Below are 72089 nucleotides of genomic sequence, written 5' to 3'. Positions count from 1 at the left end.
ATTTAAAATATTATTTTCCTATTTTATATCCATGTCTATTTCTAAGGCCAGTAATGATAATTCCACAAGGAAAATTTCTTTCCTGCCTTAGAAAATTCTGAGTAAATTCATGGAAGCTCAGAAGGACATATATTTTCCGTACATAAGATTTTCAGCCCTATTTTATATTAATATTATTTGAGTAAAACCCTGAAAACCATTTCTGTCTATTTTAGATTTTTGAGATGTTTCCAAAGGAAAGTATCTCAGTAAATTCCCATAAAATTACAGGAGCCCTCCCAAACCATATTAGGTGCTCACCTAAAATCTCACCTTGATCCAAGGTGGGTAAGTGCACTTAGAGAGCCCAAAACCCTCTCTGTCCAGAGTAGAGTTGGAACAACTCTACATTGCAAAGTTTCTCCAATGGAGCTGAAACTTTGCAGAGGTGTTTAAAACCCCAAATGAGGACTCCACACCAAAACTGGGATTTGTGAGACTCTGTTTGACCACACTTCCTTTGTAAGGGACAGTACTGGTCACTTTGAGACATTTTCAAGTTTGCAAAGCCAAACTTGTTCAATGGAGCTCATATTTGGTGGAACCCCATGTTTTTACCCCAAGACCAAACCTGTTAAGTTTCATCTACAGTGGTGGAGTGGAAGCACCCCAAGTCACTGTCGAACACCTACTGACAGGAAGGTAAAAACCTTCCTAGCCACTGTTTTACCCAATGTCAAGGCCCCAAACTTGGTGGGTTAGAGCACCAGAACACCCTGAGCACCCAGTCAACCAGCCCCTCCCCAATTCCAAGCACAAGTGACAAGAACTCCAATCTAAGATGTAGGACAGTACTGCCTACACTAGTGTTCCTTGCTCCCTTGACCAGCTCGAGCTCCCACTAAACCACAGCAGCTAGGCACACTCCCAGCAACACTCAGGACATGGAGGACACATCCCAAGTGCCCCAAAGTGAGCCAGCATGTTGTGGCATGCCAAAACTGCACTCTGGGCGCGCTGCAGAGAGCCACCCGCAGTGGGCCGACGCTCCCGCCGGTCCCAGCCTCCCTAGTGGTGTCCAAGCACTCCCCCGACAGCCCCTCAGTGCAAAGCTACCCCAGGGACCCTCTCCCCCTCGCGCAAGAGCTCAGGCGACGCGTGCTCGTGCGCGCCCGACGCGGCCGAGCATGCACGGTCGCTGTAGCTCATCCCCTCTCACTTTCCCTTTGTGGCCGTTGCATGAGGAGGCCCTAAACCACGTCCCGAACCCGTGGTTTCACGGCGAACACCTCACTGTGCTTGCACGCGTGCCACGGTGAGTCACCGGCGTACCCGAGTCGGGTAACCGTCGTTGGCCTATAAATAGAACCCCCGGCACTCCAGCACCCTCCAAGCAGCTTCAACACAACCAGTAGACACTCCCTAGCCACCCAATCGAGCTCCTAGAGCCCCGATGCTCAACATCGACCGAGGCGCCTTCGCCTCGGAGCTCCGGTCGATCTCCGGTTACACGTCGGCTCCTGCGCTTCCCGACCTCTCATTACACTCCCCTCGACACCAGGAACGTTTCGCTAACTCTCCCGAGAAAATCCATACCTCTAGCCCCTAGTTCAACACGAACCCGAAACCCTTCCGCCATGAGCACCTCCTCGCCGGCGACCCAGACCACCTCCAGTGACGTCTCGACCACGAGCAGGTAGGCGGAGGCACGAGGAACCCGTTCCCGTTCCTAGCTAGGCCCGAGGACAACGGCAGCCTCGCCGGTGTCCATCTCCACCTCTCTGGCCATAGGTAGGAGAAGGACCCGACAGGTGGAGCCCACCTGTCGGTGTCCTGGGGCAGCCAGCGCGCGCAGCCGCTGACGCTGACCCCACGAGCCCGCAGGTCAGGTTTGAACCTGTCCCGCGCGCGCCTGGTGGCCAGGCTTGCTGGCTGGGCCGGCTGGATCTGTTTCCCTGGCTTTTTTCTTTTATTTTAATCTAGCAAACTAAATGATTTTTATAAAAAGATTTAGCCAGTAGAAAAATATAATTCTTCCACCAGTATTTTTCTAAAACTGAGTAGTATTTGATTCTGTAATAGTTGACATTTATCAATAAGAGAAACTATTTTGGTATAATAAAATGATATTAAAAAGCACTTGTTTGCTTCTGTTTGCTTTTAAATAAATATGCTTAGCTAATAAAATAGTAGGGAACATGTTTCAAAATAATAACCTGAATTTATTCAAGCCTTGCAACATTTTTAAAGCAGTTTGTGAACTGTTTTAGTAAAAGCTAGTATTTATTTATTCCTTTCTCGACGGTAGAGTTTCCGAGTGACGGAGGATCCAGAGCAGAAGACCTCGAAGACCCCGGATACCTAGCTGACCAAGGCAAGCATGCCCTTTTGCCATGACTTAAGTAAATAAAATGATGCAAGCATGCCCTTTTGCCATGACTTAAGTAAATAAAATGATGCAAGCATGCCCTTTTGCCATGACTTAAGTAAATAAAATGATGCAAGCATGCCCTTTTGCCATGACTTAAGTAAATAAAATGATGCAAGCATGCCCTTTTGCCATGACTTAAGTAAATAAAATGATGCATGCTAGAATAGCAAGTATTTTCCGTTGCATGTAATCACGATGCCGGTTCATCATCGATGTGATGGTACCGAAGGCTTCTTCGAAGCCCTTGCATTATAGTAGTGTTGTTACATGGCTCCTCGGAGCACAAACAGGATGAGTTTGATCCTACCATCTACGAGGATCATGCTACTGTCATGTTGACTAGTAGAGTATAATCACTGCTGCATTGAGCTTGACCCGTGAGGGTCATGATATTATCATATTGACAAGTAATGTTAAGGCACATCATGTTGACAAGTAATAATAGAGCACTTTATCATGAGCATAATGATGAGTTAAATAAAGAGTTTATGAAAACCCCGACGGGTGCCACTAATGCCCAAGGGTGATGATGAGATGGTGATCACTTTTGGTGAAGTGATGCACCGGTGATTTTGGTGTGAGTATGGTTTCGGAAATGGATTAGATTTATGATGTGTCGACCGTCCCAACCTTTCCCAGTATGACCACGATACCCCTTTATGGGACGGGGCTTTGTTGATTACTCTGGTCGGTGCTAGCAAAGACCCACAGTACTAGTGGCGGGAGTGATCGGTGTCACTCTCGTGATGGGGTCATGCCAGGTAGGACGACTATGCCATTATTATGAGTTCCAGGCACACCGTTGGTCCCTGCATGGTTGTTACAGTCCAGAGTCGGTGCTCGTAAGACGTACACCATGTGGGCTGTTGACCAATCGAGTGGATCTCTTTGTCTAGTATCGTGAGGGGAAAGATGATGATCAGATGCTTACCTCGGGTATATGTGATAAAACGCGAGTCGTGGATGACACGAAAGTATTCCGTTTCTCGTGGGTCAAGCGTACTACCTCTGCACAGTGTAAACTATTCGAATAGCCGTGTCCACGGTCAAGGACAGTTGGGTGGTGCTGCTTAAACTACGTCCTGAGTTTCCGCATAAACCAAGTGTGTGTGTGTGGTGTTAAAAAGGTGTTGTTATAATCATGATAATCACAATAATATGATCAAGTTCGGTGACTTGACATATAGGGTAAACCCGGATGGTTTAGCCCTCGTTAATACCTTGAGATTATGGCAAGTCCGATGACTTGGCGTATAGGGTGAACCGGTGTGTTCAACCCTTTTCAGATATGTCAATATCTGTAACCTGATATTCACAAGTAATTCTTTAACCTGATGCATATACATGATCATACCACCTCATCGCATTCCACTCAAGATAATTGTCACTGTTATTCATTACCATTTATGTCATGGGCTGTTTGCGAGTACATTCAAAGTACTCATTGCCTTGCCACTGGTTATGTTATTTACAGACATGGAAGGACCGGAGTTTGGCGATGAGTACGCCGTCGGAGACGGACCTGCGATCTAGGACGCTTCCGAGTCAGAATGCCTGTCGGTGTAGGCTTGATGGCATGGGCACCGCTTAGCCCTTACGAGTTTCCGCTACTCAATGTATCCCTTTATTTGGCTTTAGGCCTTGCTCTTGATCCCGACCTTCTGGTCATTTGATGTAATAATTTGGTACTTGGATGTAAGACTCTATTATTCAGTATCTGTGTTCAGTGAACATTGATCCTTGGGGTCACTAGGCATGGCAAACTCGACTTGTTAGTCGGGGTCCCCACAGAACTGGTATCAGAGCCATCCTGACTATAGGAAGCCTTAGATAGCATGGATGTTAACCAAGAACGTTAGGACGCCAGCCTTGCACAAAACTCTTGCACATACACCTCGTGACTTCTCTCATATGCCTTGTAGATGGCTGTTGTACCTGAGACGCTTCTGGAGACCGGCTTTCCACTACTTTTGGTGGATTGTCTCGAGAAGTGCGACGTACGACGCATGCCCATCTTCCTCTACCACGAGCACTGGGTCAACCCCGACACCAAGGAATATCACGTGGACGTGATAGTGAAGGCTAATGACTCCCCATCTAGTTGGTTCTTTGAAGGACCACAGATGGGAGAGCTGATGTTGGCAGTGGAGACGGCTGCACGAGAGGCGCTCGTGCAACTCCGCAGCATCCTCCCTCAGATGGCTAATGAGCCTGTCACTCGTCATCTACCTTTCATTAAGGAAGGAGTGGATGGGAGTTGGACACTCACCCCCGCCATGGAGGATGGGATGCCACTGAGGTTTCAGACCTACTTCAGTCTCTCGTCGGACACCCTGACACACTTCCTGGTTAAGGAATCAGTCAAGCTTCGCCAAGAGCTGCACCTAGTCAAAGGCCTGCTCCACACTAAGAAGATGCAGAACCACAAAGTAAAGAAGGCAAGCGCACCTGAAGGGAGGGAAGCTCTTGCCATTAAGGGTGGTGTGTTACCCATCCGGGCAGTCCCTCTTCAGAGTCGCCGCCTGACCGCGGAAGAGTACACTGAGATCTTCGCCGCCTCGCCCAAGAGACGCAGAGACGTGCGGATTCTTTCTTCCACTCCTATAAAGGAAGAGGATGTTGATGAAGATGAGGATCTTGTTGAGTCCGCCTTTGAGACCGAGAAGTCCGCCGCGTAGGTTTTAGCGTAGGCAATCCGAGAACCCGAGTATAGGGTATCCTTGTATCCGTTTTAAATTGCGTATGTGTGCTTGATGTAAGTCACATATTGCCTTGGGCAGTCTGTAAGTGACTATGTCACCTAGTTGTCATGAATGCAATTTCCAGTTTGTCAAAAACTTTGGTTTTAAAAAAAAAACTTGGCACATGCACGTATTGGACCCTCTCTTACTAGGAGCAAATCCTTGTACTCCCGGGCAAGGTGGCATTTTGACCTGTCTGTTTCTATGACAGGATGGTGAACGCAACCCGCAATAGCACCTTCGGCAACCCCGGCGCCGGCTCCTCAGGGACGCCGTAGGGAACCGAAGGAGAAGCTCACGCTGGAGGTCACCACGAGCAGCCTAGAGACCTTCCGCCACCACCTCCTCCTGAGAAATTGACGATGGCTCAATTCCTTCAAGCTCTTCGAGAGGAGCGTCAAGCTAGCAATGCCGCTATCCAGCAGCTGACCCAAGTCCTGGTGGACAACCCGCTGCGGAATGAGTATGGCGGTGGTCGCTCTACTCTTTCTGAGTTCATGCGGACTACGCCCCCATATTCACAGAGTCGACTGAACCCCTAGACGCTGATGACTGGATTCACACCATTGAAGACCTCCTTGCGCTGGTCAAGTGCACCGATGATCATGTGAAGGTCCTTTATGCTTCTCACTGTCTCGGAGGCACCGCCAGGGCATGGTGGGATGGATTCCAGATCATGCGGGCAGGGCAAGTCATCACGTGGGAGATGTTCAAGGAAGGATTTCGTGCGGCTCACATTCCGCCTGGACTGATGACCATTAAGAAGCGGGAATTCCGAGCCTTGAGGCAGGGCAGTGGAACTGTTAAGGAGTACCTGCAGAAGTTTAATCTCTTGTCAAGGTACGCACCTGAAGATGTTAACACTGAGGCCGCTAAGGTGGAACGCTTCATGGAAGGGTTACAGCAGTCCCTGCAATACCAGCTGGTGGTTTGCGACTGCCAGACTTTCAGCGAGTTGGTTAACAAAGCGCTTATGCTGGAAGACAAGCGTCGTGCAATAGACGACACCCGCAAGCGCAAGCTGATAGGCAGTGGAGGACCTGGTAACGCAAGACCAAGACCGTGGCAGTCAGCACCTACAAGACCCAACTTTCAGCAGCAACAGTACAAGTACCCGGTGTTCCGCATAATTATCAGCCTCAGCAACAAGTCAAGCCAGTAGTCAAACCGCCGAGCAACGGTGGGGTCAAGACCAACCCTCTAGGGCAAGTCACCTGCTTTGGGTGTGGTCAGACTGGGCACTATTCCAGGCAATGCCCCAACAAGAAGCCCGACGCACCGTGTCCCAATGCACCCAACCCCGGTCAAGGTGCACAGGGAGGAACCAGGCCCCCCGCAACCAACAGTTCAATGGTAGGGGCCGGATCAATCACATCACTGCAGAAGAAGCACAGGAAGACCCGGACTGCATTCTGGGTACGTTCCTTGTCAACTCAACTCCAGCAACAGTGTTGTTTGATTGTGGTGCTTCGCATTCTTTTGTTACTCAAGGGTTTGCGGAGAAATGCGGTTTAAAACACACTTTACTCCGCGGGCGGATGGAAATTCAAACCCCAGGAGCAGTATTAAGGACCAACCTAGGGTGTAGAAGGGTCGAGATAGTTATCAATGGGACGAGTTTCTTGGCAGACCTCATTGTGCTTAAATCACAAGGTGTGGAAGTAATCCTCGGTATGGATTGGTTGGCCAAGCACCAGAGTCTTTTGGACTGTGCCAATAGAGCCATCACCATGATAAGCAACCAAGGGGTCAAGGTCAAGTTCGTCTCCGAACCAGTATCGGCTCACGCACCTCGAGTCAACAGTCTCTCCGAGGTAGAGCTTCATCGAGTGCCCATAGTCTGTGAATACCCGACCGTCTTTCCTAACGAGCTACCCGGAATGCCTCCTGACCGAGACATTGAGTTCATCATTGAGCTTATGCCCGGATCGAGGCCTATTTATAAAAAGCATTACAGGATGGGTTCCGAGGAGTTGGCAGAGCTCAAGAAACAGCTGGATGAGCAACTCAGGAAAGGGTTCATTCGTCCGAGTGCGTCACCTTGGGGATCACCTGTTCTGTTTGTTTCAAAGAAGGATGGTACCATTCGACTCTGCGTCGACTACCGTTCCCTTAATGAAGTAACAATTAAGAACAAGTACCCGCTTCCTAAGATCGAAGACCTGTTTGACTAGTTAAACGGGGCCAGGGTATTTTCGAAGATCGATCTCCGATCGGGATACTACCAGTTAAAGATCCGACCAGAAGATATACCCAAGACTGCATTCGTGACCCGGTACGGCCTGTATGAATGCACGGTCATGCCCTTCGGTTTGACAAATGCCCCAGCCTAATTCATGTACCTCATGAACAAGGTCTTCATGGAATATTTGGACAAGTTTGTCATCGTGTTCATCGATGACATACTAATCTTCTCCAAGTCCGAAGAAGAGCATGAGCAACATGTGAGGCTAGTTCTAGGAAAGCTTAAAGAGCACCAACTTTACGCCAAATTTAGCAAGTGTCAGTTCTGGCTGAACGAAGTTGGATTTCTGGGTCATACCCTGACGGCACGTGGGTTAGCCGTGGATCAGTCCAAGATTTCTACCGTGACCAACTGGGAATCACCTAAGGACGTGAAGGATGTCAGGAGTTTCCTCGGGCTCGCGGGATACTACCGCAAGTTTGTCGAGGGATTCTCCAGCATCGCTTGACCTATGACTCAGCTCTTGAAGAAAGGCCGGAAGTTCAAGTGGACACCGGCGTGTGAAGCAAGCTTCCAGGAGTTGAAGAAGAGGCTAACTACCGCTCCGGTATTGGCTACCCCAGACATCAACAAGGAATTCGTGATATATTGTGATGCCTCGGGAACCGGGCTCGGTGGAGTCCTGATGCAAGATGGCTGGGTCGTGGCGTACTTGTCACGGCAACTGCGACCGCATGAGGAGAACTACGCCACCCATGATCTCGAGCTAGCAGCGGTAGTGCATGCTCTGAAGACGTGGCGACATTACCTTCTGGGAAAGCGATGCAAGATATATACAGACCACAAAAGTCTGAAGTATATCTTCACCCAGAGAGAGCTGAACATGAGACATCGGAGATGGCTTCAGTTAATCAAGGATTACGACCTCACCATTCTATACCATCCCGGCAAGGCGAACGTGGTAGCCGATGCCCTGAGCCGGAAGGCAGGCTCCTTGAACGTCGCGCTCAAGGAAAGGTTACCCGCCTTGTATGAAGAGATGGAGGGCTTAGGACTTGAGATAGTCGAACCAGGGTACCTGGCCAACCTCGAAGTCAAGCCTACTCTGGCAGACGACATCAAGGAAGCTGAGAAGGGGCACAAGAGTATCGAAGGCCTCACGAGGAAGGTGCGAGAAGGCAAAGCCCCAGGATTCTCGATTGATGAGCAAGGAGAATTGTGGTATGGGAAACGCTTATGCGTACCCAATAAGGCCGAACTTAAGGACTTGATCCTGCAAGAGGCACATGACACACCGTACTATATCCATCCAGGTGGTACCAAGATGTACCAAGACATCCGAGAATGATTCTGGTGGCATGGCATGAAGAGGGAAATTGGCTCCTATGTCGCTAAATGTGATGTATGTCAGCGAGTCAAGGCTGAACACCAACGACCCGCTGGATTGCTACAACATCTTCAAGTGCCAGAATGGAAGTGGGATAAAGTCGGCATGGACTTCATCACCGGGTTGCCCCGGTCGAATAAGGGTCATAACTCCATTTGGGTTATAGTTGATCAATTGACCAAGGTGGCCCATTTCATCCCCGTTAACACCACTTACGACGGCAACCAGCTGGCCAATCTGTACATTCATCGAGTGGTGAGTCTCCATGGAGTCCCCAAAGAGATTGTGTCCGACCGCGGCACGCTGTTCACCTCAAGATTCTGGAAGAAGTTTCAAGAAGCTCTCGGAACCAAACTCTCCTTCAGTACGGCTTTCCACCCGCAGACGGGTGGACAGACCGAGAGGGTAAATCAGATACTTGAGGACATACTCCGTGCTTGTGTTTTGGCCCATGGTGCCAAGTGGGAAGATTGCCTACCATTTGTTGAGTTCTCTTACAACAACAACTACCAGTCTAGTCTTCAAATGGCCCCATTCGAAGCATTATATGGGCGGAAATGCCGCACCCCGCTCAATTGGTCCGAAACCGGTGAAGGGATAGTTTTCGGGCCAGAAGCACTGCAGAAAAGCAGGGGACAAGGTTCAGCTTGTCCGAGAGAACTTGGAGGCAGCTAAGTCAAGGCAGAAGAGCTATGCGGACCCTCGCCGCTGAAACGTGTAGTTTGTTCCCGGAGACCAAGTGTACTTGTGAGTCACGCCTCTCAAGGGGACAAAGCGTTTCCACGTCAAGGGGAAGCTAGCTCCAAGGTTCATTGGACCCTTCAAGATCACGGCAAGGCACGGGGAAGTAGCTTATCAGTTAGAGCTACCTCCTGAACTTTCGGGTGTGCACAACGTGTTTCCCGTGTCACAGCTCAGAAGTGTTTGCAAGTGCCGAACCGTCCCGATCTTTACAAGGACATTGACCATCAAGCTATTGACCTTCAACCGGATCTTACCTACCGCGAGAGACCGATCCGCATTTTCGACGAAGCAGAGCGTTGCACCAGAAGCCGCACCATCAAGTTTTTCAAGGTTCAGTGGAGCAACCATACCGAAGCAGAAGCCACATGGGAGCGTGAAGACTATCTCCGATCAGAATTTCCCGAGCTCTTTAACACTTAGCTTAGGAATCTTGGGGACGAGATTCTTGTAAGGGGGATAGGTCTGTCACACCCTGTTTTTCATCCCAAGTTTTCTGTGTTGCAAAAATCAGAGCTTGTTAAAACTTTTTCAAATAATGTTGTGAGTGCAATGTCAACCCTTGTTTGAGTGTATGCTTGCTTGTGTGATGACTCAAACCCATGAAAAACTTATTATTTTTGCTCTCATCAAAAACCATTTTTCCCTTACATCAAGATCACCTTCATCATGTTGGGATACACTACTAGCTCATGAAGCCAAGTGGCACTTCCAACTAAAGTTGGTGATCTGATCCTAATATCATTTTCATTCTTTGAAAAAAACATTATTTGGTGATTTAAAATATTATTTTCCTATTTTATATCCATGTCTATTTCTAAGGCGAGTAATGATAATTCCACAAGGAAAATTTCTTTCCTGCCTTAGAAAATTCTGAGTAAATTCATGGAAGCTCAAAAGGACATATATTTTCCATACATAACATTTTCAACCCTATTTTATATTAATATTATTTGAGTAAAACCCTCAAAATCATTTCTATCTGTTTTAGCTTTTTGAGATGTTTCCAAAGGAAAGTATCTCAGTAAATTCCCATAAAATTACAGGAGCCCTCCCAAACCATATTAGCTGCTCACCTAAAATCTCACCTTGATCCAAGGTGGGTAAGTGCACTTCGAGAGCCCAAAACCCTCTCTGTCCAGAGTAGAGTTGGAACAACTCTACATTGCAAAGTTTCTCCAATGGAGTTGAAACTTTGCAGAGGTGTTTAACACCCCAAATGAGGACTCCGCACCAAAACTGGGATTTGTGAGACTCTGTTTGACCACACTTCCTTTGTAAGGGACAGTACTGGTCACTTTGAGACATTTTCAAGTTTGCAAAGCCAAACTTGTTCAATGGAGCTCATATTTGGTGGAACCCCATGTTTTTACCCCAAGACCAAACCTGTTAAGTTTCATCTATAGTGGTGGAGTGGAAGCACCCCAAGTCACTGTCGAACACCTACTCCAAAGAAGGTAAAAACCTTCCTAGCCACTATATTACCCAATGTCAAGGCCCCAAACTTGGTGGGTTAGAGCACCAGAACACCCTAAGCACCCAGTCAACCAGCCCCTCCCCAATTCCAAGCACAAGTGACAAGAACTCCAATCTAAGATGCAGGACAGTACTGGCTACACTAGTGTTCCTTGCTCCCTTGACCAGCTCGATCTCCCACTAAACCACAGCAGCTAGGCACACTCCCAGCAACACTCAGGACATGGAGGACACGTCCCAAGTACCCCAGAGCGAGCCAACATGCTGTGGCATGCCAAAACTGCGCTCTGGGCGCGCTGCAGAGAGCCACCCGCAAGGGGCCGATGCTCCGGCCGGTCCCAGCCTCCCCAGTAGTGTCCAAGCACTCCCCCGACAGCCCCTCAGTGCAAAGCTACCCCAGGGACCCTCTCCCTCTCGCGCAAGAGCTCAGGCGACGCGTGCCCGTGCGCGCCCGAAGCGGCTGAGCATGGACAGTCGCTGCAGCTCGTCCCCACTCACTTTCCCTCTGCGGCCGTTGCATCAGGAGGCCCTAAACCACGTCCCGAACCCGTGGTTTCGCGGCCAGCACCTCACTGTGCTTGCACGCGTGCCATGGTGAGTCACGAGCGTGCCCGAGTCGGGTCACCGTCGTTGGCCTATAAATGGACCCCCCGGCACTCCAGCACCCTCCAAGCAGCTTCAGCACAACCAGTAGACACTCCCTAGCCACCCAATCAAGCTCGCAGAGCCCCGGTGCTCGAGATCGACCGAGGCCCCTCCGCCACGGAGCTATGGTCGATCTCCGGCTACAGGTCGGCTCCTGCACTGCCCGACCTCTCATTACACTCCCCACGACACCAAGAACATTTCCCCTAACTCTCCCGAGCAAATCCATACCTCTAGCCCCTAGTTCAACACGAACCCGAAACCCTTCCGCCATGAGCACCTCGTCGCCGGTGACCCAGACAACCTCCGGTGACGTCCCGACCACGAGCAGGTAGGCGGAGGCACGAGGAACCCGTTCCCGTTCCTAGCTAGGCCTGAGGACAATGGCAGCCTCGCCGGCGTCCATCTCCACCTCTCTGGCCAGAGGTAGGAGAAGGACCCGACAGGTGGATCCCACATGTCGCTGTCCTGGGGCAGCCAGCGCGCGCAGCCGCTGACGCTGACCCCAGGGGCCCGCAGGTCAGGTTTGAACCTGGCCCGCGCGCGCCTGGTGGCCAGGCCTGCTGGCTGGGCCGGCTTGATCTGTTTCCCTGGCCTTTTCTTTTGTTTTAATCCAGCAAACTAAATGATTTTTATAAAAAGATTTAGCCAGTAGAAAAATATAATTCTACCAGCAGTATTTTTCTAAAAATGAGTAGTATTTGATTCTGTAATAGTTGACATTTATCAATAACAGAAACTATTTTGGTATAATAAAATGATATTAAAAAGCACTTGTTTGCTTCTGTTTGCTTTTAAATAAATATGCTTAGCTAATAAAACAGTAGGGAACATTTTTCAAAATAATAACCTGAATTTATTCAAGCCTTGCAACATTTTTAAAAGCACTTTGTGAACGGTTTTAGTAAAAGCTAATATTTATTTATTCCTTTCTCGACGGTAGAGTTACCGACTGACGAAGGATCCGGAGCGGAAGACCTCGAAGACCCCGGATACCTAGCTGACCAAGGCAAGCATGCCCTTTTGCCATGACTTAAGTAAATAAAATGATGCAAGCATGCCCTTTTGCCATGACTTAAGTAAATAAAATGATGCAAGCATGCCCTTTTGCCATGACTTAAGTAAATAAAATGATGCAAGCATGCCCTTTTGCCATGACTTAAGTAAATAAAATGATGCAAGCATGCCCTTTTGCCATGACTTAAGTAAATAAAATGATGCATGCTAGAATAGCAAGTATTTTCCGTTGCATGTAATCACGATGCCGATTCATCATCGATGTGATGGTACCGAAGGCTTCTTCGAAGCCCTTGCATTATAGTATTGTTGTTACATGGCTCCTCGGAGCACAGACTTGATGAGCTTGATCCTACCATCTACCAGGATCATGCTACTGTCATGTTGACTAGTAGAGTATAATCACTACTGCATTGAGCTTGACCCGTGAGGATCATGATATTATCATGTTGACAAGTAATGTTAAGGCACATCATGTTGACAAGTAATAATAGAGCACTTTATCATGAGCATAATGATGAGTTAACTAAAGAGTTTATGAAAACCCCGACGGGTGCCACTAATGCCCGAGGGTGATGATGAGATGGTGATCACTTTTGGTGAGGTGATGCACCGGTGATTTTGGTGTGAGTATGGTTTCGGAAATGGATTAGATTTATGATGTGTCGACCGTCCCAACCTTACCCAGTACGACCACGATACCCCTTTATGGGACGGGGCTTTGTTGATTACTCTGGTCGGTGCTAGCAAAGAGCCACATTACTAGTGGCGGGAGTGATCGGTGTCACTCTCGTGATGGGGTCGTGCCAGGTAGGATGACTATGCCATTATTATGAGTTCCAGGCACACCGTTGGTCCCTGCATGGTTGTTACAGTCCAGAGTTGGTGCTCGTAAGACGTACAACATGTGGGCTGGGTACCAATCGAGTGGATCTCTTCGTCTAGTATCGTCAGGGGAAAGATGATGATCGGATACTTACCTCGGGTATATGTGATATACCGCGAGTCGTGGATGACACGGAAGTATTCCGTTTCTCGTGGGTCCAGCGTACTACCTCTGCAGAGTGTAAACTATTCGAATAGCCATGTCCACGGTCAAGGACAGTTGGGTGGTGTTGCTTAAACTACGTCATGAGTTTCCGCATAAACCAAGTGTGTGTGTGTGGTGTTAAAAAGGTGTTGTTATTATCATGATAATCACAATAATATGATCAAGTTTGGTGACTTGACATATAGGGTAAACCCGGATGGTTTAGCCCTCGTTAATACCTTGAGATTATGACAAGTCCGATGACTTGGCGTATAGGTTGAACCGGTGTGTTCAACCCTTTTCAGATATGTCAATATCTGTAACCTGCTATTCACATGTAATTCTTTAACCTGATGCATATACATGATCATACCACCTCATCGCATTCCACTCAAGATAACTGTCACTGTTATTCATTACCATTTATGTCATGGGCTGTTTGCGAGTACATTCAAAGTACTCATTGGCTTGCCACTGGTTATGTTATTGACCAAACATGGAAGGACCGGAGTTTGGTGATGAGTACGGCATCGGAGACGGACCTGCGATCTAGGACGCCTCCGAGTCAGAATGCATGTCGGTGTAGGCTTGATGGCATGGGCACCGCTTAGCCCTTACGAGTTTCCGCTACTCGATGTATCCCTTTATTTGGCTTTAGGCCTTCCTCTTGAACCCGACCTTCTGGTCATTTGATGTAATAATTTGGTACTTGGATGTAAGACTCTATTATTCAGTATCTGTGTTCAGTGAACATTGATCCTTGGGGTCATTGGGCACGGCGAACTCGACTTGCTAGTCGGGGTCCCCACACAAAGGCTTCGTTAGTTGCATCTATCCACACGAAGTGGTTTTTCTTTTTGAGAAGCTCATAAAGAGGGATGGCCTTCTCACCAAGGCGACTTATGAAGTGACTCAGGGCTGCAATACGACCCGCAATACTTTGGACTTGGTTGGTATTGGCCGACTTGCCAAGGGAAGTAATCACCTTAATTTTGTTTGGGTTGGCTTCAATGCCCCACTCTGACACCAAGAAACCTAGTAACTTCCCTGCAGGGACACCAAAGACACACTCGGTCGGGTTAAGCTTCATCTGGTACACACGCAGATTGTCAAAAGTCTCCTTGAGATCCTTTAGAAGTGACTCCTTCTTCTGGGATTTCACAACTATGTCATCAACATAAGCATTAACATTGTGTCCGATCTGACTGTGCACACAATTCTGAATGCAACGCTGATAATTCACCCCTGCACTTTTAAGCCCAAACATCATGGAGACATAGCAGAAACCACTCAAAGGAGTTATGAAGGTTGTCTTCTCTTTATCCTCCCGAGCCATCTTGATCTTGTGATAACCTGGGTAGGCGTCTAGAAAGCAAAGTCGTTCGCAACCCGCCGTAGATTCAATGATTTGATCGATACGAGGGAGAGCGAAAGGGTCCTTTGGGCAGGCTTTGTTAAGGTCGGTGTAGTCAATGCACATGCGAAAAGTCCCATTATTTTTTAGGACTAAGACTGGATTGGCCAGCCACTCTAGATGAAGAACTTCCACAATGAAACCAGCAACCAAGAGCCGGGCTACCTCTTCTCTTATTGCCTTGCACCTCTCCTAGTTGAAACGACGGAGTTACTGCCGAACCGGGTTCATCTTGGGATCTACATTAAGATGGTTCTTAGCGAACTCTCTCGGTACACCTGACATGTTTGAAGGTTTCCATGCAAAGATGTCGCGATTCTCACGGACGAATTCGATGAGCGTGCTTTCCTATTTAGGATCTAGACCGGTCCCAATAGTGAATTGCTTGGAAGAGTCGCCAGGTGTGAAATCGACCTGCTTGGTGTCATCGGTCGGCTTAAACTTGAGGGGTGGCTCCGAATCGATGGTGGGCTTCTTGAGTGAGGTCATATCCGCCAGGTCAACATTGGCCTGATGAAACTTGAGTTCCTCAGCAGCACAAGCCGGTTCAGCATAAGTAGCATCTCCTTACTCGCACTCCTGGGCTATCTTTCGATCCCCACTTACTGTGATGGTTCCTCTAGGGCATGGCATCTTGAGCATAAGGTAAACATAACACGGGCGGGACATGAAGCGGGCGTAAGCCGGCCGATCCAAAAGCACGTGATAAGGGCTCTTGATCTTGACCACCTCAAACATTTGAGACTCACTCATGTAGTTAGAATCGGTGCCAAAAGCCACATTGAGTTCAATCCCGCCAACAGGATATGCTGACTTACCCGGGATGATGTCGTGGAAGACCTTGGAGGAAGGAATTAAGTCGCTCTCTGAGAAATTCATTCTCCGGAAAGTGTCATAGTATAAGATGTTGATACTGCTGCCACTGTCCATAAGGACTTTGGAGAGGGTGTAGCCCCCGACCAACCCCAAGTCACCAGGGTTATCAACCCGGAGCGGGTGGTTGTCTCTACTCCAGGTGACGGGCACCTCAGACTAGTTGAGATACCTGGGAAGCGCCAGCTCGGCCATGTTAATGGCCCTTTGCTTAACCTTCTTTTCCCTTTTGCACGTATTAGTGGTAAACACATGGTACTGCCCACTATTCAACTCCTTGGGATTATTTTGAAAACTGCCATTATTGTTCTGCTGCTGAGAGCCGCCCGGATTATGTTGCTGCTGAAAGCCGCCCTGGGTGTTATATTGTTGGTTGCCTTGGACCAGGTATTGTCCCGCGTTGGTTTGTGACCCGCCCTATGGACCGGGGTTGGGAAAGCCGCCAAACGAGTTCCCAAGTGACCCGCCCGAGCCAAATTGATCCGGGTTTCCACCTCTACCCCCTCCTTTGTTGCTCTTGAGTGCTTCGGCACGAAACTCCTGCATCACAAAACAGTTTTCCCAAGAGTGAGTGGTCGGTCCCTCTACAATGCTATGTTGCGGACAGGGTCCCTTGAGCATCTCCTCATAGTTATGCGGTCTTTTGCCACTGAAGCCCCGATGCCCACTCTTCTTTTGAAGCTGATTCCCAGTCCCGGTATTAGTATTGGCGACGAACTTAGTAAAACCTTCATGTTGCCTCTTCTTCCCTTAACCTCCATGGTGGTTGTTGTTGCGTCCCTGGGCTTGGGAATGGCCTCTGGACGACTCTCCCTTCCTTACATCGCTGACCTTGTCATCATCATCTCCAGGGTCTTTGGTGTCGTCTGACTCGACGTATCTAGTCAGAATATCCATCAACTCGCCCATATACTGCACTTTCCTCTTGAGTCGCCCGAGCTTCAACACCAAGGGCTGGAAGTGACAGTTTTTCTCCAAAATCAGCACAGCCTGAGCCACCGTGATACCATCTGATGAATGAATGATCTCTGCAACCCACCGTGTCCAGTGATGGACCGACTCATCTGCGTGCTGGACACATTGCTATAAGTCCACAATGGTCATCGGACGCTTGCAGGTTCCTCTGAAGTTCTTGATGAAATGCTCCTTTAACTCGGCCCAGGTTTTGATGGAGTTGGGTGGCAAATTCTTCATCCAAGTGCGCGTCGTTCCTTCTAGCATCATTGTGAAGTACTTGGCACACACCGCATCGCTAACATCGAGCATGTCTATCGCAAGGTCGTAGCTCTCTACCCACGCTCCCGGCTCAAGGTCAGTCATGTAGTTGGGGACCTTGTGTGGGCCCTTAAAGTCCTTGGCCATGCGCTCGTTGCGGAGGGCAGGCGACAAATAGGGTATCCCAATGTTCCGGCCTCCTGACTCACCCTGTGTCGGGGAAGGTGGCACATAACCCTGATAGCCTTGACCCGCCACGGCCGCCGCCTCTGCCAGGCGGGCAGCTTGCGCTGCATCCACAAGGTTTTGGGCGTACATGACCGGCACTCCATGCGGGTTGGTATGCAAACGTCGACGCTGCTCGCTGCTAGACACCACAGGCGGATCGTCATGGCGGCTCGTGGTGTGACTTGCATGAGGTGTAGAGTGCAACTGGTCACAACTATAAGAGTATTGTGCTTGTTGGACCACCGCCGTTTTCAACATTACGATGGCGTTCCGTGCTTCCATCTCAGCTATAGAGTTCCTGTGAATAGGCAGAGACTCTAAATTGCGGGTCGTGGCCTGTACATTGTCGACGGGGTTAGAAAAGTGACCCCGCGGCGTTTGGAACCGTGGTGGCTGAGCCGGTGTTGGCTGAGGCGGCTATGGATTGGGTGGCGGTGAGCCGGCTCAACCTGCTGAATAACTCGCCAAGGCAGGTTACGCTCCACCCCAGGGGTATGTGGGATGTCAAAGAGCCGCATAGGGTTCAGATCGGCCAGCAAACGATTGTGATGCCTCCTCTGGTGAATCACATCTGAAGTATGCTGTTGGTGCTCAAGCCGCCATCTTTCAAATCTTAGCCGCTCTTTCTCCTCAGCGATGTGGGCTTGCTGACTCGCCGTCCGGGTGGTCTCGACTTTGATCTCACGCTGGATCTTGGTCATCTCCTCCTTCAGTTTCTCCAGCTTGGTGTTAATCTCTTCTTGGTTCTCCGCGGTCACGACAAGCGCCATGATTTTAGACATCTCAACCATCAGATCCGTCATGACCTGAGCCAAAGTCTTGCCTGACCCGCTAGCTCCGTCGTTGCCCACTACAGACGGCTGAGTCGTCGCTGCTCCAGCCATGTAGATGGTGACCTTGCGTTGAGGTTCACGGAAATCCACGGAAATCACCGCCTCGAGCGAGCCCGCAAGTCTCCCTTCATGGAGGGGGCGGATTGAATCTATATCGCCCATGCATGACTCGTCGTCCGAGTTGACACAGGTATTTTCCTCAATCACCGGCCCGTCCTGCTGGTTAACCCCTTGCGTAAAACCGACAAAAACGTGTAGCGGCCTGACCTGACGTTTGTCGGGTTGGGCGAACCGAGCCGGTTCGACGATTTTCGGTGCAGGTGTCCGGCTCAGGTACAGGAACCCCAAACTTGTCGATGAAGACGTGGATCTTGCCGAAGGGGACCTGGTAACCAGATTCGATTTAATCAGCGTCAGCCCCTAGTGAGAGTTGTCGGTGTAGATCTCCCCGCGGTGGCTTTTGGTCATGAGGCCGACCGTATAGCTCCCAAATCCCGAAGGGATCCCTTTGAGAACTCAACTCCACCGTGCGCAAGCCCCAGAGTGGGCGCCCACTGTCGTGGTTTTTTCACGACAGTTGTCCTCATGGAAGGACTTAGAGATGGAGCCATCACACCTTGGTGGCTACTCAAAAGGGTTAAGCGGAAGTGTGACTCAGGTTTACCCAGGTTCGGCCCCTCCGATGGAGGTAAAAGCCTACGTCCTCCTGTGTGTATATTGATGGTGGAATCCATTACAAGGGTGCGGAACTCGCCTGACCTAGCTCCCGATGGATTGTAACTTAACTCTATCAACCCTAGAGACTCACCTTTATATACAGGTCGAGGCGCTAGGTTTACAAGAGTCCAAGCCGTATCACAAGTTGTGACCTGACATATCTCTAAGTCGTCGTGTCTCTCAAGCAAGGAAAAGTCACGACGAATCTTTCTCTTCTTGGGCCCTGAGTCGCCATCTGGGATCTTGGGCTCGGCCGGCTCTTCACTAGAGATCACTTGATGTCTTCCATATTCCGGGTCTAAGCCCATCTTTGGGTCACAAGCATTGAGTCGCCATGAACCTGACCTGGCCCAATAGGGCGGGTCAGGCAGTGGATAATATCCCCAACACCATGCAAACCCTTGGGACGTGATGGAACCCTTGGTGGACTTCCGGACTCCTCCGAAATTTTAGGAACCTTTATAAGTTTCCCGGTACAATACCAGAAAACATTAAACATTTTCGGTAGCCAAAATATGACTTCCCATATATAAATCTTTACATATGGACCATTTCATAGCTCCTCATGACGTCCTATATCTTGTCCGGGACTCTGAACAACATTAGGTCACCAACATACATAACCCTATAGTACTATATCATCATCGAATGTTAAGCATGCGGACCCTCTAGGTTCGAGAATGATCTAGACATGACAGAGACACTCTCCAACCAATAACCAATAACAGGACCTGGATGCCCATATTGGTTCCTACATATTCCATGAAGATATTTATCAATCGATCCATGATGTCAAGGATTCAGATAATCCCGTATGCAGTTCCCTTTGTCCGTCGGTATGTTACTTGCCTGAGATTTGATCGTTGGTATGTCCATACCTAGTTCAATATCTTTACCCGCAAGTCTCTTTACTCGTTCCGTAATACAAGATCCCGTGACCAACTCCTTAGTCACATTGCTTGCAAGCTTCTTGTGATGCAGTATTATCGAGTGGGCCCAGATATACCTCTCTCTCATGCAGAGTGACAAATCCGAGTCTCGATCCATGCCGACCCAACAGACACCCTTAGAGATACCTATAGAGAATCTTTATAATTATCCACTTATGTTGTGACGTTTGATACACACAAGGCATTCCTCCGATGCCAGTGAGCTGCATGATCTCATGGCCATAGGAACACATACTTCACATTAAGAAAGGAGTAGCACTAAACTTGATACGATCATATGCTATGCTTACGGTTGGGTCTTGTCCATCACATCATTCTCGTAATGATATTATCCCATTTTCAAATGACAACTTATGTCTATGGCTTGGAAACCTTACCCATCTTTGATTAACGAGCGAGTATAGTAGAAGTTTACTAGGAACACTTTGTTGTCTATGTATCCACATATATATTTGAGTTTCCAATCAATACAATTATAGCATTGATAATAAATGATTATCATGAACAAGGAAATATGATAATAACTATTTTATTATTTCCTCTAGGGCATATTTCCAACAACCTCCCACTTGCACTAGAGTTAATAATCTAGTTCACATCACCATGTGATTAACACCCAATGAGTTCTTGGGTTTGACATGTTTTGCTTGTGAGAGAGGTTTTAGTCAACGGGTCTGCAACATACACATCCATGTGTATTTTGCAAATATCTATGTCATACTCTGGATGCTGCTACTATGCCCCACTTGGAGCTATTCCAAATGTTTGCTTCACAATACATGTCCCGTTTGCTACTCACAATCATCCCGATCGGTGACAAATTTTGCATCGACGTAACCCCTTGCGATGAACTATTTATCACATCCATAATTGAGAAACATTTCCTTACTCCTCTAGTTACTAAGGACAATTTTGACCGCAATCAAGTGATCCACTCCTGTATCACTCTTGTACCCCCCTTGCCAGACATGTCGCAAGGCACACATCAGGTGTGGTACATAGCATGGCACATTGTATAGATCCTATGGCTAAGGCATAGGGACGAATTTCGTCCTTTCTCTTTCTTCTACTGTGGTCGAGATTTGAGTCTTACTCAAACTCACACCTTACACTACAACCAAGAACTTCTTCTTTGACTAATCTATTTTGAACTCCTTCAAAATATTGTCAAGGTATGTATTCATTGAAAAAATTCTTAAGCGTCTTGATCTATCACTATAGATCTTGATGCCCAATATTTAAGTAGATTTATCCAGGTTTTCCTTTGGAAAACTTCTTTCAAACAACCCTTTATGCTTTGCTGAAATTCTACATTATTTCAGATCAACAATTTTCATCCACATATACTTATCATAAATTCTGTAGTGCTCCCACTCACTTTCTTGTAAATACAAGGTTCTTACAAACTTTGTATAAACCCAAAAGCTGAGATCTCCTCATCAAAGCGTATATTCCAACTCCGAGATGCTTTCTCCAATCCATAGAAGGGTTGTTGGAGCTTGCATACTTTTTAGCATCCTTAGGATTGACAAAACCTTCTTGTTGTATTACATACAACCTTTCCTTAAGGAAATTCATAAGGAAACTATGTTTTGACATCCATCTGCAAGATTTCATGATCGAAAAATGCAGCAACTGCTAACATAATACCAATAGACTTTAGCATCACTATGGGTGAGGGAGTCTCATCGTAGTCAACTTCTTGAACATGTCGGAAAGTTCTTTGCAACAAGCCGAGCTTTATAAATGGTGACATTTACCATGAGTGCATGTCTTCTTCTTAAAGATCCATTTGTACTTAATAGCCTTACGACCATCAGGTAATTCCATAGTCCATACTTTGTTTCCATACATGGATCCTATCTTGTATTTCATGGCCTCTAACCAATTGTCGGAATCTGGGCCCACCATCGCTTTCTCCATTGCTCGTAGGTTCATTGTTGTCCAACAACATGACCTTCAAGATAGGACTACCGTACCACTCAGACGTCGTACGTATCCTTGTCGACCTAAGAGGTTTGATAGTAACTTGATCTGAAGATTCATGATCACAATCATCGGCTACCTCTTCAATTGGTGTAGGCACCACAGGAACATCTTCAGGTGTCGTGCTACTCTCTGGTTTAAGTGACCGTTCAACAACCTCATCAATTTGTATCTTCCTCCCACTCAATTCTTTTGAGAGAAACTCTTTCTCGAGAAAGGACCCATTTTTAGCAACAAACACTTTGCCCTTGGATCTGAGATAGAAGGTGTATTAATTGTTGCTTTAGGGTATGCTATGAATATGCACTTTTCTGCTTTGGGTCCGAGCTCATCAGACATAAATGTCGCATACCCAAACTCTAAGAAACGACACCTTAGGTTTCTGGCAAACTATAATTCATACGGTGTCATCTCAAACGTAGTTAGATGGTGGCCTATTTAAAGTTAATGTAGTTGTCTCTAATGCATAAACCACAAAATGATAGTGGCAAATCGGTAAGAGACATCATAGCACACACCATGCCCAATAGGGCACGGATAGGGCATATGGACACACCATCACACTATGGTGTTCCGGGCGGCGTGAGTTTTGAAACAGTTTCCACATTGTCTTAAGTTGCATACCAAACTCGTAACTCAGATATTTACCTCCACGATCATATCATAGGCATTTTATCTTCTTGTCATAATAATCTTCAACTTCACTCTGAAAATTCTTGAACTTTTCAAGTGTTTCAGACTTGTGTTTCATTAATAAATATACCCATGTCTACTCAAATCATCGGTGATGGTAAGAAAATAACGATATCCACTGCACACTTCAACACTCATTGGAACGCATACATCAACATGTATCATTTCCAATAAGTCACTTTCCCCCTCCATCATACTAGAAATCGGGGTCTGAGTCATCTCCCCCATGAGGCATGGTTAGCATGTCTCAACCAATTCAAAATCGACTGAGTCCAAAGATCCATGAGCATGGAGTTTCTTCATGTACTTTACACCAATATGACCTTATCAGCAGTGCCACAAGTATGTGGTACTATCATTATTGACTTTGTATCTTTTGGCATCAATGTTATAAATATGTGTATCACTACTACCGAGATTCAACAAGAATAAACCATTCACATTGGATGCATGACCATAAAATATGTTACTCATATAAATAGAACAACCATTATTCTTTGATTTAAATGAATAACTGTATCGCAATAAGCAAGACCCAGATATAATGTTCATGCTAAACGAAGGCACCAAATAAAGATTATTTAGGTTTACTACTAATTCCGATGGTAATCGAAGAGCGAGCGTGCCGACGGCGATCACATTCACCTTCGAACCATTTCCGACGCCCATCGTCACTTCATCCCTTGCCAGCCTCTGTTAGTTTTGTAGTTCCTATTTTGAGATACAAATATGAGCAACCGAAGCGGTATCAAATACCAAGGCACTACTACGACAGCTAGCAAGGTACACATCCATAACATGTATATAAAATATACCTTTGTTGACTTTGCCAGCCTTCTTATGAGCTAGGTACTTGGGAAATTCCGCTTCGAGTGGCCAGTCCCCTTGTAATAGAAGCACTCAGTCTTAGGCTTGGGTCCAGCCTTGGGTTTCTTCATGGGAACATCAACTTTTTGCCATTCTTTTTTTTACAATGGGTATAGTAGGCAAGGCTCCTACAGCATATATATATATATATATATATATATAAGTTACTCTTACATATACACAAGAGAGTGATGTGGGGGTGAGGGAGGGGTGGATCACACCTGCTGATGACCAACCAGAGATGTTACAATGTCATTTACAATATGCACCTTACTAGCAGGTACTCTAACTTTTAGGTTGGAAAAATCTTTTTTGAACCTATGCCTCCAAGAAGCTAGTGAGGGAACCATGTCATCAAAGTAGGGATTGTTGCGTTCTTTCCACAAACTCCAAGCCGCCACCACGAAGATTTACATAAACATTTTGTGGGGGCGAGCAACCTTCTCACTCTGGAGGAGGTCTAGTCGGTGCTGATTATTGGTCCATTTCATACCCAGAGTTTCCCAGCATCATCGGCTGAAACAGCAATGGAAGAACAGGTGTTCCGGTGTCTCTTCCACATGTGTCCCACATAGCAGGTAGTCCAAGTTAGACCCAATATTGTAGTGTCTTCTCTTGAGCATGTTTCTAGTGTTAAGTGTATCCACAAGCAGAAACCGCCCAAAAACATTGATCATGGGGACACATTTTGATTTCCATAGCCAACCGAACGCAACATGAGCCATGACCTCTCTGAAGTAAAAGCGGTAGTATGTCGTGGTCTCGAATTCGCCATCCCAAACACAACTCCAATCGTCTCCATTTGTGTTGAGTTCGACTTCATGCACTTCTCGTTGCATCAGCGTCACCTCTTCATGGGCTTGTATCGATAGGGGCAACAGGAAAGCGTCATGTTGCGAAGATGTCCCCAAGAAAGCTTGGACCAATGCATCTTCATACCTAGCGTATGAAAAAGCTTGAGGGAACTTATCCACGTATATGACGTTGTTCCAATCATGTTTCTAGAACAACACTAAAGCACCATTGTTTACCCTCACTTTGGTAACCCTTGTGTAGATCGGCAGGAGTTTGATGAGGTCCCTCCACCAGAAAGAGCCACATTTGTCCTGGGCGTGTGGGATGGCATCAGTATATTAGGTATTCCAGATAAGCGACACCCACTTTATATCTTGTTGATTGTAAAATTTGTGTAGCAGTTTCAGGAGTAGGGCATCGTTTTGTATTTTGAGGTTCAGCACCCCCAGTCCACCACTTTTTTTGGGACGACAGATCATGTCCCGGGCTGCCAAAGCACTGCATTTAACACCATCTTTGGATTTCCTCGTCCATAGACAGCGTCTTCTGATTTTATCAATCTGTTCGAGTATCTTTGGTGGGATTCTTAGGGTCCCCACTGAGAACATGAGAAGAGAAGTGATGAGCGAGATCATTAGAGATAGCTTCCCAAAATACAACGTCATCGACATGGTCGCAATTATACGTCTTTCCGCTTTGCAAACCAAAGGTGTCATATCCAACATCGTAGGCCTGGACGTGCCAAGGGGAAGCCCCGGATAGGTAAATGGCATGTTGGTAGTCTTGCAGCCAAAGATAGCCACAATTTCATCGCATTTGCCAGCGGGGGTATTGATAGGCACCAACGTTGACTTGTGGTAGTTGATTTTGAGGCCGATCGACGTGGCATAGTCATTGAGGATCTCTTTCATTCTTGCGACCAGAGTCGGACAAGTGAGCATGATAATGATGGTGTCGTTAGCATTTTGAATGACTGGGTAGTTGTTGCTGCCCTAAGTGTTGATGGGGTAGGACAAGATACCCTGCATCAGCGCCTCATTGATCGCAGTCTAAAGGAGGTCCACATCAAGGAGAAAGATCAGCACGGAGAGTGGATCGCCTTGTCTGACACCTCACTTGTAGTGAAATTGTCTACCTGATGCTCCACCCAGCAACAACGAAGATTTTCCCAAGCAGAAGATAGATTCGATCCATTCGATCCACTTCGCGTTAAAGCCCATATTCTGCATGATTTGTATCATCGGCGAGTGTTCGATTGTATCGAACACTTTGGCAAAGTCGAGCTTAAGAAGGACAATCTCCCTGCAAGAGGCTTGGCATTGGTGGATGTAATTAAATGTCCAGGCTAGGCAGTCATGAATAGATCTCCCTCGAAGGAAATCGTGTTGGTTGCTGTGTACAATTTGCAATATGCATTTCTGGAGACAGTTGGCCAAAATTTTGGTGATCATTTTTAGGAAGAAGTTCAGCAGCGTGATCGGTCTAAAGTCATCAATCGTCTCCGGAGAATTAGTCTTCGGGGTGAGCGTGATATAGCCATAGCTGAGAGATTCAATGTTAATATTACCATTGTAAAACTCGTCACAAATCCTGTAAAATTCATGTTTGATAATCGGGCAGCAAGCTTTCAAGAAGGCTCCTCTAAAGCTGTCCAACCCCGGAGCACGATCGGGAGGTATTTCTTTCATCACAGCGTCAAGTTCTAAGGGTTCGAATGGCGTAGTGAGAGCATCAAAATCAACATTTTGTCGAAACAGAGCAGGCCGATTGAAGCGCATGCAAGTGTTATAGACTTACCCATCCTCTGTGTGAAGGTGTTAAAAATGATGGACTTTTTGCCCGCGTGGTCCTCGATCATGGTACCATCCATGGTTTTTAGAGTAGGGATGCAATTCCATCTATAGCATTGAGTTACTACTATTTGAAAAAACATCGTGTTTTCATCACAGAATTTGATCGATCAGATCATACATCTTTTACTCCAATACGCAGTAATAGTGGGCACACATTAATATGCATTAATAGTGGGCACACATCAAATAGTTCTAGGGAACTAAAACCATCAATAAATCCCGAGTTTCTTTTCCATCACATTGCAAATTACCATGCGCTAAATTTATTGCAAATCAATTCACACTACCATACCTCAGCGTGTTCTCACTTAGAAGTTGTTTACCTTAGTAGGCTATAAAAACACCTACTCTAAAAATTACCGCACATTCCTCACCCCGTCGCCAAAAAATAGGGCTTTGTTTCTTAGTCGTTCATTCCGTCTCCCATGCCCGGTAGAAGGGGGTTCTTGGTCGAGATATAACCACAGAAGAAAGACCAAGGCTGCGGAAGCAACCGAGAGGTCCCGCCGATGCGCTGGGGAAGCGTTAGAGAGCTCCAACCACACCGTGTTTGTCGCAGAAGAGATCTCCGGTTGCACTGAGGACGACCGGAAAGATCTTTCGCGTAGAGGCAGCGGCTATCACAATCACAAGCACATTCGCCTCGAAGGCGAACTGGACGGGTTGGTAGTGTTGGATTCCTTGGCCACCGATGACATGCGTGTTGAGCTCGATAATGAGGAGGCCTCTTCGATGCCTTGGTGAAGCTGCTAGAGAAGAGCGACACCTAGGTTGACAAGCCAACCGTCCTCGTGGTGAAACTTACGGAGGGGAACGTCGCCTCGAAGAAACCGCTCGATAAGAAAAGTGCCTTGGAGGGGAGGCTGAAACAACTCGCCGAGAAACTTTTGGAAGACTTAGCGAAGCTCCACATCGAGCGTGAGGGGCAGCTGAAGGAATCCGTGGAACGTGTCAAGGAAGTTCATGTGTACATGATGCACACCATCGACGCTCTCGAGCAAAAAAGCATGCACCATGGCTGCAATGCCGAATATGGTGAAGGAGAGGCGAGAGGAGATGGATGTCATGGAGGCGATGAAGAAGGAGAATGAGGAACTATGCACCTAGCAATCCATTTGGAATTAAATAGCAGCAGCCCAAATCGTTTTCTTTGTCTTCCTTGTTCAGCATCTTCCTTCTTCTTTTGCCCGTGTGTCTTTGGGGAGTTGCCGCATGTGGCATTTTTTATCATTCTGAACATGTAATAAAATGGCTATATAATTTCGTTCGTAGGTACATGTATACGAGTCAAGTTCTCAGCGAGGCACTAACAAAACAATGGTTACGTTTAGAGGGGCAATATGATGACAAGCAAACTAGTCGCAATCTAAAACAAAAATGGAAACTAGTCACTCCGTCCACACGGATTAACCGCATGATAAACAATGGGCCACACACCATTATTTTGAGAGTGTAGTTAGCGGAGGATGGAGGTCAAAGGCTCACTTCCGGATGAACTTGCACAGTAGACTGATGTCATGCATCCCGTTGAGCCTGCACGGCAGACAACTTACCCGCATTCCGCCGAGCCTACACGGCGGAGAGCTCGCATGCGTCCTATCATCAACCATCTACACGCACGTCCCACCCATATCATTTAAAAAAATTGGACGCGTGGTACCAAATGGTTATCATACGAGTTCTGTATTTACGGGAATTCAAAAAATAAGATTATCAATAATTGCGGCCAAACTAGCATGCCTAAATGTTTCTAATTCATTCACATTCGTTGCATGGGACCTAAGCAAGCACACAGTGACACAAAAATGATTTCCCAATGAATTTTCTTGCACTAGAGCATGAGTTCCACACGAGCTTCAGGATTCTCGATGATTTAAAAACCAAGATTCTTAATGTTTGCGCCCTAGTCATGCCCCCAAAATAACTCACTGGGTGGCGCCCTTTATAAATTAATTGAATTCTTCACCTTAAGTGCATGCCTATAAAACTCAATGTCATTTCGACCACAAATGTGACATGTTCTGAATCAAAACCACAATGCTTCTCGTGGGAAGCTCCAATTTGTAAGTGTTTTGCCCCAAAATGTGTCCCAGATTGGTCAAAAAAATTACCATGTCTTATAAGTGTCATGTCATGATACCGGGGTAAGTTTCTGGAATTTCAGACAAGTTTTGGATTTGTGGGAATTTAAACACAATTTTCTCGATGTTTGCGTCCTATTCACGACGTCGAGATGTTTGTAATCATTGCATGGGACCAAAATAGGGTCCCAAGGACATAGAAATTATTTTCTAACTCATTTTGGTGTCATGGAGCATGCGTTTGTAGTTCAAATATGAATTATGCACACTAAATGGATGGAAAAGCTCACTTAATGCATAAAGGGTGCCAAATGAGCCCTGAATAATTTCACATTATATCACCGCCATTGCATTAGACTATGTTGCATAGGAAAAAATATCAAGGCAAGAAGAGACAATGAATGTCGCTCCCTCCACACAGGTGATGTGTTCCATATCAAAACCATGATGCTTCTTGAGAAGTTAGGGTGTGCAAGAGACTTTTCCTAAAACTTGTGCCAAATTGGAAAAAATATCATGTCATATAAGTGTTGTGTCATGTCACCGGGTTAAGTTTCAAGATTTTTAGATGATTTGGGGATTTATGGTGATTTAAAAACCAAGTTTTTTAATGTTTGCAGCCTAGTCATGACGCTGAGATGTTTGTAATCGAGTGTCGTTCATTGCATGGGACCTAAACATGGAACCTAGGGACACAAACATGTTTTTGAACCAATTTCGGTTACATGGAGCATGTGCTTTTAATTAAAATTTGAAATATGAACATCAAATGCCTAGAAACTTAATTAGTGCAGTACTATACAAAAGGTCAAACAAAACATGAATAATTTAAAGCAGTTATGTACGCCCGCCTGGAGCCGGTGTGTGCGTAAGCATGGTGTGCCCATATGTCGTGCTAGCTCGAGCTTCCTTCTTTCATAAGTTATCTAAATTATATTATAATGGTGTTCTATCCAAACACACTTCTCCCACCACTCCCCCAATTGGTTTCCTGCCGAAGGGCCAGTCACGTCATCAACCTCCTGGATGAGGGGGACGAGATGGAGCAGGCTGGAGAGCAGGCAAAAGAGGCATCATGCCATCGAGCTAGGGTGAGACGTCATCCCATGAAGATGTCGGAAACCGGCGCCATTCGATCATCGCAGATGCATTCTAGTACTACTAGAAACATTTGTGATACATAACTCATCCCGCGAGGCGACCATCGGGGAACCCCTTATAAATGATAGGAGGCAACCCTTATCAGCAAGTTCTAGCTTCCCACCCCCTAACCTATTCGAATGGAATTAGGTAGTTATGCGTTCTTTGGGTGGAATAGTTCAAGGATGGGTGAGCGGTTGGGAAGTTGCTAGATCTCAAGGTTCATTTAGGAAGTCTGATATGATCACTACACGTGTTTAGTAGTAAATGCTTGTTAGAAAATATTTAGAGCTATTTTCCTTTGTTGTTTTAAAAATTTGTGTGCGTGTCTGGCAACCCATGTGTGTGTGGACCATACCTTTCAAACAAATTTGAGTGTTTTTTTGCCTTTTAAAAATGTGTACGTGTGTCAACCCACGATTTTTCCTTTTGGTGTTTCAAAATGTGTGTGTGGACCATGCCTTTGAAAAAAATTGAATCATTTTTTTGCCTATTCAAAAATATGTGTGTGCATGCGCATGTGTGTGTGTCGACCCATGATTTTCTATTGTTGTTTTGAAAATGTGTGTATGCTGTGTGATGTTTGTGTGTGTTTGTATGTGGCAACCATATGTGTGGACCATGCCTCCATTGTGTGGTTTCCCATGACAAACCTACCGGTGGGCCCTTAGGGTCTGTCATGCCTTTTACTCACAAAAGCTGAAATGCCAAGGATGGGTGGCGGTGTGTTTGGTGTATGTGTTGTGAGGGGGGTTGTGTGTGTGAGTGTGTATGCGTGCATACACGTATGCATGTGTGAACCCATGCATGCATGTGTGTGTGGACCATGTGCCTCTCTGTTGTGCGGTTATCAATGGGACACCTATCGGTGGGTCCCTGGTACATAGGGTGTGCCATCCAGCTTTGACTGACCATGCTAGAACGCCAAGGGTCGATGGGTGACGTATGTGCACATGTGTTTGTATGGGTGTGTGTGTGCGTGTGTGCGTGCATGTATGTGTGCGTATGTGTGCGCATGCACGCGAGTGCATGTGTGAACCCATGCATGCATGTGTGTGTTGACCATGGGCCTCTCTGTTGTGCGGTTTTCAACGACACACCTATTGGTGGGCCCCTAATATATAGGGTCTATCATCCAGCTTTGATTGACCATGATGGAACTCCAAGGATCGATAGGTGACGTATATGCACATGTGTGTGTGTCGATCATGCATGCCTCCATTGTGCGGTTTTTCGACGACACACTATATATCGATGGGCCGCTATGTAGGATATATATATCATCCATTTGACTTGCAACACTAGAATGCCACCCTAGCTACTTGTCATGTGTGTGGGGGTGAGGGTGGGGGATGGGAACAATATACACGTTCGTATTGACCTAGGTAGTATATATCTAACGAATCTTAAGGGGCATATATTTCCAGTTATCTCAGTTAGGTGCATGCCACATCATAGCTCGTGTTGTGCATTGTGTATTGAAACACCGGACCACGCCATTTTCATATATACATTTGTCCATATGCAGGGGGGTAGTGTTCTTTTAGCCCCGCTCAACCGATCTTCAATGACACGCCAACTCGTGGGACCACGCAATCTATATATATATATCCCTCTTGTCCGACAACAATATGTGATGGTTTGGCCAAATTAAGGTATAAATTCTGTTGGTTGTCTTACGACAAGTCAGACATGGATAAATGTGTGACAAACTTTGAACCAGGTCATGTGTTCATAGGAGCCCAACCTCCGGCACAGTGTAGGGGGCAACACCCTATGTTTGTCATGAAACCCTTTTCTATCACACTGGACACTTTTAGGCACGCACATATGCATCATGTGCCACACATCAAAGTTGCGCATTGCGAATTTAAACATGATAACACCATGTTTGTACATATATATACTTCATCCATTCCTGAATACAAGTCTTTTTGAGAGATTTCACTACGAACTGCATACATATATAGTATATAAATACGTACTTTAGAGTGTAGATTCACTTATTTTACTCTATACATATATAGTGCGTACTGGAATCTCAAGACTTATATTTAGGAACGAAGGGAGTATATTTGGGCCACTAGCGGGTGTGGTTGTGTTTTGACCCTCTCTTGCTTTTTTTCTCGTTTACCCAAACGATGCTATTATTATATTCTAAAATAGTAAACGAATTTGAGCAAACAATCGTATGCAATTATATACCCAACATGCACGAGTGTGCAACTCTAACCGTTTATGATGCCCGTACACTACTAAATAGGCCTTGCGTAGTGGTGGCAACCGGAAGCGTCATCGAGTGCAAAGGGGTAATGTGCATAGTAAAAACCCAAAACCGATAGCGACCTATAAAAGATCTCGTCGGCGGTAGCTAAGAGCTAATTTTTTTCACCGATAGCTCGCCACCACCACCACACACACCAAAGGGAACTCATGCTCAACCATGGCGATGTGCGAGGCACCGTCCTCATTGTGTTGGACAACGACGTAGTAGATGATTCCGACGTGTTGGCCGCCATGGCGGGCACGTCAAACAACCAACTACCGTGGCCGCCGACGATAGGATAGTGGATTCCGACGCGGTGTCCTCCGTGTTAGTCAATGGTCAACTGTCATCTCCTGCAGCCGATGACGACAATGATGACCCGGAGTTTCAGCGTCGGATGCAGATGGCCATCACTCTCTCCGTCCAGGAATAGGTTCTTGATGCATTCCTGTGTGACGAGGACGAGCGTCGTCTCAACATTGGTGTGGAACAATCTATCGCATCTGCGGGTGCCATCTACAATGCGGCTAGGGATCTGAAGCAGTAGAAATGGCGGGAGCGTGCAAAGAGGAAGTGGCTGATGAAGAACTCAGATGCAGAGGGCAAAAAGAGGAGGGAGCAGGACCAGAAGGTGACGGAGCAGGTCATCGCATGCATCTCATGTTGGAATTATGCCCTAGAGGCAATAATAAATATAGTTATTATTATAATTCCTATATCAAGATAATCGTTTATTATCCATGCTATAATTGTATTGAATCAAGACTTATATACATGTGTGGATACATAGACAAAACACTGTCCCTAGCAAGCCTCTAGTTGGCTAGCCAGTTGATCAACGATAGTCAGTGTCTTCTGATTATGAACAAAGTGTTGTTGCTTGATAACTGGATCACGTCATTAGGAGAATCACGTGATGCACTAGACCCAAACTAATAGACGTAGCATGTTGATCGTGTCATTTTATTGCTACTGTTTTCTTCGTGTCAAGTATTTGTTCCTATGACCATGAGATCATATAACTCACTAACACCGGAGGAATACTTTGTGTGTATCAAATGTCGCAACGTAACTGGGTGACTATAAAGATGCTCTACAGGTATCTCCGAAGGTGTTCGTTGAGTTAGTATGGATCAAGACTGGGATTTGTCACTCCGTGTGACGGAGAGGTATCTTGGGGCGCACTCGGTAATACAACATCACACACAAGCCTTGCAAGCAATGTGACTTAGTGTAAGTTGCGGGATCTTGTATTACAGAACGAGTAAAGAGACTTGCCGGTAAACGAGATTGAAATAGGTATGCGGATACTGACGATCGAATCTCGGGCAAGTAACATACCGAAGGACAAAGGGAATGACATACGGGATTATATGAATCCTTGGCACTGAGGTTCAAACGATAAGATCTTCGTAGAATATGTAGGATCCAATATGTGCATTCAGGTCCCGCTATAGGATATTGACCGAGGAGTCTCTCGGGTCATGTCTACATAGTTCTCGAACCCGCAGGGTCTGCACACTTAAGGTTCGACGTTGTTTTATGCGTATTTGAGTTATATTGTTGGTTACCGAATGTTGTTTGGAGTCCCGGATGAGATCACGGACGTCACGAGGGTTTCCGGAATGGTCCGTAAACGAAGATTGATATATAGGATGACCTCATTTGATTACCGGAAGGATTTCGGAGTTACGAGGAATGTACCGGGAATGACGAATGGATTCCGGGAGTTCACCGGGGGGGGGCACCCACCCCGGGGAAGCCCATAGGTATTGGGGGTGCTGCACCAGCCCTTAGTGCGCTGGTGGGATAGCCCAAAAGGGGCCTATGCGCATTGGGAAGAAAATCAAAGAGAAAAAGAAAATAAAAAAGGAGGAGGTAGGAAAGGGAAGAAGGACTCCACCTTCCAAACCAAGTAGGACTCGGTTTGGGAGGGGAATCCTTCCCCCCTTGGATCGGCCGACCCCTTGGGTGTTCTTGGACCCCAAGGCAAGGCTCCCCCTATCCCTCCTATATATAGTGGGGTTTTAGGGCTGATTTGAGACAACTTTGCCACGGCAGCCCAACCACATATCTCCGCGGTTTTACCTCTAGATCGCGTTTCTGCGGAGCTCGGGCGGAGCCCTGCTGAGACGAGATCATCACCAACCTCCGGAGCACCGTCACGCTGCCGGAGAACTCTTCTACCTCTCTGTTTCTCTTGCTGGATCAAGAAGGCCGAGATCATCGTCGAGCTGTACGTGTGCTGAACGCGGAGGTGCCGTCCGTTCGGCACTAGATTGTGGGACTGATCGCGGGATAGTTCGCGGGGCGGATCGAGGGACGTTAGGACGTTCCACTACATCAACCGCGTTCACTAACGCTTCTGCTGTACGGTCTAAAAGGGTACGTAGATCACACATCCCCACTCGTAGATGGACATCACCATGATAGGTCTTCGTGCGCGTAGGAAATTTTTTGTTTCCCATGCGACGTTCTCCAACAGTGGCATCATGAGCTAGGTTCATGCGTAGATGTCTTCTCGAGTAGAACACAAAAGTTTTTGTGGGCAGTGATGTCCGTTTTGCTGCCCTCCTTAGTCTTTTCTTGATTCCGCGGTATTGTTGGATCGAAGCGGCTCGGACCGACATTACTCGTACGCTTACGAGAGACTGGTTTCATCGCTACGAGTAACTCCGTTGCTCAAAGATGACTGGCAGGTGTCAGTTTCTCCAACTTTAGTTGAATCGGAATTGACCGAGGAGGTCCTTGGATGAGGTTAAATAACAACTCATATATCTCCGTAGTGGTGTTTGCGTAAGTAAGATACGATCCTACTAGATACCCATGGTCACCACGTAAAACATGCAACAACAAAATTAGAGGACGTCTAACTTGTTTTTGCAGGGTATGCTTGTGATGTGATATGGCCAACGATGTGATGTGATATATTGGATGTATGAGATGATCATGTTGTAATAGATAATATCGACTTGCGTGTCGATGGTACGGCAACCGGCATGAGCCATAGGGTTGTCTTTATAACTAACATTTGTGCTTGCAGATGCGTTTACTATTTTGCTAGGATGTAGCTTTAGTAGTAATAGCATGAGTAGCATGACAAACCCCGATGGCAACACGTTGATGGAGATCATGGTGTGGCGCCGGTGACAAGAAGATCGTGCCGGTGCTTTGGTGATGGAGATCAAGAAGCACGTGATGATGGCCATATCATGTCACTTATGAATTGCATGTGATGCTAATCCTTTTATGCACCTTATTTTGCTTAGAACGACGGTAGCATTATGAGATGATCTCTCACTAAAATTTCAAGACGAAATTGTGTTCTCCCCGACTGTGCACCGTTGCTATAGTTCGTCGTTTCGAGACTCAACGTTCACATACAACGGGTGCAAAACAGTTGCGCATGCAGAACACTCGGGTTAAGCTTGACGAGCCTAGCATGTGCAGACATGGCCTCGGAACACATGAGACCAAAAGGTCGATCATGAATCATATAGATGATATGATTAGCATAGGGATGCTTACCACTGAAACTATACTCAACTCACGTGATGATCGGACTTGAGCTAGTGTAAGTGGATCATGAACCACTCAAATGACTAGAGAGATGTACTTTTTGAGTGGGAGTTTAGCGAGTAATTTGATTAAGTTAAACTCTAATTATCTTGAACATAGTCTAAGTCCACTTTGAATATATTTGTGTTGTAGATCATGGCTCACGCGACAGTCACCCTGAATTTTAATACGTTCCTAGAGAAAGCTAAGTTGAAAGATGATGGAAGCAACTTTGTAGACTGGGCTCGTAATCTTAAGCTAATCTTACAAGCTGGGAAGAAGGATTATGTCCTTAATGCTGCACTAGGAGATGAACCACCCGCTACGGCTGATCAGGATGTTAAGAACGCTTGGTTAGCACGTAAGGAGGACTATTCAGTAGTTCAATGTGCAGTCTTGTATGGCTTAGAACCGGGACTTCAACGTCGCTTTGAGCGTCATGGAGCATTTGAGATGTTCCAAGAGTTGAAGTTTATCTTTCAGAAGAACGCCCGGATCGAGAGGTATGAGACCTCCGATAAATTCTATGCTTGCAAGATGGAGGAGAACTCGTTTGTCAGTGAACATGTGCTCAAAATGTCTGGGTACTCAAATCGTCTAGCTGAGCTGGGGATTGAACTCCCTCAAGAAGCTATCACTGACACAATCCTTCAATCACTGCCGCCAAGCTATAAAGGCTTTGTGTTGAACTACAACATGCAAGGGATGAACAAGTCTCCTGGCGAGTTGTTTGCGATGCTGAAAGTCGCAGAGTCTGAACTCCGTAAAGAGCATCAAGTGTTGATGGTGAATAAGACCACTAGTTTCAAGAGAAACGGCAAAGGCAAAAAGGGTAATTCGAAGAAGAGCGGCAAGCCTGTTGCCAATCCGACGACGAAACCCAAGGGTGGACCTAAGCCTGAAACAGAGTGTTACTATTGCAAGGGTATGGGTCACTGGAAGCGCAATTGCCCCAAGTATCTGGCTGATAAGAAGGCGGCCAAAGAAAAATCAGGTATATTTGATATACATGTTATTGATGTGTACTTAACCGGCTCTCGTAGTAGTGCCTGGGTATTCGATACCGGTTCTGTTTCTCATATTTGCAACTCGAAATAGGAACTGCGGAATAGACGAAGGCTCGCGAAAGATGAAGTGACGATGCGCGTAGGAAATGGTTCCAAGGTTGATGCAATCGCCGTCGGCACATTGTCACTTCAGTTACCATCAGGATTAGTTATGAACTTGAATCATTGTTATTTAGTGCCTGCGTTGAGCATGAACATTATATCTGGATCTTGTTTATTGCGAGACGGTTACTCTTTTAAGTCAGAGAATAATGGTTGTTCTATTTCTATGAGTAACATCTTTTATGGTCATGCACCCAATGTGAGAGGATTGTTCATATTGAATATTGATAGTGATACACACATACATAACATTGAGACCAAAAGAGTTAGAGTTAACAATGATAGCGCCATATTTTTGTGGCACTGCCGCTTAGGTCATATTGGTGTAAAGCGCATGAAGAAACTCCATGCCGATGGACTTTTGGAGTCACTTGACTTTGATTCACTTGACACGTGCGAACCATGCCTCATGGGCAAGATGACTAAAACTCCATTATCCGGAACAATGGAGCGTGCAAGTGACTTGTTGGAAATCATACATACCGATGTGTGTGGTCCGATGAGCGTAGAGGCACGCGGCGGATATCGTTATTTTCTCACCTTCACTGACGATTTAAGTAGATATGGTTATGTCTACTTAATGAAGCACAAGTTTGAAACATTTGAAAAGTTCAAGAAATTTCAGAGTGAAGTTGAAAATCATCGTAACAAGAAGATCAAGTTCCTACGGTCTGATCGTGGGGGTGAATATCTGAGTTTCGAGTTTGGTGCTCACTTAAGACAATGTGGAATTGTTTCATAGTTGACACCGCCTGGAACACCACAGCGTAATGGTGTGTCCGAACGTCGTAATCATACTTTATTAGAGATGGTGCGATCTATGATGTCTCTTACCGATTTGCCATTATCATTTTGGGGTTATGCATTAGAAACAGTTGCATTCACTTTAAATAGAGCTCCATCAAAATCCGTTGAGACGACACCATACGAACTGTGGTATGGAAAAAGGCCAAAGTTGTCGTTTCTTAAAGTTTGGGGATGTCATGCTTATGTCAAAAAGCTTCAGCCTGAAAAGCTGGAACCCAAAGCGGAAAAGTGCATCTTCATAGGTTACCCAAAAGAGACAGTTGGGTACACCTTCTATCTCAAATCCGAGGGCAAAGTGTTTGTTGCTAAAAACGGAGCTTTTCTCGAGAACGAGTTTCTCTCGAGAGAATTGAGTGGGAGGAAGATAGAACTTGACGAGGTTGTCGAACCTCTCATCCCTCTAGATGGTGGCGCAGGGCAAGGGGAAACCTCTGTCGTTGTGACGCCGGTTGAGGAGGAAGTTAATGATGATGGTCATGAAACTCCGGTTCAAGTTTCTGTCGAACCACGCAGGTCGACGAGACCACGTGCTGCTCCAGAGTGGTACGGTAATCCCGTCTTGTCAATCATGTTGTTAGACAACAATGAACCTGCAAATTATAAAGAAGCAATGGTGGGCCCAGATTCCAACAAATGGCTAGAAGCCATGAAGTCCGAGATAGGATCCATGTATGAGAACAAAGTGTGGACTTTGGAAGTATTACCTGAGGGCCGTAAGGCTATTCAGAACAAATGGATCTTTAAGAGGAAGACGGACGCTGACGGCAATGTGACCATTTATAAAGCTCGACGTGTGGAAAAGGGTTTTTCACAAGTTCAAGGAGTTGACTACGATGAGATATTCTCACCCGTAGCGATGCTTAAGTCCGTCAGAATCATATTAGCAATAGCTGCATTTTTCGATTATGAAATCTAGCAGATGGATGTCAAAACGGCGTTCCTTCACGGTTTCCTTAAGGAAGAGTTGTATATGATGCAACCCGAAGGTTTTGTCGATCCTAAGAATGCTGACAAGGTGTGCAAGCTCCAGCGATCCATTTATGGACTGGTGCAAGCATCTCGGAGTTGGAACAAACGCTTTGATGAGGTGATCAAAGCATTTGGGTTTATACAAGTGGTTGGAGAATCCTGTATTTACAAGAAAGTGAGTGGGAGCTCTATGGCGTTTCTAATATTATATGTGGATGACATATTGTTGATTGGAAACAACGTAGAGTTCTTGGAGAGCATAAAGGATTACTTGAATAAAAGTTTCTCTATGAAGGACCTAGGAGAAGCTGCTTACATTCTAGGCATTAAGATCTACAGGGATAGATCAAAACGCCTGATAGGACTTTCACAAAGCACATACCTTGATAAAGTTTTGAAGAGGTTCAAAATGGAACAGTCCAAGAAAGGGTTCTTGCCAGTTTTACAAGGTACGAGATTGAGTAAGACTCAGTGCCCAGCAAGTGGTGAAGATAGAGAGCATATGCGCTCCGTACCCTATGCTTCAGCCATAGGTTCTATCATGTATGCAATGTTGTGCACTAGACCGGACGTTAGCCTGGCCATAAGTATGGCAGGTAGGTTCCAGAGTAATCCAGGAGTGGATCACTGGACGGCGGTCAAGAATATCCTGAAGTACCTGAAAAGGACTAAGGAGATGTTTCTCGTGTATGCAGGTGACGAAGAGCTCGCCGTAAAAGGTTACGTTGATGCAAGCTTTGACACTGATCCGGACGACTCTAAGTCGCAAACCGTATACGTATTTATTCTTAATGGGGGTGCGGTAAGCTGGTGCAGTTCCAAGCAGAGCGCCGTAGCAGATTCTACATGTGAAGCGGAGTACATGGCTGCCTCGGAGGCGGCTAAGGAGGGTGTCTGGATGAAGCAGTTCATGACGGATCTTGGAGTGGTGCCAAGCGCACTAAATCCAATAACCTTGTTCTCTGACAACACGGGTGCCATTGCCCTAGCAAAGGAACCACGGTTTCACAAGAAGACCAGACACATCAAACGACGCTTCAACCTCATCCGCGACTACGTCGAAGGGGAGGACGTAAATATATGCAAAGTGCACACGGATCTGAATGTAGCAGACCCGCTGACTAAACCTCTTCCACGGGCAAAACATGATCAACACCAGGACTGTATGGGTGTTAGATTTATTACAATGTAATTCGCATGATGATGTGAGGGCTAGATTATTGACTCTAGTGCAAGTGGGAGACTGTTGGAATTATGCCCTAGAGGCAATAATAAATATAGTTATTATTATCATTCCTGTATCAAGATAATCGTTTATTATCCATGCTATAATTGTATTGAATGAAGACTTATATACATGTGTGGATACATAGACGAAACACTGTCCCTAGCAAGCCTCTAGTTGGCTAGCCAGTTGATCAACGATAGTCAGTGTCTTCTGATTATGAACAAAGTGTTGTTGCTTGATAGTTGGATCACGTCATTAGGAGAATCACGTGATGGACTAGACCCAAACTAATAGACGTAGCGTGTTGATCGTGTCATTTTATTGCTATTGTTTTCTGCGTGTCAAGTATTTGTTCCTATGACCAGGAGATCATATAACTCACTAACACCGGAGGAATACTTTGTGTGTATCAAACGTCGCAACGTAACTGGGTGACTATAAAGATGCTCTACAGGTATCTCCGAAGGTGTTCGTTGAGTTAGTATGGATCAAGACTAGGATTTGTCACTCCGTGTGACGGAGAGGTATCTTGGGGCCCACTCAGTAATACAACATCAGACACAAGCCTTGCAAGCAATGTGACTTAGTGTAACTTGGGGATCTTGTATTACGGAACGGGTAAAGAGACTTGCCGGTAAATGATATTGAAATAGGTATGCGGATACTGACGATCGAATCTCGGGCAAGTAACATACCGAAGGACAAAGGGAATGACATACAGGATTATATGAATCCTTGGCACTGAGGTTCAAACGATAAGATCTTCGTAGAATATATAGGATCCAATATGGGCATCCAGGTCCCGCTATTGGATATTGACCGAGGAGTCTCTCGGGTCATGTCTACATAGTTCTCGAACCCGCAGGGTCTGCACACTTAAGGTTCGACGTTGTTTTATGCGTATTTGAGTTATATGGTTGGTTACCGAATGTTGTTCGGAGTCCCGGATGAGATCACGGACGTCACGAGGGTTTCCGTAATGGTCCGGAAACGAAGATTGATATATAGGATGACCTCATTTGATTATCTGAAGGATTTCGGAGTTACCGAGAATGTACCGGGAATGACGAATGGGTTTCGGGAGTTCACCGGGGGGGGCCACCCACCCCGGGGAAGCCCATAGGTATTGGGGGTGCCGCACCAGCCCTTAGTGGGCTGGTGGGACAGCCCAAAATGGGCCTATGCGCATTGGGAAGAAAATCAAAGAGAAAAAGAAAAAAAGGAGGAGGTAGGAAAGGGAAGAAGGACTCCACCTTCCAAACCAAGTAGGACTCGGTTTGGGAAGGGAATCCTTCCCCCTTTGGCTCGGCCGACCCCTTGGGGGTTCTTGGACCCCAAGGCAAGGCTCCCCCCTCTCCCTCCTATATATAGTGGGGTTTTAGGGCTGATTTGAGACAGCTTTGCCACGGCAGCCCGACAACATATCTCCACGGTTTTACCTCTAGATCGCGTTTCTGCGGAGCTCGGGCGGAGCCCTGATGAGACGAGATCATCACCAACCTCCGGAGCACCGTCACGCTGTCGGAGAACTCTTCTACCTCTCCGTCTCTCTTGCTGGATCAAGAAGGCCGAGATCATCGTCGAGCTGTACGTGTGCTGAACGTGGAGGTGCCGTCCGTTCGGCACTAGATCGTGGGACTGATCGCGGCATAGTTCGCGGGGCGGATCGAGGGACGTGAGGATGTTCCACTACATCAACCACGTTCACTAACGCTTATGTTGTACGGTCTACAAGGGTACGTAGATCACACATCCCCTCTCGTAAATGGACATCACCATGATAGGTCTTCGTGCGCGTAGGAAATTTTTTGTTTCCCATGTGACGTTCTCCAACATCTCAACCATGTTGGAGGTAAGTGTAGGCCTTGCAGCTGCACCGGGAGCCCTAGCAATAGCGGCCACGACGACCAGCGACACAACTCTTGCAAGCGTGGCACCCATTCGTATTCCGGTGGCCCACCTGGACGCCACGATAGGTTCCTGGACAGCGGCAGACCAGGCAAGAGGCGTCCCGGTCGCTCCAGCCGAGGTAGCCACGCCGGTCTACATCCTGGAACCACTTGAGCTCATCGACTTGACGAGCTCCTCTGAATACTTGTTCTAAGCCGAAGAATGTCATGAGAACGATGGAGGCACGACATTTGTATGCATCCATGGCGTAGTGAATATTTTGTGTAGTTCATCTTCATGTAAATTGACAAAAATTTTGTGAATTGACAAACATTTTGTGAATATTTTGTGTAGTTCATCTTCATGTAAATTGTATGAACTAATGTCAACTTATCCACTGCAAAATAACGCATTCTTTGGGGGAAATTTGTCAAATAATTGTGTCATCTCTTTGTAAGCATGTGGAAGTTAAGGATGAATTTCACGTCTGCGACTGAAATTGAAAATGAGCCGTGTGAGATGAACCCGCCTTGAGAAATCTTAGAAAGAGCTACCCGCCTTGGGCTATGTAAAAATTCATGGTTTCACGGCACGACATTTCGTTACAGCGTACACACTTTATTATGTTTGGACCATGTGCAATCTTGGTTGCTCCTACCCTGCCCAGTTCCTTTACAAAAATTTAAGTGGAAGAGGTATTTCAACTGCATGCCTCCCTCCCTCATCCATCAAACCGACCCTATAGAAAAATTTCAGCTGTCGAGGCATTTGAACAACCGCCATCCCTCGTCCACCACCATCTCCACCCACACCATTACTACTAAAATTTTCAGCAGCAGCGACACATCCGCAAGCCCCCCCCCCCCCGATCCACACAAAAACCCCTCCCCTTCCTCCTCCGCTTGGAACATAGCTCACCCTCGCCGCCGCCTTCCACCACTAACCTCAGCCGGTCTTCCCGTGCCTCATAGCTAAACAAGTTCAAGGTCCCCACCGATCCACATACACCATCGCCGCCCTGAGTTTTTAGATGAGGTCGACTGTGTCCCTTCCTCCCACATCCCCATCCCGTACTCCGGAGAGTCACAACTTAATTAGCCCGACCACATATCCCGTGGAGTTCGAGCAGTGTACGAGCAAAAGGAGGTCTATCATGGCCTATCCTCCATACATTGACATGGTGGGTGTCGTTCGTGTTGACCCTTTTATTATGAAAGACACCTCATCATGGAAGCCGGTGAGGATGTTGACTATGTTGCCATGTCGAAGGCTTTGAGTCTGTGGCCTCGCATATTCCTGTATCTCATGAGAGCCGGCTAGAACATGAAGCTCATCAACACCACCGGCTTCACTTAGGCCTTGTCACAAGGTAAGTGGTCCACTGGCAACGCCTCTAATTCAACCGCTCTCAATCTTTTCAAAGGTCCCGTCGCTGATCTCCTCCACCTCGTGGTCACAGATTTGCGATCCTTCTACACCATCGAGCCCCTTTTGTTATTTCTGAAGGAAGCATTTTACGACGGTGCCTTGGGATCCCTAGTTCCAAAGTCTAGATCTCATCGACCAAGATAATGGCACACACCACAACTGTTACAAAGTGGAAATCTCCCATCTGCGACATCAGGGAGCGCACCCTGGGCACCACATATCCCAAGTGGAAGAAGCCCATCCATGACAAGTGAGGCAAAATCTTGTGATCAAATTATAATTTTTCTGGCTAACCATCTTGTACCCATTGTTGTAGTCCCTTTTACCATGCGATAATCATATAGGTTTTAATTAAGCATTTGTCAAATTTTCAAGCAGATGAATTGTATTTCTATATCTGGTTGTTAGGTTGGTTTCATTGAGTATTTGTCCAGTTTTCAATGTCTGTAGTTGGTTGTTACAGTGAGCATGAATGCCCTGTTTCTTTCAGTTATTCGCAATGTGATGTTTATTATGTGCAAGTATAAACTTTGGAGTTCAATTTCACCAATACCACCTGTTATGCCTGGTGTTGTTCACATGTGCCCTTAACTACCACTTTAAACATTTATGCCTTGTTTCTCTGAATTTGGTTGCCAGGTTGGTTGAAGTGAGCATTTATCTAGTTTTTAAGCAGATGCCTTGCTTTTGTGTATCCGGTTGTTAGGATGATTGCAGTGAGCATTTGTCTAGTTTTCAAGCAAATGCCTTGCTTTCGTGTATCTGGTTTTTAGGTTGGTTCCATTGAGCATTTGTCCAGTATCAAATGGCTATATTTGGTTGTTATAGTGAGCATATATCCCTTGTTTATGTCAAGCAGATACCATGTATACTTGGTTGATGTTAAGCCTGTTGTACTTATCATGGCTTTACATGCACTTGCATAGGAAAACAATGGGAGTGGCCAACGTTTTCCACCGAGTTTTCTATTCATCCCTCCGCTTATACTCAATCCATTCCATCGTAGTGCATATATAATCTTTTGATGTATGTAGTACTATCTAAAATGTATACAATAAGAAACTTTATGATATATCTAATGAAATGGAATTGAAATTCTAGATGTATATGTTTTTCTGTACAAACTAGGACAAATTTAGTAAATGTTGACTTCTCAAAAATGTTTATACGCAACACATTATGGAACTGACAGAGTAATATATTACACCATTCCGCAACTGCATTCTAGCTTCTAATATCGGCTTCTTGCTTGTAGGTACATATGTCTTTGGCAAAGATCCATGCCTGGACCCTTTTTGTGGGTGGGGCAATGAAATATTCATGAACAAGCATCAAGTGAGGAAACTGAAAATGATAGTTAAGGAGAAGAGACGAACAATGCCAGTTAGACTATATCAAACACAATAGTGAGTTGTAGGATGGTAACATCAAACTCTATAGCCTTCTATACTAGTACTGCCCATAATGAGTTCTGACACAATAATGTCCAAATCTTTTTCTTTCGCAGTGGTTCCCAAAGAAGTTTACTCAAGATTACCTTGAAAAGTACATGATTGCTGGACATGCAATGAAGGTTGAAATATATCATCGAGACTACAGTGGGAATTAAGACCTCGTAATGAAGACAATGAAGGATGGGCAGACGGCCATCACTAGGGGCTAGCCTAGAATCGTTCGTGAGTTAGGCATGGAGGAGGGCACAATATGGGCATTCCGCTTCACCTTCTCCAGCAACCAGAATGTCTTTCGGCTCTCTCGTTACCGTCTTTATTACAACCGTGGCTCCGTCATTCTTTATTTTTCCCTTTGTGGGGACCCCGACTTATAAGTCGAGATCGCCGAATGATCGTGCTCAGTGATCCCAGAGATCAATGCTCACAGAACACACAGATACTGAATAATAAGAGGCTTACATCCGAGTACCGAATTATTATATCACATGACCGAATGGTCAAGTTCACAAGGTTGGGCCTAAGGCCAAATCATACTGATACAACTAATAGTGGAAATTATAGGGGCTAAGCGGGTGCCCATGCCATCAAGCCTACACCGATAGGCATTCTGGCTCGGAAGCGTCCTAGTTCGCAGGGGCGTCTCCGAATATGTACTCATATCCAAACTACCGTCCTTCCATGTCTGGTCAATAATATAACCAGTGGCAAGCCAATGAGTACTTTTTAATGTACTCGCAAACAGCCCATGATATGAACATTGAAAGTGATGGATAACAATAACATGCATCTTTGGTGGAATTCATCTTGGTGGAATGATCGTGAATATGCATCAAGTTAAAGAATTACTTTTGAAGAAAAGGTTACAGATATCAATATATTTGTCGAGGGCTGAACCATCCGGGATCACCCTATATGCCAAGTCACCAAACTTGGTCATATCATTACTTCCATAATAACACCTTTTTATCACCACTCACACACACTTGGTTTATGCAGAAACGACTGGACGTAGTTTAAGCAGGATTACCCAACTGTCCTTGACCGTGGACACGGCAATTCGATTAGTTTTACACTCTGCAGAGGTAGTACGCTGGACCCACGAGATCTGGGAAACTTTCGTGTCAACCACGACTCGCGGTATATAACATACCCGACGTAAGTACCCAATCAATGCCTTTCCCCTGACGATACTAGACAAAGAGGTCAACTCGATTGGTACCCAGCCCACATGTTGTACGTCTTACGAGCACCGACTCTGGACAGTATCAACCATGCGGGGACAAACGGTGTGCCTGGAACTCATAAAAATAGCATAGTCGTCCTACCTGGCATGACCCCATCACGGGAGTGACCACACATCACTCCCGCCACTAGTAATGTGGCTCTTTGCTAGCACCGGACAGAGTAATCAACATAGCCCCATCCCATAAGGGGTAACTTGGTCGTACAAGTAAGGTTGGGACGGTCGACACATCATAAATCTAATCCCATTTCCGAAACCATACTCACACAAATACCTCATGCACCACATCACCAAAAGTGGCCACCTAACTCATCATCACCCTCGGGCATTAGTGGCACTCGATGGGGTTTTCATAAGGCTTTGATTTGTACAAACAACATGCTCAGGCTATTTACTCTATCATTACTTGTCAACATGATAATAGCATGATCCTCAAAAGGGGTAGGATCAAGCTCAATGCATGTGCTCCGGAGGAGCCATCGGTAACAGCACCTTAGTGATTTACCGGCACTTAAGATCATATGCAACGGAAATACTTGCTATCCTAACAGGCAATTATAACATATGCTAAGTCATGGTCAAAGGGCTGCTTGCCTTGGTCAGCTAGGTATCCGGGGTCTTCGAGGACTTTTGCTCTGATTCCCTTGTCACACGGATTTTCTATCATCATCAAAAGAATAAATAAGAAATAGCTCACTCAAAAAAAGATCACAAGTTTATTTTAAAAATGTTCTTTATTACTGATAAATCTAAGTTGTTATTTTGAAAAATATTTGCCTTTGTTTCCAATTAAGGAACATTTTTAAAATCAACCAAACAGAAGCAAAACTATTCCAATTTAGTCCTTTTGATTATTGCAAAACATAATAGTTGTTTGAAAAATTCATCTCAAGGTCTTATTAAACACTACATATTTTTAGAAGAATAATAGTGGAAAATTTATATTTTTACACTGGTTAAATATTTTTATAAAAATCTTAGAAATCAGATTTTAAAAATAAAAGAAAATTGGGCTAAGTCCCTGGCCTGGCTCGACCTGGAAATGGGCCGGCCCAAGGCCAGCCAACATCCTGCCTAAACGCACGCCGTCAGGTTTGAACCTGACGTGCGGGGCCCTGCGGTCAAACGCTGCGGGCAGTGCGGGGGAGGGAGCTGGGCCACCGACAGGTGGTGCACACCTATCGGGGTCGTCTCCTACCTTTGGCCAGAGAGGAGGAGGAGCACGCCAGCAAGGCTGTCGATGTCCTCAAGGCCCAACAAGGACAGAAATGGGCTCGGCATGACGCCGCCTACCTGCTGGTGGTCGGAACAACGACGGAGAGGCAAGGGTTCATCGGCGACAAGGAGGCCGCGGCGGAGGAGTTTCGGGAGGTGGTCGAGAGGGTAGCTAGGGGCACGAAAATTCTTGGGAAAGTTGGGGGAAACCTTCCTAGGGTCGAGGGGATCAGTTTGGTGGGTCGAGGGACGCAGGAGCCATCGTGTAGCCAGAGATCGACCGGAGCTCCGAGGCGGAGGGGCCTCGCTTTATCTCGAGCACCGGTGCTCTGCTGGTTTGCTGGGGTGGCTAGGGAGGTGCTAGTGGTCGTGGTGAAGCTGTCTGAGGGGTGCAAGAGCGAGGGGGAGGGCTATAAATAGGCTCGCGGTGGTGAGCCAATTCAGGAGCGCCGGTGACTCACCGTGGCGCGCATGGGGGTGCACAGAGGAGCTGGGGTAGAAACCACGGTCTCAGGACGTGGTTTTGGACTGCCAGAACCATCCGCAGCGGAGGGGGAGAGAGAGGAGTCGAGCATCCGTGGCCGCGCAACCTTGGTTGGTTCTGGTGCGTGCGGGTACGTGTCGCACAAGCTCTAGCGTGGGAGAGGAGGGACCCTGATGGTTGCTCGATGCAGAGGGGTTGTCGGGGAAGAGGTTGGACACCTCGGAGGAGGCTGGAATTGGCCGAGAGCGTCGCCCCCACCTCGGTGGCTTCCTGTAGCGCGCCCAGAGCACAGTTTTGGCAGACCACGACATGCTGGTGCGCTATGAGGCACTTTGGACATGTCTAGCACGTGCTGACACTAGCTGGGAGTGAGGCTAGTCGTTTGGGTCGCGTGGGAGCTTCGACTGGTCAAGGGAGACAAGGAATACTAGTGTTGTGAGCTTTGAACTGAAGCTTAGATTGGGGTTTTTGGCATTTCCACTTTGAACCAGTGAGGGGCGAGTTGACTGGGGTTGGGCATTGATGCTGGCCACCTAATCTATGAGTTTGGAGCAAAGGGATTGGGTTTAGCTGTGGCTAAGAGGGCTTTTACCCATCTATCAGAAGGTGCTCGACAGTGGTTTGAGGGGGTTGCACCCCACCACTAGTGCTGCAACTTAACAGGTTTGGGTTTGGTGCTAAAACATGGGGTTTCACCAAGTTTGAGCTCCATTGGACATTTTTAGCTTTGTAAACTTGAAAACACTACTATTTGACCAGATCTGTCCCTTCCAAAGAGAGTGTGGGAAAACTACGTCCCGCAAATCCCTTTTTTGGTGTGCAACCCTCATTTGAGGTATTAGGCACTCCTGCAATGTTTTAGCATCATTGGACAAACTTTGCTATGTAAAGTTGCTCTAACTCCAATCTAGACAAAAGGGGTTTTAGGGTTATTTTGGGTCCTTAATTACCTTGGATCAATGTGAAACTTTATGTGGACACCAAATATGGCTTAGGGATACCACTTGAATTTTCTAGTATTTTAGTGAGAATATTTCCTTTGGAAATATTTCAAAAGGTCAAAACAGACAGAAATGGTTTTCAGGGTTTTACTCAAATAATTGTAATGTAAATAAGGGTTTAAAATCTTATGTATGGAAAATATATGTCCTTCTGATCATCTCCAAATTTGATTAGATTTTTCTAAGGCCGAAAAGAATTTTTCCAAGTAGGAATACCAATTCTGGCCTCAGAAATGGACATGTAATTTAATTAGGAAAATAATTCTAAAATAATTATCTTGTGGTTTTGAAATACTAAAATAAGTTAAAATCAGATCACCAACTTTGGGTAGAAACCAATCTTTCCATCAAGGGCAAGTAGTGCAACTCAAACTAGGGTTTTACCCTCATCACAAACAAGAAGAAGCTTTTGAAAATAATTCAATATTGTGAAATGGGGTTTTATCATCACATGATCATCACACAAGTCATTCAATGACAAACATGGCACTCACATCATTAGTTTTGAAAATGTTTTAACAAGCTCAGATTTTTCCATTACAAAGAAAGTGGTAGCAAAAATAGGGTGTGACACCCTTCTCTATTTTTTTGAGAATTGATGCTTACGTAGTTCTTGAGTATATCTCCATGTGAACTGAATTATGCATCCGCTCTTAAACCTACATTTAAACATGATTCAATATGAAATACATGAATTCCTTCCTTCAAATTTAAATTATGTGAATTATGAACAAACATATTAAATTAGGGGTAAATCATGATGTACAGGCCATTAAAGTGCACATAGTTTGAGAAAGGAAAACGTCTGCGATCAACTTGAACATCACAAGCATTTCTCCACTCGTGGCTTGTGAGATGAGTCTCGCCTTCGCACATGGTCACATGAGAAAGAACGTGTGATATTAATAACACAAGAACACACTGTTACTTATCGTCAAATATTTGTGCTAGCCTCCTTATCACACACGATTAGGTATTTTGTACCGTCTATGATATCATGCCCATCCTAAGCATTGGTCAAAGAAGAATGCATGCGATAGGCCTTCATCCGACATAGTTACTCTGGTGACACGTTTGGGAAGTATGGATCACACGTTTGGGACATTTTGTGAATCAGAAACGTTTATCACAAACACCATGTGTGGGATAGATTCAACCTTTGCATATAGTTTTATAATGATAAATGTATGCACTCTTATATCATATTAGAGACGGCCATATTGGAACTAAACGTGTGAGATAGCCCCTTATCATACTCACTATATGTCGGCGATGCTAGGTCGACACCTATGGGGATTAACGTGATACCCTTGTAATCATAGGGAGGGGGAAAATAACGTCAAGAGCAGACCTAACGATCAACACTCGGCAAGCCTTTTTACCCAGGTTCGGGCCGCTTACGCGTAAAACCCTACGTCCTGCTCGTCTGATCGTGTTAAGCGTTCTTTCGTTGTTAGTTTACAGTGATGATAACCGTCTTCTTGGCCTATCTCGGGAGAGTCTAACCCCTTGTGAATGAGCTAAGGGCCTCCTTTTATAGGCAAAGGGGTCACCTACAGTGCTCGATTGTAGGTCCACGAGATGTTACAGTGAACCTACATCGGTGCTTATCTATCTACCGCTGTGAGGTGCATTAAATGCACGCCTCATCCATGTCAGCTAAGTGCTGGTGAAGACATGTGTCCAGGTGTTTTGACACCTCGATGCCCCACTGGCGCATGCAGAATGCATTGGAACTCGGGGGTGGCACTGTGGCAAGGGTCGTCGCCCTCTAGCGCCTTGCCACGTCATCCTGGCAAGGGTGCTTGCTGGGGCCTTGGTGCTTCGTCCCGGCAAGGAAGCTTGCCGGGGGCTTCGGCTACCTTCCCGGCGAGGGAGGCTTGTGCGGGGCATTGCGCTAGGTGCGTTCATCACATCCATTAGACGGACGTGGCCTTGGGTGTCTTCCCGGAAAGGCAATCTTGTCGGGGCCTTGGATACCTTGGGGGTGCTTCTTGTCTGGATTCCGCCGCGCCCTACCGTCAGGGGCTCTTTGCGCCCGTGCACAAGTCTAGGGCAATAGAGACCCCAGTCTTTAGTGCACCGACACTATATAATCGTGAACTATTTATGATTCGGCATACATCATAAACGGTGCGCCATAGAATAGCGTGTGTGATGTTAGTGTGATCTCACACGAGTTGTAGGGATGGGGCGTATGGGAAGGATGCCATATCTCAAATGGTTGACCGATGACTCATTTGTGGTAGATTTTGCCATCCCACATGCTTACTTTTGCAAAATATATGCGTTCGTTGGCTACCATCGCCGATAATTTTTCTATGTCGTGTTGGATGTACCCCCCTATCGCCCACACATGCAAGGCGGTGGTTTAGAACTACGTCGTGGAAAGAAGTTCAAAACCCTTTGTATTGCATGTCACTCACCAGTTTATGGGTCCATAGTTAGTACCTAGATGGTTATGTGTCTCTCTGTTGCTCTTCAATACAATGATCACCGCATCTTCGCTTTGATATATTCAATGTAATCACTTTGTGTGGTGCGTTTGTTGGGATCTAATGAATTGTAGGTTTATGTTCAAATTATTCATGATATTATATTGAATTACTTGTTGTTCTTTCTTTACATATGTATGATAATTTGGTAGCTTCATAATTCTCTCCGATCTATTGAGATAGTTTGGCTAACTAGATTGATATTTCTTAAGTGGGAGGAGTGCACATTAGTGGGTTCAACTAGGGGGTGGTCTATATCCAAGTGACATAGTATCTAGGGGACAAGACACGTCTTTGTATTGCTACCACTAAGGGTAAAATGATGGATTTTTTTTCATATTTGTTGAATCCACTTTGTATACACCATGTCAATGTTCTCCAAGCATTACTCCGTTCTACTTAATAGTCTAGATGCAGGCTGGATAGCGGTCGATGGGTGGAGTAATAGTAGTAGATGCAGGGAGGAGTCGGTCTACTTGCTTACAGACGTGATGCCTGTATGTAATGATCATTGCCATGAATAAATATTGCATACCTATGCACTTTTCTATCAATTGCCCAAGAGTAATTTGTTTACCCACCATACGCTTTATCTTCGAGAGAGATACCATTAGGGAAAACTATGGCCCCTGGGTCTATCCAAATATATATTTACAAACGTGACTATTTTTGTGGGGACCCCGACTAGCAAGTCGAGTTCGCCGTGCCCAGTGACCCCAAGGATCAATGTGCACTGAACACAGATACTGAATAATAGAGTCTTACATCCAAGTACCGAAATTATTACATCGAACGACCAGAAGGTCGGGTTCAAGAGCAAGGCCTAAAGCCAATTAAACGGATACATCGAGTAGCGGAAACTCGTAAGGGCTAAGCGGTGCCCATGCCATCAAGCCTACACCGACAGGCTTTCTGACTTGGAAGCGTCCTAGATCGCAGGTTCGTCTCCGACGGCGTACTCATCACCAAACTCCGGTCCTTCCATGTCCGGTCAATAACATAACAAGTGGCAAGCCAATGAGTACTTTGAATGTACTCACAAACATCCCATGATATCAATATATATATATATGGTAAAGAATAATAGTAACATGTATCTTTAGTGTAACTCATCTAGGTGGAATGATCATGTATACGCATCAGGTTAAAAAATTACTTTTGAAGAACAGGTTACAGATATCAACATATCTGCTAAGGGTTGAACCATCCGGGTTCACCCTATATACCAAGTCATTGGACTTCTTATAACCTCAATGTATTAATGAGGGCTAAACCATCCGGGTTTACCATATATGCCAAGTCACCGAACTTGGTCATATATAATCATGATTATAACAACAACTTTTTAACACCACACACACACACACACACTTTTGGTTTAAGCGGAAACACTAGACGTAGTTTAAGCAGCACCACCCAACTGTCCTTGACCGTGGACACGGCTATTCGAATAGTTTACACTCTGCACAAGTAGTACGCTAGACCCACGAGAAATGGGAAACTTCCGTGTCATCCACGACTCGCGGTATATCACATATACACGAGGTAAGTACCCGATCATCATCTTTCCCCTGACGATACTAGACAAAGAGGTCCACTCGATTGGTACCCAGCCCACATGTTGTACGTCTTACGAGCACCGACTCTGGACCGTATCAACCATGCAGGGACCAACGGTGTGCCTGGAACTCATAATAATGGCATAGTCGTCCTACCTGGCATGACCCCATCACGAGAGTGACACCGATCACTCCCGCCACTAGTAATGTGGTTCTTTGCTAGCACCGGCGAGAGTAATCAACAAAGCACCGTCCCATAAAGGGGTATCGTGGTCGTACTGGTAAGGTTGGGACGGTCGACACATCATAAATCTAATCCCATTTCCGAAACCATACTCACACAAAATCACCGGTGCATCACTTCAACAAAAGTGATCACCAACTCATCATCACCCTCGGGCATTAGTGGCACCCGACGGGGTTTTCGTAAACTCTTTATTTTAACTCATCATCATGCTTGTGATAATATGCTCTATCTTTACTTGTCAACATGGTATTAACATGACTCTCACGGGTGGGGTCAAGCTCAATGCAATGATTCTATAATTCTACTAGTCAGCATGACAGTAGCATGATCCTCGTAGATGGTAGGGTCAAGCTCATCATGCTCGTGCTCCGAGGAGCCATATGGATTACATTACTATCATGCCAGTGCTTCGATGAAGCCTTCGGTACCATCACCACAATGATGAACCGGCATCGTGATCACATGCAACGGGAAAATACCAACTATACTAGCATGCAACAATGTTTGTGCTCAAGTCATGGACAAAGGGCTGCTTGCCTTGGTCAGCTAGGTATCCGGGGTCTTCGAGGTCTTCCGCTCCGGATCCTCCGTCACTCGGTGACTCTACCGTCGAGAAAGGAATAAATCAATACTAGCTCTCACTAAAATAGATCTCAAAGTGCTTTTAAAAATGTTGCAAGGCTTGAATAAATTCAGTTCATTATTTTGGAAAATGTTTCCTATAGTTTTATTAGCTAAGCATATTTATTTAAAAGCAAACAGATGCAAACATGTGCTTTTTAATATCATTTTATTATATCAAAATAGTTTCTGTTTTTGATAAATGTCACCTATTACAGAATCAAATACTACTCATTTTTAGAAAATTACTGGTGGAAGAATTATATTTTTCTACTGGCTAAATCTTTTTATAAAAATCATTTAAGTTACTGGATTAAAATAAAAGGAAAAGGCCAGGGGAACAGATCCAGCCGGCCCAGCTAGCAGGCCTGGCCACCAGGCGCGCGCGGGCAATGTTCAAACCTGACCTGCGGGCCCCTTGGGTCAGCGTCAACGGCTGCGCGCGCTAGCTGCCCTAGGACACCAACAGGTGGGCTCCACCTGCCGGGTCCTTCTCCTACCTCCAGCCAGAGATGTGGAGATGGATGCCGGCGAGGCTGTCGTTATCCTCAGGCCAATCTAGGAACGGGAACGGGTCCCTCGGGCCTCCGCCTACCTGCTCGTGGTCGGGACGTCACCGGAGGTGGTCTGGGTCGCCGGCGACGAGGTGCCCGTGGCGGGAAGGTTTCGGGTTGGTGTTGAACTAGGGGCTAGGGGCACGGATTTGCTCGGGGAAGTTAGGGGAAATGTTCCTCGTGTCCAGGGGAGTGTAATGGGAGGTCGGGCAGTGCAGGAGCCGACGTGTAGACGGAGATCGATCGGAGCTCCGGGGCGGAGGGGCCTCGGTCGATCTCGAGCACCGGGGCTCTGCGAGCTCGATTGGGTGGCTAGGGAGTGTATACTAGTTGTGCTGAAGCTGCTTGGAGGGTGCTGGGGTGCCGGGGCGACCTATTTATAGGCCAACGACGGTGACCCGACTCGGGCGTGCCGGTGACTCACCGTGGCGCGCGTGCGAGCACAGTGAGGTGCTGGCCGCGAAACCACGGGTTCGGGACGTGGTTTAGGACCTCCTAGTGCAACGGCCGCAGAGGGAAAGCGAGTGGGGTCGAGCCGCAGCGACCGTGCATGCTCGGCCGCGTCGGGCGCGCACGGGCACGTGTCGCCTGAGCTCTTGCGCGAGGGGGAGAGGGTCCCTGTGGTAGCTTTGTACTGAATGGTTGTCGGGGGAGCGTTTGGACATAACTGGGGAGGTTGGGACCGGCCGGAGCGTCGTCCCCTTGCTGGTGGCTTTCTGCAGCGCGCCCAGAGCGCAGTTTTGGCATGCCACGGCATGCTGGCTTGCTCTGGGGCACTTGGGACGTGTCCTCCATGTCCTGAGTGTTGCTGGGAGTGTGCCTAGCCGTTGTGCCTTAATGGGAGCTCGAGTTGGTCAAGGGAGCAAGGAACACTAGTGTTGCCAGTACTGCCCTGCAGCTTAAATTGGAGTTCTTGCCACTTGTGCTTGGAGTTGGGGAGGGGCTGATTGACTGGGTGCTCAGGGTGTTCTGGTGCTCTAACCCACCAAGTTTGGGGCCTTGACACTGGGTAAAACAGTGGCTAGGAGGGTTTTTACCTTCCTGTCAATAGGTGTTCGACAGTGACTTGGGGTGCTTCCACTCCACCACTGGAAATGAAACTTAACAGGTTTGGTCTTGGGGTAAAAACATGGGGTTCCACCAAATCTGAGCGCCATTGAACAAGTTTGGCTTTGTAAACTTGAAAATGTCTCAAAATGACCAGTACTGTCCTTTACAAACGGAGTGTGGCCAAACAGAGTCTCACAAATCCCATCTTTGGTGTGTAGTCCTCATTTGGGGAATATCATTACTGGTTTTAGAAACAGACATAGATATAAAATAGGAAAATAATATTTTAAATCACCAATTAATGTTTTTAATGAATGAAAATAATATTTGGATCAGATCACCAACTTTGGTTGGAAGTGCCACTTGGCTTCATGAACTAGTAGTGTATCCCAACATGATGAAGGTGATCTTGATATAAAGGAGAAAGGGTTTTTGAAGAGAGCAAAATAATAAGTCATCAAACAAACAAGCACACACTCAAACAAGGGTTCACATTGCACTCACAACATTATTTGAGAAAGTTTTAACAAGCTTTGATTTTTGCAACATAAAATACTTGTGGTGAAAAACAGGGTGTGACAATTTTCTTATTGTCATTTATTTGTTATCTATTTATATTGCAATTTACAATTATCTACTATCATCTACACACTTCATTTTCTTGCGAATAACGAGGCCAAGGGGATTGACAACCCTCTTGCCCGTGTTGGGAGAAAGTATTTTTTTTCTTTCTGTGTAGTCGCTAAAGACAAGGGTTGTGTGTTACTCCTATTCGTACAATAACCTTGGTTCTTGCTGAGGGAAATACTTATCTATATTATGTTGCATCACATGTTCCTCTTTTCGGAAAACCCAATGCAGATCACAAGTATCAACCCCGTGGGTGTGCCATGTTGCCTTGTTGTCTCCTTGTGTGTCTTCTAGTATCCTTATGAAGCTTCCAGTGTCTCTTTTGTCCAAAAAAATCATCACAAAGTTATGTAGTGCTTGGACTTTGTTTCGTACCGATTTCTTGGAAATCCAAAAAACAGGCAAAAACATAGCATATTATTTCCAAAAATGATATAACATAGCATATTATTTCACCTAAAGCATCCAAGATTGATAATATAATAGCATGGAACATTAAAAAATTATCGATACGTTGGAGACGTATCCAGCTTTCTCGCGTTCTTCCTAGGTTTTCTCTAACATTTCCCAATGGTAGCTTTGCTAGCATCTGATGTGACATCGGTTTAGGCTCTTTGTGTGGGACCATATCCCTTACTTATCTCCCAAGTGATATCGTTGGATCCAAGATTATGGTTAGTCCCGATGGGAGGTTCTTTCCAGTGTCTTGACCTTGATCTGACAACGATGTGGGGATGAGTGTTTCATGATGTTCCTTGACCTGGTGAAAGGACGTGGATGTCGCCCAGAGGGTGGGGGTGAATTGACGCTTTAAAATAATTATGGTTTAGGCTTGAACAAATGCGGAATGAAACTAACATCTAATTTGTCAATCACAAAACCTAAAACAACCAGGATCACCTATGTGCACCAACAACTTATGCTAAGAAAGGTAAAGAACTAAGTGATAGCAAGATATATATCAAGAAACAATATGGCTATCACAAAGTAAAGCACATAAGTAAAGGGCTCGGGTAATACATAACCAAGGCACGCGGAGACGACGATGTATCCCGAAGTTCACACCCTTGCGGATACTAGTCTCCGTTTGGAGCGGTATGGAGATGCAATGATCCCCAAGATGCCACTAAGGACACTGTAATCTCCTCACATCCTCACACAATGCAAGATGTCGTGATTACACTAAGGGACTGATAAGGGTGGTCACCGAACCCGTACAAACAAGGTTGGGGCAATCACCACAACTTAATTGGAGACCTTGAAGCTTGCGTGGAGCTTTACACCACAATGATTGAACTACAAGGCACCACCAAGCTTCTAGGATGCAAAAGCATCCACGAAGGACAATTTCTAGGGTACCAAGTACCCAAGGGTAATAAGCTTCGCATACGTTACTTCCATGTATCAGTGTGGAGAACTCAAACCGATGCCCCAAATGCAATGGCAAGAACATACGAAGTGGTTAAGTCCCTCACACTCAATTCCCTCCACAACAACAAAAGCTATGGAGGAATATGAGAGGAAGAACAAGGATCTCACAAATAATTCCAAGATCAAGATCCAAGGGGTTCCCCTCACATAGAGGAGAACATGATTCATGGAAATGTGGATCTAGATCTCCTCTCTGTTTTCCCTCAAGAACTAGCAAGAATCATTGGAGGGATTGATAGTTAGCAAGCTCGAAGAAGGTCAACAATGGGGGGAAAACATGAGCTCAATGGATAGAAAACCATTGGGGAAGTAGACCCCTTCTATAGGGGGGAGGAATCTGTCCGTTATCCACCACATCTCCCCGAGCCAAAGTGGTACTACCGCTCCTGGGAGCGGTACTACCGATGATAAGAGGTAGTACCTCTCCAGAGTGAGCGACACTATTTCTTAGGCAGAGGGAGGCCAGAGAGAGAGGGGGGGCAAGGCCGATAGTACCGCGAGGAGCATAATAACAAGCTGTAGTGCCGCCTTTCGGGCGGTACTACCGCCCAGCACTACCGCAAAGTCCGACCAAAAAAGGTGTAAACTTATGGGCAACAGTACTGGCCAGCGGAACCCAATGGACCACTACCGCCCTGGAGTGGTACTAGCACCGGCTCGGGTGGTACTACCGATGATAAGAGGTACTACTGCTTCAGGGAGCGGTACTACTGCTTGGAACAAAGAACCAGCCCAGAACTGCCATAACTTTCGCATACGAGCTCCGAATTGAGCAAACTCAAGCTTGTTGGATTCTTAAGAACATGCAGTTATTAAAATACCAAAGATATAGAGTTGTGAAACCTCTATAAATGAAGAACCGGAAAGAAACACCAACATCGAAAACATCATATAAGATGCACATGAACTCCATTTTCGATGAACTCAAGCTTGTCATAAAGATGACCATAAGCTCTAATACTCACAAAGAGAAACACCAAACAAGAACCAAGAAATATCATGCAAGGATGTAAATGGTTTGAGCTATCAATGAAGGATACGATCAAGCTACTCACTTGAGATCCCCCCTTAATAGTACGACAATCTATCCTAAAATAGAAAAACCTATCAAGGACAAACCTATACCTTGCACATAGTCTACTTGAGCTAGATCACGACGATCTTGACTTCCTCAAGATGGACCACCTTTCTTGATTGCGTTGGCTCGATGAAGACTAGATGATTTCTCCCCCATACTCACTATGGGTGAGCCACTCTTTAGCACATCTTCACAAGTCCATTGCCACCACAATGGACAACAAGCTTCAAGCATGATATCTTCGTGATGCTCCACTTGAGCTTGCACAGCGCAAACGTGATGACGATCACCACTTGATGTCATCCCTCATGGGTTGAATGAGATCTTCCTCTTAACGCAAGCCCATACAAACACACCTAACCCCACATAGAAGTCTCACAAACACCATGGGTTAGTACACAAAAGCGTAATGGACAATGCATACCATACCATGGGATCACTTGATCCCTCTCCGTACATCTTGTACGCTTTGTGTGTTGATCAACTTAATTTACTCTTTGTCTTAGTCTTGATCAACCTTGTGTCTTTAAGACCATTCTTTGGATAACACCTTGAATACCACCATGGTCATCATATAAACTCATTGAAACCAACAAATGGACTTCAATAAGTGCATATGGACAAATCCTTCAGAAATAAATTAAGGCAACCATTAGTCCATAAGGATTGTGAAAGCACAGTTGCTCCCTATGGTGGTTCTGATAATTGATCACAACATCTGCATCATTGGACTAATATGTTTATCCAAGTATATTTCAAAAAAGTTCAAAAGATGCATTGGCTAAAGGTTTATGTGGGGATGCCCCTTGATGCAAGAAAGGAATAAGATTGGACCAAGCTTCAAGCTAGAAGACTCTTCATTTTATATTTGTGAGAAATCACTTTTGAGTCCATAGAAAAGCCAATACTATTAAAAGGGGGTGAGGTATTAAAATGAAATGGTTTCTAAAGTGCTCAGAGATAGACAGCAAAAATACTCAGTCATTTTCCCACATAACCATTATGTCCAAAGCCACATACACAAAATTGGTGCCACCAAGTTTCTCAATTCGGCTCTACCAATTTCCATCCCATACAGAACCCTAGCCAAATCCACCAAATTGGTGCAACCAAAACTTTGTCGGTGCTACCGAGTTCAGGTGACCAACTTTCTGTTGCCTCGGCACACAAAATCAGAATTTCCAAGTTTGGGTATCGGTGTCAACGAGTTGTGTTATCAGACCATTAGCCACATTTTCAGTGTCACCGAGTGGTGTATATCGATTCCACCGAGATTGAAAAGTTGATGCCTTAAGTGCAAGTCGGTACCACCGAGTTTGTGACTTCACTTTCATCGAGTTGGTCAGTTTAGGTGTAACGGTTGGATTTTGGGGATTGCCTCTATATACTACTCTACAATCTCTCATTTGAGGGAGAAGCTCTCAGATCACACACTTCATTGCCTGATCCATTTTTCTAAGAGAGAGCCCCTACTCATGTATTGAGATCAAGACATTCCAATCCAATCATTTAAAACTTGTTCTCTAGCCTCCCCAAGATGCTTTGCACTCATGTAGGAGAGACTGATTGTGTGTTGAGGAGACTATATTTAGAAGCACAAGAGAAAGGAGTTCATCGTTCTACCACATTTATTACCTTTTGGAGGGTGGTGTCTCCTAGATTGGTTAGATATTGCTTGGGAGCCTCCTACTTCGTGAAGATCTACCGTGAGTGAGGCTAGGCCTTCGTGGACGGTATCCATGGTGGAATAGACAAGGCCGCTTCTCCATGGACCCCTTGTGGGCGGAGCCCTCCATGGACTCTCGCAGTCGTTACCCTCCATGGGTTGAAGTCTACACTAACAAGGATGTATGATAGCGCTACCAATTGGAACCATGCCAAAAATTGTCGTGTCAACCTCATGTGTTTGATCTCCCTACCTTACTCCTTTAATTTACACTTGCATGTTTTACATTCTGCTGCTATACTCTTAGAACTGTATGTGTAGGATGTACTTGACTTGCCATAATTGTTAAAACTAGGCCACAACTAAAATTGGGCAAAGGCTAAGTTTTTATCTTATTAAGTAGTCTAATCACCCCTCCCCCTCTAGACATACTTTGATTCTACAATTGGTATCAGAGCTTTGGTATCCATTGCATTGGTTTCATAACCTAGGAAAGTATGGCGTCTAGTGAGGGAAGCCATCATCGTAAAGGTCCATACTTTGATGGCACTAATTTTGCTAGTTGGAAACATAAGATAAAGATGCATATTGTTGGTTTTAATCCTTCTGTATGGGTTGTTATTTGTGTTGGTGTGCAAGGTGATTTCTTCGGAGAAGGGCGTGAACCAGATCGTGATGCAATAGCGGATGAACTGAAGATGTTGCAATTCAACGCACAAGCCTGTGACATCATCTTTAACTATCTATGCCCCAAAAAATTCAACAAAATCAATCAACTTGAGAATGCAAAATAAATTTGGGATACTTTGGTCGATATACACAAAGGTACTGATTCTGTTAGAGAATCTAAGTTGGGTGTCCTCCAAACTCATCTTGACAAGTTGAAGATGAAGAATGGTGAAGGTGTTGCAGAAATGTACCATCAGTGAGGCTAGTCCTGTGTGGACGGAAGCCATGGTCGAATAGACAAGGCCGCTTTTTCATGGACCCCTTGTGGGTGGAGCCCTCCGTGGGCCCTCGCAGCCGTTACCCTCCATGGGTTGAAGTCTCCACTAACATGGGCGTATGATAGTGCCACCTATTGGAACCATGCCAAAAATCGGCGTGTCAACCTCTTGCGTTTGATCTCCCTACCTAACTCAATTTACTTTACACTTGCATGTTTTACATTCCGCTGCTATATTCTTAGATGTGCATGTGTAGGGTGTACTTGACTTGCCATAATCGCTAAAACTTGCCCACAACTAAAATTGGGAAAAGGCTAAGTTTCTATTGGTCAAGTAGTCTAATTACCCCACTCTAGTCATACTTTCGATTGTACAATTGGTATCAAAGCTTTGGTCTCCATTGCATTGATTTCACAACCTAGGAGAGTATGGCGTCTAGTGAGGGAATTTATCACCGTAGAGATCCATATTTTGATGGCGAAATTTTCGCTAGTTGGGAGTATAAGATGAAAATGCATATTCTTGGTTTTTGTAACACCCCAAAAATCGGGTTATCGATTTTTGTGTTGTTATTCCTTCCTAGCTTTTCTCTCCGAGATTTTTCCTCTGGAATTTGGAAAATGAAGAGGTGAATCCAGTCTATCCTCAACCTCTCAGTGATTTTCCCATGTCCTTGTGCCAGCTTTCCTTTGTTGAATAAACCCCGAACCCCTTTGAAACCCTAGCTCCGAAATACCGGAGCTGAGAATCCTGCCTTTGTGTTTACAAAGGAGCCATCATTTCCCTTGCTCTGATAATCCTTAAAATATTCCCAGAGATCATTCTTCCCTCGTAAGCCCTAGATGCGCAAAAATATTGCCAAGTCATATGCAATATTTCTCTTCTAGAATTAATTCCTATTTCCGCCCTTTTGAGGAATTAAATCCAAGAAAATATCTATCAATCTCCCAATGTCATGAAAACTTGTGGAGATATTTTTTGTGATCATATGAAGCTCTCATAAAATATTGGCCACCACTAAGTAGGGAAAATGTGGTTTTCCTATTTACAGCCAATATCGGTTTTTGGGCCTTTCCAAAGTAACTACCATTTTGGTAGCTACGAAAAATCCCAAATAATCTGTGGAGCTTCTCATATCCATATATTCATTATTCCCACCAAAATATCAAGTTCCCCAATTCAAAAATTGAGCACAATATCCCCTTGCAGATTCTGTCCAGCTTTTCTGTTTCGAAAGGAAGTGCTTGATTCCTTGTTTCCCTTGAGCCGAAATTTTGCAGAGTGGTTCATTATGATAAATCATCCTTGTCCACCAAAATTTATCCCGTTCCCTTTTGCCAATCTTCCTGAGGACATTATTTAAGATTCTGTCCAGATTAAAGCACTTTGAAGGAAGTACCATTTATATTTATGCAAATGGTATGAAACTTTTACAGTGACGTCATATGCCTAAATCTTGATGTCTCCTCCAAGTTTGAGCCCTTTCCATCTAGCCAATTAACCCCAGGATCACCTTCTTCATTTCTGGTCAGAATGCCAAGTTACAAAGCAAGTACGCCCTAGAATTATTTATTTCTGCTGAAATTTGGCCAGGATAGTGACCTTAGTGAGTGGTCAATCTCAGCCAAAGATCATGACAAGAGGGGCACTGTGGTGGTCACACCACACCACAAACACCATGTTGTTGGAAACTATTTGGCTTTGGTTTGGTCACCTCATTGCTCCCAGTGTGGTCCAGGTGCATAGGTCAACTCAGAGCAGTGTGTAGATAAGCCTAGACATGATTTTAAAGCTCGTGGGGCATGGCAATGCCGTGGCACCGTGGTGACCACGTGCCGAGCATGCGAAAACCAAGCTCTATGCATTTGAGTTGACGGGAGCTTGACTCTAGAGGGTTCTAGCTTGTCTAGGAGTGTCGGCAAGCTCCCAGCTGCCCTCCCGCACTCTCTAGAGCCCTCTCCCCCTTCTCCCCTTGCTCCTGGTGGTGACTAGCGAAGGAATCTCGCCATGGTTCTCACAGCTTCTCCCGGCGTCGCGAGAACCTTCCCCCGGAGCTATTTAAGGGCATCCGCTAGCCTCTCCCGGGAACCCCTCGAGCTCCAGCAATTGGTCCCGACCCTCCCCAGGCGCAGCCGTGGCCCTGCACGGCGGCAACAATCTCAGTCGATGCTGGCTCTGGTCGTGTCATGGCTGCAGCGTTGCAGGGCGCCTCGGGCGGCCCCGCGGCCACCCCTAGGCGCGGCGAGAGGCGGCGGTCCCCTGCGCCCTTCGGTCAGCCCTCCAGCGCGGCGGGGCGGTGGCAGGCGCGGTGGCCGGCGCCATCCCCTGGCCTTGGCGTGATGGCGAGAGAGGTAGGAGAAGCAGTCAGGAGGAGAGAGAGAGAAGATGGGGCGGGCCCCATGTGTAAGAGAGAGAGAGAGAGAAGAGAGATAGGGCGAGGCCCAGGTGTAAGAGAGAGAGAGCCCGGGCCTAGACGAGTAAGTGGAAGCCTATTCCTCAGAATGCGTTTTTCTTGTTGGAAAGCGTATTCTGGCCGAAGGCGCTATCTACTTCAGCCCCAGGGACCTGGTTGTGATATTTCTTTTTACAGACTAACCCCTGGTGATCCAACACCCATAACTTTGCGCTCCTAGCTCCGATTGAGGTAAAACCAGCACCCACGTTTTTGTCTCGTCGAGCCCGTTTAGATAGTATGATTTTCTTTATGTGTTTGCATGGTAAAAATGACTTTTTTGCCCTTGCCCTCCGATCGAGCCCTTCGAGAGAGAACCCTCTCCGTCAAATCTTCCCGGTGTTTTATCGCGCTTCTTCCCGGAGTATTCGTCGACCCTGTGTGTTTATCTGTATCTCCTGTTAGTCTGCCTTTGCATACAACTGTGATGACATTAGTAATAGTTACGAGCATTACTTTTCATCTAATATATGCCCTCAAACTTTGCTCTGTGATGTTCTTGCATAATTAACTTAAAATACTTATGTCCGAGTGCATAATGATGTGTTGTATGAGATGCCGACGAACCCTTGCTCGCATTTTCTTCACTAATGACACCATGCCTGACTCTGAGCTGTTTTCGGGCGTCCGGGTGGATGCCAACTTTATATTTCTCTTATCAATAGCTAGCTCGTGTTCTGAGCTGTTTTCGGACGTCACGGACAACTATTGAATTTCTTTCCGTGGCAGTGACCCTATGCTCTGAGCTGTTCTTCGGCCGTCTTAGGGAACTGCTACATTCTTCTTATCAATACCTTCTCATGCTCTGAGCTGCTTTCCAGCCATCTTGAGTCAGGGTTGAGTTATTCCGGTAATGTCCCATATCTGTGTTGTAAAGACCGTTATGGTGGCTACCAATTTATTTGCCGATTTTATGCGAGGGTTACGAGGGTCTAACTTATAGCTAGAACTTGGTTCCACCGATTGCCCAAAGATGATCAATGTTTTCCATCTCGGTACCACCGATATCATCATCTTGGTTACATCGAGTTTCCGTGACAACTGATAGTACAGGAACTCGGGGACACCAAAATTGAAATATCGGTGACACCGGTAGTAACAGGTATAAATTCTAGCGGACCGAGCGTTTTGAAAATACCTCTTCAAACGCCTCAACCCCAAACCCTAATCTGCCACACCTAGACCCCTCGTCGTCACCTTTGCTTCCCCGAGCACCTCCGTTGTTGGGATTCGTCGCCGTTGTCGCCGCCGTAGTCGGACTGTCACCAAGGTAGGGTACGTCTCCATCTTTCTCTTGAGCTCCATTGCTCCAATTCATGCGCATTAGAAATTTTTATCCATAATCCGCCATGTGCAAACCCTCCTCTCCACCAGAAGTTCTCATAGATCGGCGAACGCAAAAAATTGGTTTAGCCATCCGTAGAACACATCTCGGTGACACTAAATCACAAAAATCGGTTCCACCGATTTTGAGTCTAGGTTTCTTGAGAATGGACTCAATGAGACCGAGTGATCACTTTCGATTCTAGCGAAATGATTTCCAAGTCTCTGTGAATAAGTTCATCTGTCTCGGTGAATCCGAGAATTTAGACTCGATGCTACCGAAATTTGCTCTACAGAAAGCTTAAACTAAGGAATTATTTGTTCAAATTTTTGAAAACCTTCTATATTTTATGATGCTCAATCCCTCTACTCTTCTATATCTATTTCACAGGGCTGCTTGTCTGCTGGTCTGTTGGATGCTAGTCTGCTTTGACTGTCAAGATGTCAGGAACTGAAGATAGCCCAAACAACTCCACTGAGGACAGTGTTGAGATGGATTCAGACATAAGTCCTGAGAGGACACCTTTTGACATAGGTACCCCCATATTCCATGGCTTGCCCAACATTGCTACTAGGTCAAGAAAAAAGCTTAATTGTGATGAAGAAGATTCTGACTTTGTGCCAGAGGAAATTGTTGTTCCTCAAAAATAGAAGGACAAGGCTCCTGCTAAGAAGACTATCAGGAAAGAGTATGCAAAGCCTACTGATCTTGGAGCCCCTTAATCTACAAGGCAAGGTATGAAACTTTCCCTTGACAATCCTCCTAAGAAGGTCGGTGTGAAGAGAGCCAGGAAGAGGGTGATTCATGTTATTGGGAGACGAACCTCAATGTATGAGAACCCAGATGTTGCTGGCGAAGAAGAAGAGATCCCAGCTGAAGCTCCTGCTCCTCTTGACAAGAAGAAGCTCATGTCTGATACCATGCCTAGGAAATCTGCTCCAAAAGCCGCCCACTAAAGCTAAGAAGGTTATAGCTTCCAACAAGACTACAAAGGACATACCTGCAGCTACCAAGGAGAAAGGTCCAGCTTCCTGTGCCTTTGCTGGAGAGGAAGATGAGGATGCACCCATTCTCCTGAAGCTCATACCTCATTTGCTACTGCATAATGCTACTCACCGAGTAGTAGAGCACATGAAGAAAAGAAAAGATGCATGGTTGAGGAAGTGGAGAGCAATTGATCTGTATGTTGTCAGGAGAAGGACTGCTCTTGATCCTAGATTCCACACTAAGGAACAACAAGATTTTTATGAGACTGTTCTGTTTGAAAAAGTCCATCTTTTAGTGACATGGGATATGTTGATTGGGTTTATATCAAAGCCAATGAAAATTTCTTTCTCCATGTGCAAGACAATTTTAGTTCAGTGGATATTGAAGAATTTGTTGGGAGAGAGATAACCCTATGGAATGATGAATTGATTATGCTATTATATTCAAGTGTTCATTTCTATGCTGATGGCTCTATTGTCTGGATGACCGATGGTCACAAGTATGAAGCCACAATTGATGAGTGGCTGCTACCTCAAAAAGATCCCCGGCAATGGCGCCAGAAATACTTCTGATGTTTGTTGTCTATCCCTTGCAACGGCGCCCGGAAATAGTTGTGTCGACGGCACCAGGAATCCTTCAGCTACGGCTACGCCTTAAGGGACTTCCTAGGAAAGTATGCAAAGGATTTCCCCCGTGGCCTTGGAGCCTTACGTTGGTATTCCCTCCAAGCGGAAAGGGTCATGTAGCACAACGGCGGTAAGTATTTACCTTAGTTTGAGAACCAAGGTATCAATCCGACGGAAGAGTATCTCAAGATCCTGCACAAACACAAAAGCTTGCACCCAACGCTATGAAGGGGTTGTCAATCCCTTATAGATTGTTTGCCAAGTGAGAACTGAAAGCAACAAAGTAACAAAGCAAAGTAAAAGCGGAGGTGTAAATGATGGATGTGAATAGACCCGGGGGCCGTAGTGTTTACTAGTGGCTTCTCTCATGAAAGCAAGTAGATGGTGGGTGAACAAATTACTGTCGAGCAATTGATAGAACCGCGCAAAGTCGTGACAATATCTATGCAATGATTATTTCTATAGGAATCACGTCTGAAACAAGTAGACCAATACTTTCTGCATCTACTACTATTACTCCACACGTCGACCGCTATCCAGCATGCATCTAGTGTATTAAGTCCATAAGAACAGAGTAACGCCTTAAGCAAGATGACATGATGTAGAGGGATAATCTCAAACCAATGATAAAAACCCCATCTTTTTACCCTTGATAGCAACTACTTGATGTGTGCCTTGCTGCCCCTACTATCACTGGGAAAGGTCACCACGTGGTAGAACCCAAAACCAAGCACTTCTCCCATTGCAAGAATCATAGATCTAGTTGGCCAAACAAAACCGAAGACTCGGAGAGACTTACAAGGATATAAAATCATGCATATAAGAAATCAGCAAAGACTCAAATATATATCATAAATAATCTGATCACAAATCCAGAATTCAAAGGATCTCGACAAACACACCGCCAAAGAAGATTACATCGGATAGATCTCCATGAAGATCATGGAGAACTTTGTATTGAAGATCCAAGAGAGAGAAGAAGCCATCTAGTTACTAACTACGGACCCGTAGGTCTGAAGTGAACTACTCACGAGTCATTGGAGGGGTGATGATGATGATAAAGAAGCCCTCCAACTCCAAAATCCCCTCCGGAAGGGTGCCGGGAAGGGTCTCCAGATGAGATCTCGTGGAAACGGAAGCTTGCAACGGTGGAAAAGTATTTTCGAGGCTGCCCTCATTTTTTGCGGAATATTTGGGAATTTATAGGCCAAAGACCTAGGTCAGGGGGCGGCCAGGGAGGCCACAAGCCTGCCCACCGCTACCTCCCCCTGGTGGCGGAGTGGGGGCTTGTGGGCTCCCTGGAGCCCACCTGGCTTGGCCCAAAAGCCCCCTGGTCTTCTTCCGTTCGGGAAAAAAATCATTTCGGGGTTTTTCTTCCGTTTGATCTCTGTTCCAAAATCAGATCTGAAAAGAGTCAAAAACACGGAAAAAATAGGAACTCGCACTTGGCACTGAATTAATAAGTTAGTCCCAAAAAGGATATAAAAGGTACATAAAACAACCAAAGAAGACAAGATAACAGCGTGAAACCATCAAAAATTATAGATACGTTTGAGACGTATCAAGCATCCCCAAGCTTAACTCCTTCTCGTCCTCGAGTAGGGAAGTGATAAAGAATGAATTTTTGATGCTTTCGTGCTACCTAGCATAGGTGTCCTTTGTAATTCCTCTTATGTGATGTGAAGTTCAGATCCATTAGATTCAAAATAATAGTTTGCTATTGACGTGGAAACAATAATAATTCAAGCAAACTAGCAAAGTAATCATGAACTTTCAAAATAACAAGGCCAAAAGAAAGTTATCGCTACAAAAGCATATAGTGTGGCTATGCTCTATCATCATTGCACAAGAATTTAAATCATGCACAACCCCGGTATTGGCCAAGTAATTGTTTCACACATTTACTTTCTCAAACAATTTCAACTCTCACGCAATACATGAGCGTGAGCCATGGTTATAGCACTATAGATGGTGTGGGATGTGGTGGAGGTTGCAAGACAAAAAGGAGAAGATAGTCACATTAACTAGGCATATCAATGAGCTGTGGAGATGCTCATCAATAGATATCAATGTGAATGAGTAGGGATTTCTGTACAAATGATGCACTAGAGCTACAAGTATGTGAAAGCTCTTAGAGAGAACTAGTGGGTGTGCATCCAACTTGCTTGCTCACGAAGACCTAAGGCAATTTTGAGGAAGCCTATCATTGGAATATACAAGCCAAGTAATATAATGAAAATTTCCCACTTGCTATATGGTGGTGACAAAACGAGAGACTCTCAATCATGAAGATCATGGTGCTTAATATGCACAAGTGTGGAAAAAGTGGTAGCATTGTCCCTTCTCTCTTTTTCTCTCATTTTTTCTATTTGGTGGGCTCTTTGACCTCTTTTTTTTTGTGGGCTTCTTTGGCCTCTTTTATTTCCTCACATGGGACAATGCTCCATTAATTATGATCATCACACTTTCAACTCAAAACTTAGAGCAACTATGACTCTATATGGAATGCCTTCGGTATTGTACCGTGGCAATGATCTAGCATGGCATAGACATCAATGGAAACATCATGCTAGCTATCTTACGATCATGCAATGACAATGTAGACGTGGTGGCACATGTCATGGTGGTAGTTGCATGGCAATATATCTCGGAATGACTTTGGAAAAGACATAATAGGTAGGTATGATGGCTGTTTAGAGGGAGGCTAATGGTGGGTTTTGTGCACCGGCGAAAGTTGCACGGCACTAAGAAGATAGTGATGGTGGAAGGTGAAAGTGCATCTAAACCATGGACTGAACATTAGTCATGAAGAACTCATATACTTGTTGCAAAAGTTTTATTAGTAATCGAAACAAAGCATTCAACGCATACTCCTAGGGGAAGGGTTGGTAGGTATAAACCATTGTGCGATCCCGACCGCCACGCAAAGGATGACAATCAATAGACTAATCATGCTCAGATTTCATCACACAGCGGTTCACCATACGTGCATGCTACGGAAATCACTAACTTCAACACAAGTATTTCTATATCCATAACACCTTACTAGCATGACTTCAATATTACCATAACCACAACTCAAAACTAATTGAGATGAATCAAACTTCTCTAACTATTCAATGCACATGAAGGTGGAAGTTTTCGTATCCCTTTGGATAAGTACCCCTTTTGAGACTACTTTCAAAGCATAAATCAACTACCAAGCCATGCACCGCTGTGCTCTAAAATATATAAGTGAAGCACATAGAGCAAAAGTATCTAGCTCAAAAGATATAAGTGAAGCACATGTGAGCTCAATTGTCTACCAAAAGATATAAGTGAAGCTCGACAAAATCAAGGTGTGTGCATGTCTCTCTCTCTAGGTGTGCAGCAAGGATGATTGTGTCACAACAAAAATAAAAGACTCCTATGATACAAGACGCTCCAAGCACAAACACATAACATGTGGTGAATAAAAATATAGCCCCAAGTAACGTTACCGATGGATTGAAGACGAGAGGGGGGATGCCTTCCCGGGGCATCCCCAAGCTTAGGCTTTTATGGCATCCTTGAATCTCTTGGGGTGCCTTGGGCATCCCCAAGCTTGAGCTCTTGCCACTCTTTATCTCTTTGTCCATAAGAACTTCACCCAAAACTTGAAAACTTCACAACACGAAACATAAACAGAAACTCATGATAACATTAGTACAAGAAAGCAAACCACCACTTCCTTAGGTACTGTAGCAAACTTAAATTATACTTGTGCTGATGTTGGGTTACTGTACTTTAAATCTTACATGGCTAATACCCCCCGATACTATCCATAGTTTCATCAAAATAAGCAACCAACACAACAAAAACAGAATCTGTTAACAGCAGACCAGTCTGTAGAAATCTGTATGTTTCGTATACCTCTGGTACATCACAAATTCTGAAAAATTACGACAGTCTGAAGAATTTGCGTAGCAATCAGCAGCAAAAAGAATCAACTCAAAATCTCTTACAGAAAAAAGTTTCTGTCTTTTCCAGCATGACCAAACGATCATCCCCAAGACTAATCATAACGGTTTTGCTTGGCACAAACGCAAAAAGAAACACAAAAAACACAATCATAACAGAATTATGAAAGTGTGGAAAGCATAAAACAGAAAGAAAAAGGATAGATTCGTTGGGTTGCCTCCCAACAAGCTCTTTTGTTTAACGCCCTTAGCTAGGCGAAAGGTGATGAAATCACGTATAGTCATCTTTGGTGCTCAAACCATAGGTAGCCCTCATCATTGATTCATAAGGCAATCTTATTTTCTTTCTAGGAAAGTGCTCCATGCCCTTCTTTAAAGGAAATTGAAATCTAATATTCACTTCCTTCATATCGATGATATTACCAATAGTCCTTAGGAAAGGTCTACCAAGAATAATGGGACATGAAGGATTGCAATCTATGTCAAGTACAATGAAATCCACGGGTACATAGTTCTTATTTGCAACAATAAGAACATCATCGATCCTCCCCATGGGTTTCTTGACAGTAGAATCCACAAGATGCAAATAAAGAGAACACTCTTCAATCTCATGAAAACCAAGAATATCACATAAAGACTTTGGAATCGTGGAAACACTAGCACCCAAATCACACAAAGCATTGCACTCATAGTTTTTTATCTTGATTTTGATAGTAGGTTCCCACTCATCATGAAGTTTTCTAGGTATAGAGACTTCTAGTTCGAGCTTCTCTTCAAGAGATTTCATCATAGCATCTACGATATGCGCGGTAAAGGCTTTGCTTTGGCTATAAGCATGTGGGGAGTTTGCAATGGATTGCATCAAAGAAATGCATTCAAACAAGGAGCAATTATCATAATTGAATTCCTTGAAATCCAAAGAGGGAGTTTCATTACTACCCAAAATTTTGACTTCTTCTACTCCACACTCCACACCTTTATTATCAAGATAGGTGGACTCCGAATCATTGGGGCGTTTTTCAACCAAAGTGGATTCATATCCAGTCCCTCCATAAGTAGGTTTGACACGCGAAAACAAAGATTCAAGAGGAGACACACCAAGCACTTTAAGATCTTCGTGATTTGCATCACTAGAATGCACCCTTTTAAACCATTCATGTCTAGCCCGAATTTGGGTGGTTCTTTCTTAGCTCTCATTCATGGAGATACGCATAGCTTTCAAAGTTTCATCCAAGTTTATCTTGGGAGGAGCGCATCTAACTTTCAAAGCATCAATATCACAAGACATCCTATCAATGCTCTTAGCCAAATCGTCTAATTTGAGTAGTTTTTCTTCTATGGACGCATTGAAAATCTTTTGAGAGTTGATGAACTCTTTGATATTACTCTCTAGATCAGAGGGTAATTTGTTGTGATTTCCATAAGTGTTGCCGTAGGAATTGCCATAATTGTTAGAGGAGTTACTACGAAAAGGCCTAGGAACATAGTTTCCTCTAAAAGCATTGTTGTTGCCAAAATTGTTCCTACCAACAAAATTCACGTCCAAACTAGCGTTGCTACTCTCAATCAAAGAAGATAGTGGCATGTCATTAGGATCTACGGTAGCATTTCTACTAGAAACCAAATTCATCAACTCGTCCATCTGAGCACTATGCGAGTTAATCTCTTCTATAACGTGCACCTTTTTGCTAGCAGGCGACCTTTGAGTGTGCCACTGAGAGTAGTTGGTCATGATATTGTCTAGGAGTTTTGTAGCGTCTTCTAACGTGATTTCCATGAAAGTTTCACCTGAGGCGGAGTCCAAGATATTGCGAGAAGCGAAATTCAAGCCAGCGTCAAAGATTTGTATAATCATCCACAAACTCAAGCCATGAGCGGGACAATTTCTAACCATAAGCTTCATCCTCTCCCAAGATTGTGCAACGTGTTCATGATCAAGTTGCTTGAAATTCATGATATCGTTATGTAAGGAGATGATCTTAGCCGGCGGAAAATACTTGGATATGTAAGCATCTTTGCACCTATCCCAAGAATCGATAATATTTTTAGGCAAAGAAGAAAACCAAGTTTTTGCGCGATCTCGCAACGAGAAAGGAAAAAGTTCCAACTTAATCACGTCATTATCCACATCTCTTTTCTTTTGCATATTGCAAAGCTCAATGAAGGCATTGAGATGGGATACGGCATCTTCACTAGGAAGGCCAGAGAATTGCTCTTTCATAACAAGATTCAGCAAAGCTGTGTTGATTTCATACGATTCCGCACTAGTGGCGGGAGCAATCGGAGTACTAATAAAATCATTATTATTAGTGCTCAAGAAGTCGCAAAGTTTGGTGTTGTCAGACATGATGTATTCAACAAACAAACAAGCACACAAGCAAGCAAGAAACCGGCAAAGGAAAACGGCAAGGGCAAAAGAAAACGGTGAAGGAGAAAGGCAAATGAAAACTGCAAATGTGAAGTGGGGGAGAGGAAAACGAGAGGCAACTGGCAAC

Source organism: Hordeum vulgare, chromosome 1H (genome assembly GCF_904849725.1).
Source record: "Hordeum vulgare subsp. vulgare chromosome 1H, MorexV3_pseudomolecules_assembly, whole genome shotgun sequence".
Lineage (NCBI taxonomy): Eukaryota > Viridiplantae > Streptophyta > Magnoliopsida > Poales > Poaceae > Hordeum > Hordeum vulgare.
The sequence above is the reverse complement of the archived record's forward strand: the minus strand, read 5'-3'. Positions refer to the sequence as shown.